The sequence below is a fragment of the Cannabis sativa genome, chromosome 3, assembly GCF_029168945.1.
Source record: "Cannabis sativa cultivar Pink pepper isolate KNU-18-1 chromosome 3, ASM2916894v1, whole genome shotgun sequence".
NCBI classification, from domain to species: Eukaryota; Viridiplantae; Streptophyta; class Magnoliopsida; order Rosales; family Cannabaceae; genus Cannabis; species Cannabis sativa.
In genome coordinates this window covers 30,121,205-30,193,293 of record NC_083603.1, presented here as the reverse complement: position 1 = coordinate 30,193,293, position 72,089 = coordinate 30,121,205, and the positions used below count along the sequence as shown (strand labels likewise).

The following is a 72,089-nucleotide window of genomic DNA, read 5'->3' as shown; positions in this document are numbered from 1 at the left end:
CAAAATAAATGAAATTAATTATGTTGCTAATCAATTTTTATTAGGTTAAACTAGTGTAATTAACCTAGTACAGTTGTTCAAATCAGGCAAATGGGCCTTCACAATTGGGGTGGTTCATGTGAGGGGGTGCTGGGTTCAGTATGTCGTACCCACTTCTATGGCTCACAACTCTCACACAAGGCCCAAAAGAGAGGAATTTAACCTTAATAAGAACAACTGTTATTAATTGAATAAGCCCAATAACTAAATGGGCCTAAATAAATTCTATCAAGAACTATGATAATTTATTTTAGCAACAACAACCTATATGTATCTATAATCAAATTAAACACATAGGCTCACACAGGCACACTTTGGATGGGTCCTATCATGTTGCTAGGTCATACACAGATGAAAGAAGATTGTAAATATACCTGTTACAAATTATTAACTTGACCAAGGGAGCCATCAGATCATTAGATCTGGCAAAAAGTAACCATGGCTATTTGCAATCAAGTAATAATAGGTTTTGAAAACTTACAAACAAGCTAAAACACATACTCCTGCAACAAGGTTAGCTGGATAGTTAGATGTAGGATTTATTTAATTTTAAATTAAATAATTAATTTCGAAATAAAATAATTAATTAAAAAAAATATTTTCGAAAATTTTAAAAAAAAATTTGAAAAATTCGAAATTAAAAAAAAATTTAAATTTAAAATTAAACCTACAATTTTGAAAAATTAGGTTTCAACCAACCTAAATATCATTTCAAAATTTGCTAACTACTTTTAAAAATTAAATGTTATTTTATAAATAAAAATTAAATAAAAAATTAGAAAAGATAAATGAAATATCTTTTTCAGATTTTAAATTTAATTTAAATAAATAAAATAACAAAATTTAAAAATTAGCAAAATATCTTACATCTATTTAAAATTACATGATTATAATTATCTTATTTTAAATTTAAATAAGGTCAAAATATCTAAAAAAAGATTTAATTTAAAAAAAATATATATAAAATCTGACCTTAAATTTAAAATTAAGATAAGATATAATCAAATTTAAAAATAAGATAGACTTTTAAGCAAGAAGATAGATACTAATTCTATTCAAATTCAAATTATACTAATATCTTGAATTAAATTTAAAAAATATTAAATTAATTCAAAATGATAATTAGAATTGAATTAGGAATAGTAATAGTATAAATACAAAACTATACAAAAAATCGGAAGTTAATTCCATGAAAAAGCATGAAAAATCGAAGAAAAACGAAAAAATTGTGAACTGTACGGACAGTTTTCGCGATCGCAGGAAAATTTCAGCAAAGCTCCGATTTTTCCAAATCTTCAAAAATTCATAACTAATTCAAATAAAATCGAAATTGAGTTCTGTAAAAGGCTAACTAGCTTAATTTTTTCCATACTACCCAATAAAAATAATTCCAGAAACAGAATCGCAATTATTTTTCACGAAAAAATTTACAAACATCAATTAATCATCAAATAACACTCAATACAACATGATACCATCCAAAAACATACAAACAATCGTTTTAAAGTCCAAATTTCTTGCAAGTAAATCAATTACCATGGCTCTGAGGCTAGTTGTTGGAAATTATTTTACCAGGATCTTAGATCTACTCACAAGTATGTTGATTAACATTCTAAATATGAACTTTCTAAAACGATGAAATAAACACATATAAAGTTAAGGAAACCTTACATTGGATGCAGCGGAATAATATGACTCCTTCCGTTTAGATATCTAGACCTTGATTCCTTTCTGTAGCAGAGCATTATCAATATCTGAACCTAGATCTCTTTCTCTGAATCCTTGATGCTGAATCTCCTTTGCTGATGATCTTTCTTCACGATCTTCCTCACTATGATTGAGGTATCACTTGCTGTGTGTGGGCACTACTCATACACTAAGGCAATTTCGAAATTCTAAGGAAGAAGAGAGAGAGAGAGAGTGGCAGCTAGAGAAGAGAGAGAGGAGGCTCAGGTTTTTCTGATTCAGAAAGTGTAATTTTCCTGAAGCCTTCACTATCTATTTATAGCATTCCACTAGGGTTAGATTTGAATTATATGGCATTAAAATAATGAAAAAATCAACTTAAAATACCTACAAAGGTGGTCGGCCATGCACTTAGTGGATTGGGCCTTGCTTTTTGCAATTTTGCAATTTTAACACCTTTTGTATCTGATTTTCTAAAAAATGCCAATTTCCTAATTCAACCATTTAAATGCCAATTCTAACTATTTAATAACTATAAATAATTATTAAATAATATTGTCATTTATCATATTTATTAATTGAACCATACAAAGTATCATAATTAACAAATATGCCCCTAAAAACTCTTTTTTTACAATTTCGCCCTTACTTAGTGAAAAATTCACAAATAGACATAGTCTAATTTGAGAATTATAATTGATTAATCAAAACCAATTACATGAGTCTTACAAGCAATATTATCTCAACTAGTGGGGGGACCATGGGTCTATATAACCGAGCTTCCAATAAGTAGATCAAGAATTTAGCACTAAAATTCACTAACTTATTAATTCTTCGTTGAATCCATGCATAGAACTTAGAATTGCACTCTCAGTATATAGAATGCTCTATATGTTCCACCATATAGACACATCATTAGTTATATTGTTATAATCCTAATGTGATTAATGATCCTCTATATGAATGATCTACACAGTAAAGGGATTAAATTACCGTAACACCCTACTATGTATTTTATCCTTAAAACACTTGACCCCGTATAAATGATATTTCAGCTTATGTGAAATGAGATCTCCACCATTTATTTTCGTTTGGTCAAGCTCGAAGGAGATCATCCTTTGCTTACTATTCGCCACATAGAAGCTATAGATTCCATGTTTATGCTAGCGCTCCCACTCAATTGCACTACCGTGTTCCCAAAATGTACGTATCACCCTGACCTAAAAGTAGGCTTAACTAACAAATCAAAGAACACGAATAGCCTTTCAAGATTGAGCCTAATCATAACAGGATTAAGATCATTTGATCTAGGATCAACTTGGCGATATTGACTTGAATAGATTCTACGGTAAGTTTAATTAAATCTAAGTCAAAGTTCAATATCGGTCCCTTCCGATGCATACTCCTGTTGGATATTATTTTACCAGGATCTTAGATCTACTCACAAGTATGTTTATTAACATCCTAAATATGAACTTTCTAAAACGATAAATTAAACACATATAAAGTTTAAGAAACCTTACATTGGGTGCAGCGGAATTATAATGACTCCTTCCGTTCAGATCTCTAACCCTTGATTCCTTTCTGTAGCAGAGTATTATCAAGATCTGAACCTGGATCTTCTTCTCTGAATCCTTGATGCTGAATCTCCTTTGCTGTTGATCTTTCTTCACAATCTTCCTCACTATGATTGAGGTATTGCTTGATGTGTGTGGGCACTACTCTAATCACTAAGAGAGGTTCGAAATTTTGAGGAAGAAAAGAGAGAGAGAGTGGCGGCTAGAGAAGAGAGTGGAGGCTCAGGTTTTTCTGATTCAGAAAGTGTAATTTTCCTGAAGCCTTCACTATCTATTTATAGCATTCCTTCTAGGGTTTGATTTGAATTATATGGCATTAAAATAATGAAAAAATCATTTAAAAAAGATAACATAAGTGGCCGGCCCTAGGCTAGGTGGACTGGGCCTTGATTTTTGCAATTTTGCAATTTTACCACTTTTGTATCTGATTTTCTCAAAAATGCCAATTTCCTAATTCAATCATTTAAATGCCAATTCTAACTATTTAATAACTATAAATAATTATTAAATAATATTGTCATTTATCATATTTATTAATTGCACCATACAAAGTATCACAATTAACAAATATGCCCCTGTTAACTCTTTCTTTACAATTTCGCCCTTACTTAGTGAAAATTTCACAAATAGACATAGTCTAATTTGTGAATTATAATTGATTAATCAAAACCAATTACATGAGTCTTACAAGCAATATTATCTCAACTAGTGGGGGGACCATGGGTCTATATAACTGAGCTTCCAATAAGTAGATCAAGAATTTAGCACTAAAATTCACTAACTTATTAATTCTTCGTTGAATCCACGCATAGAACTTAGAATTGCACTCTCAGTATATAGAATGCTCTATATGTTCCACCATATAGACACATCATTAGTTATCCATTGTTATAATCCTAATTTGATCAATGATCCTCTATATGAATGATCTACATAGTAAAGGGATTAAATTACCGTAACACCCTACCATGTATTTTATCCTTAAAACACTTGACCCCGTATAAATGATATTTCGGCTTATGTGAAATGAGATCTCCACCATTTATTTTCGTTTGGCCAAGCTCGAAGGAAATCATCCTTTGCTTACTATTTGCCAGATAGAAGCTATAGATTCCATGTTTATGCTAGCGCTCCCACTCAATTGCACTACCGTGTTCCCAAAATGTACGTATCACCCTGACCTAAAAGTAGGCTTAACTAACAAATCAAAGAACACGAATAGCCTTTCAAGATTGAGCCTAATCATAACAGGATTAAGATCATTTGATCTAGGATCAACTTGGCGATATTGACTTGAATAGATTTTACGGTAACGTTAATTAAATCTAATTCAAAGTTCAATATCGGTCCCTTCCGATGCATACTCCATGCATCCAACCCGAGCTTTACTTTAACCAATGTTCGGAAAGAACATAGTATTTCTCCAAATACAAGTAAACTCTTGTTGTAGATTATCATATCGGTAAAACCCCGTGTCCGATAAATCTAGGAAACTTTATTCACATAGTCATGTTTACTTTCCAATGTGATGACAAGACAATAAACATGATCAAGTATGTGAAAAGGGTTTAAGATGAATTTATAAATCAATTAGACAAGCAATTGATAAAGTGAGCCAAAACATACACAAATGAATGAAAAATACTTCGTTTCTTTATTGATGTTGAATAAAATAGATTACATTGAAATGGAGTTTTATTTAGGGCATAAAACCTAACAAACTCCCACTTGCACTAATATAACACTAATTAGTACATATCAATTAATCCTAAATTCGACGGTGCTTTTCAAAGGCCGTCACGGCCAAGACTTTGGTAAATGGATCGGCTAGGTTGTCCTCTGTGTCAACTTTCTCAACTAGTACGTCCCCTCTTGCCACGTATTCTACGATAATGTGATACTTCCTTTCAATGTGTTTGCTTCTCTTGTGGCTTCGAGGTTCTTTACCGTTTGCTATTGCTCCATTGTTATCACGAGTAGTACCGCAGGCTTTTCCATTCCAGGAACAACTCCTATGCCGGTGAAGAACTTTCTTAGCCGGACAAGTTCTTTTGCGGCTTCCTACGTCGCTATGTATTCGGCTTCCATAGTTGAGTCCGATATTGCGGTTTGTTTAGCACTTCTCCAAACCACTGCTCCACCCCAAAGAGTAAACACCATCCCGGATGTTGATTTCTGTCTTCAAGACTTGCTCGGAAATCCGAATCGGTGTAGCCTATGGGATTTAAAGCACCACCCTTGTAGACTAACACAAGATTCCTTGTACTCTTTAAGTATTTCGTAATATACTTAATCGCATTCCAATGTTCTTGTCTGGATTAGACCGATACTGCTCACGATTCCAACGGCATAACGGATGTCGGGTCTAGTGCATAACATTGCATACATTAGACTTCCAACTGAGAGGCATAGGGAATTTTCGCCATGTCCTCTATCTCGAGGATCGATCGGATCGTTCCTTAGATAGACGAATACCATATCTAGAAGGCATGTTTGCCCCATTGGTGTTGCTCATGGAGAATCTCTCTAAGACTTTGTCTATGTAGGTCGTTTGAGAGAGAGCAAGAGATCTGTTCTTCGGTTTCTTATAATGCGAATACCAAGAACATAGGTCGCTTCACCCAAATCTTTCATATCGAATTGAGTGTTGAGCCATTCCTTAATGTGAGTCATTTTCTTGACATTGTTTCCAATGATCAAAATGTCATCAACATAAAGGACCAGGAATACTACTATTTGGTCTTCCTTGAGTTGGTAAACACAAGGTTCATCTTCATTCTGAAGAAAGCCGTAGGTTTTGATGATTTCATCAAACCTCTTGTTCCATGAGCGAGAAGCTTGCTTGAGTCCATAGATAGACCTGTTTAACTTGCAAACTTTCTTTTCTTGCCCAGGAAGAACATAACCTTCGTCGCTCCATATAGATGGTTTCTTCAAGTACCCCATTAAGGAAGGCGGTCTTGACATCCATTTGCCGCATTTCATAATCGAAAGCGGCGGCTATGGAGAGAAGAATTCGGATGGATTTGAGCATGGCAACGGGACTAAAAGTTTCCTCATAGTCCACGCCTTCTCTTTGGGTATAACCCTTGGCTACAAGTCTAGCTTTGAAAGTTTCGACTTCGCCTCCGGCTCCTCTTTTCTTCTTGTAAACCCACTTGCATCCTATCGGATGATAGTCGTCGAGTGCGTCTACATATTCCCGGACTTTGTTCTTTTTCATGGAATCCATTTCGAATCCATTCCGCCGACCATCGTTTCCGTTGCGGACTAGCCATTGCCTCGTTTATAGGTTAATGGATCGTCATCAATACCGTCACCTACGACCATATGGATTTCACCATCCAAGCCATAACGAGCAGGTTTTGTTGAAACTCTCCCACTACGACGAGGTATGGTTGTCTTACCGAACGTAAACTTTAGTAGTAGATTTCTCGGTTGTTCAACCGAGGGAGTGGGATCGTCTTCTTCACGAGTGGAAGAGGACGGAACATTGGAAGGACTTATATCTGATAGCAATTCCTCTAGAACAACTTTACTTTTCGGTTTGTAGTCTTTAATATAGTTCTCTTCAAGGAAAGTAGCATTTGTAGAAACAAACACTTTATTATCCTTGTGACTATAAAATAGTCCACCCCTAGTCTCTTTAGAATTTCCAACAAACATGCATACTTCGGTACGTGATTCAAGTTTGCCTTCTTTCTTTCTTAAGACATGAGCGGTGGCACCCCCAAATTACGTAATGGCGCAAACTAGGTGTTCGACCATTCCAAAGTTCGACGGTGTCTTAGTGGATCTTTAGATGGAACAACATTTAAAATGTCATTTGCCATCCGTATAGCATATCCCCGTAAGGACGTAGACGAGTTGAATAACTCCGCATAGACCTAACCATTTCCAAAAGAGTGCGATTTCTTCTTTACGCAACTCCATTTTGTTGTGGAGTAGGCTGGGCGGTGTATTGGGATTCAATTCCAAGTTCAATTAAATGATCTTTGAACCGCATATCCATATATTCTCCACCCCTATCGGTTCGCAAGATCTTTAATGATTTACCTAATTGGTTTTGGGCCAAAGCATGAAATTCTTGAAACTTTTCAAACGTTTCGCATTTCTTTTGCATTAGGTAAAGAAAACTATATCTAGAGAAATCGTCAATAAAAGTGACAAAATACTCATAACCACCTCGGGCTTTGACATTCAAAGGTCCGCGACATCGGAATGCACTAACCACAGAGGGATTTTGGCACGCTCTCCCTTTGCGAGAGAAAGAACGTTTAGTCATTTTTCCTTCTAGGCGGGACTCGCATGCGGCGGTTCACCTAGGACGACATTTTTCAATGGACCGTCTTTGGTGAGCCTATTGAGTCTATCAAAGCCTATATGACCTAAACGTAAATGCCATAGATAAGTTTGATCATCATTATCAATCTCTTTTCTTTTTAGGTTTCTAGGTCTAGATACTCTGAAAAGTTCACTATTTAGTGAGATTTGAGTACTCGGTCTTAAAACATAAAGCCCTTGTTCCATTATGGCAACACATATTTGAAATCCATTACGAGAAATTGAACAATTTGTACTCGAAAAATTCAATATATAAGATTGTGTTTGCAAACATGAGACACTAATCAAGTTTCTACTAAAGTTTGGAATAAATAAAACATTTTCTAAAATTAAAAATCTTTGTTGAAACTTCGATGCGGGCTTTTCCTCTAGCTTTGACCGATACTAATTCGCCATTGCCAACTTTAAGCTGTAACTCTCCTGGAAGTAGATTTTCCCAGGTTTCAAGCAACTGCAGTGAAGAACATACATGGTTAGTAGACCCAGAATCAACAATCCAGATGGATTTGTCGTTCTCTAAAACACATGATTCAAAGACAAAAGCATTACCTTCGTTTGAATTGTTTAGAAGCCTGGGACATCGTTCTTCATGATGACCCTTTCCATTACAATTCGAACATAGAAGATTATGTCTGATAATTGTACTTGAAGAAGCAAGCTTTGCTAGATCCTTCATACCTAGTCCTTTTCCTTCGATTGTTGATTGCAAACCCGTGGGGACCCATTGCAATCAAGTTCCGTTCATGGGCTCGTAATTTGTTTCGAGCTTGTCCATGTCGGAGGAGTTAGAATTGTTGATCATATAAGAGATAACAAATTCATTATACTCCGGAGGAAGACTATTAAGGATAAGTTGGACCCATTGTTCTCTTGATAAATCAATTCCCTAGATTTGCCTTTTGGAATTTCGCATTCATCATCAACAGTGCGAGTTAATGCAACTACCAGGATGCATTTTCACACTATAGAGTTCTTTTGCTAAGATAGTAACTAAGAGAGGATCGGGTTGTGGGTTATTCATAATGACACTACAACACATCAATAAAACAGAAGTAAGGTTTTGGCTCATAAATTCATACACAATTTAGAAAATAACAAGTAATTACATATGTTATAGAAATACTAAATCTAACATAGTTTATTTTCCAAGGTATTTCAACAACCGACACGTTGTCTCGTTTAGGCGAGAGTCAAAGCATCATTCATTGAATAGAGTTGTCGGCTCATCTAAAATGATAAACATTCTAGCAACCTTTTATTCGATCAAGATTTGAATTCGGCGTTGTCCCGTTTAGGCGAGAGTCAAGGCAATTCTATCTTATGAGCTTCCACCATTGTTTCATAACTTGCAAGTCAAGTATGGTCGCCACCATTAGGGTGATCTATACCATACAAAACACTTACAAACTACTTATCATGCGAGGTTAAACGGTGCGAAATTGCTAATGAACGTTCCTCCATTAGGGAGGATTACTCACTAAAACAAACACGGTGTAAAACCCACAATGGAGATCGAATGTCTCTTGATTAAAAGCTCATTATTTAAAAAAATATATATATGTATTTTGTATAATCATAATATTCGATATTATAATAATGAAAAATTACAAATTAAAGTTGGTTTAATTAAAATCAACTTTAATTAATTTTCAATTATTATTTAAATTTGAAAAATAAATTCAAATAAATATCGAATAAGTTCCATAATATAATAATGAAAAATTAAAAATCAAAATTGATTTAAATAAAAAATCAACTTTAATTATTTTTCAATTATTAATTAAATTCAAAAATTTGAATTTTAAATGGAACAAATTTGAAAATATCTTGTTTAAGTTGTTTTAGAAAGAATCTAAAAAATCAACTTAAATATCTTTCAAATCAGATTTAATTAAATTCAAAATTAAGTTGTAACCACTTAATTTTGTAGATATTTTAAGTTAAATATTCAAAAAAGATATTAACCTAAAAATATCTAAGATATTCCATTTTAAGTTAATATTTGAAAAATATCAACTTAAAAAATATCTAAAGAATCTTAATAACCAATTCCTAAAATTCCTCAACTTAATTTAAAATTTTGAATTCAAAAGATATTGATTTAAGTTGGTTAGTTATGTATAACTAAATATCAACTTAAATAGGAATATTTAATGAAAAATTTAAAATAAGTTCCAGAAAGAATCTAGATGGTTATAATTCTATATTTAATTAAATACAAGAAAATACATATAGTTTAGCTTAGAATATTAAATTCTTTAAACTATGATTTTCTAAATTAATTTCAAAATAAATGAAATTAATTATGTTGCTAATTCAATTTTAATTAGGTTAAACTAGTGTAATTAACCCTAGTACAGATCATTCAAATCGAGCAAATGGGCCTTCACAATTGGGGTAGTTTGTGTGAGGGGGTGCTGGGTTCAGTATGTCGTACCCACTTCTATGGCTCCCAACTCTCACACAAGGCCCAAAAGAGAGGAATTTAACCTTAATAAGAACAACTGTTATTAATTGAATAGGCCCAAAAGCTAAATGGGCCTAAATAAATCCTATCAATAATTATGATAATTTATTTTAGCAACATTAACCTATATGCATCTATAATAAAATTAAACACATAGGCTCACACAGGCACACTTTGGATGGGTCCTATCATGTTGCTAGGTCATACACAGATGAAAGAAGATTGTAAATTATACCTGTTACAAATTATTATCTTGACCAAGGGAGCCATCAGATCATTAGATCTGGCAAAAGGTAACCATGGCTATTTGCAATCAAGTAATAATAGGTTTTGAAAACTTACACATAAGTTAAAACACATACTCCTGCAACAGGGTTAGCTGGATAGTTGGAAGTAGGTTTTTTTTTTTTTTTTTTTTTTTTTTTTTTTTATAATAAATTTCGAATAAATAAATAATTAAATAAAAATTTAATAAAAAAAAATTTCGGAATTAAAAAATAAATTTCGAAAATTTAAAAAAAAATTTTAAAAAAAATTAAACCTACTTTTTATCTTATATCTATTTAAAATTACATGATTATAATTATCTTATTTTAAATAAGGTCAAAATATCTTTTAAAATATTTATAAAAACTGACCTTAAATTTAAAAAAAAATAAAATATAATCAAATTTAAAAATAAGATAGTTTTTTTTAAGCAAAAAGATAAATACTAATCCTATTCGAATTCAAATTACACTAATATCTTGAATTAATTTAAAAAAAATAAAATTAATTCAAAATGATAATTAGAATTGAATTAGGAATAGTATTAGTATATATACAAAACCATACAAAAATTTGGAAGTTAATTCCATGAAAAGGTATGAAAAATTGAAGAAAAAGGGAAAAAACCGAAACTGTACGGACAGTTCTGCGATCGCAGAAAATTTCAAGACAAATTTCCGATTTTGTCAAATCTTCAAAAAATCATAACTAATTCAAATAAAATCCAAATTGAGTTCTGTAAAAGGCTAACTTGCTTAATTTTTTCCATACTATCCAATAAAAATAATTACAGAATCGAAATCAGAATTATTTATCACGAAAATTTAACAAACATCAATCATTCATCAAATAACACTCAATACAACATGATACCATCCAAAGAACATACAAACAATCGTTTTAAAGTCCAAATTTCATGTAAGTAAATCAATTACCATGGCTCTGAGGCCAGTTTTTGGATATTATTTTACCAGGATCTTAGATCTACTCACAAGTATGTTTATTAACATCCTAAATATGAACTTTCTAAAACGATAAATTAAACACATATAAAGTTTAAGAAACCTTACATTGGGTGCAGCGGAATTATAATGACTCCTTCCGTTCAGATCTCTAACCCTTGATTCCTTTCTGTAGCAGAGTATTATCAAGATCTGAACCTGGATCTTCTTCTGAATCCTTGATGCTGAATCTCCTTTGCTGTTGATCTTTCTTCACAATCTTCCTCACTATGATTGAGGTATTGCTTGATGTGTGTGGGCACTACTCTAATCACTAAGAGAGGTTCGAAATTTTGAGGAAGAAAAGAGAGAGAGAGTGGCGGCTAGAGAAGAGAGTGGAGGCTCAGGTTTTTCTGATTCAGAAAGTGTAATTTTCCTGAAGCCTTCACTATCTATTTATAGCATTCCTTCTAGGGTTTGATTTGAATTATATGGCATTAAAATAATGAAAAAATCATTTAAAAAAGATAACATAAGTGGCCGGCCCTAGGCTAGGTGGACTGGGCCTTGATTTTTGCAATTTTGCAATTTTACCACTTTTGTATCTGATTTTCTCAAAAATGCCAATTTCCTAATTCAATCATTTAAATGCCAATTCTAACTATTTAATAACTATAAATAATTATTAAATAATATTGTCATTTATCATATTTATTAATTGCACCATACAAAGTATCACAATTAACAAATATGCCCCTGTTAACTCTTTCTTTACAATTTCGCCCTTACTTAGTGAAAATTTCACAAATAGACATAGTCTAATTTGTGAATTATAATTGATTAATCAAAACCAATTACATGAGTCTTACAAGCAATATTATCTCAACTAGTGGGGGGACCATGGGTCTATATAACCGAGCTTCCAATAAGTAGATCAAGAATTTAGCACTAAAATTCACTAACTTATTAATTCTTCGTTGAATCCACGCATAGAACTTAGAATTGCACTCTCAGTATATAGAATGCTCTATATGTTCCACCATATAGACACATCATTAGTTATCCATTGTTATAATCCTAATTTGATCAATGATCCTCTATATGAATGATCTACATAGTAAAGGGATTAAATTACCGTAACACCCTACCATGTATTTTATCCTTAAAACACTTGACCCCGTATAAATGATATTTCAGCTTATGTGAAATGAGATCTCCACCATTTATTTTCGTTTGGCCAAGCTCGAAGGAAATCATCCTTTGCTTACTATTTGCCAGATAGAAGCTATAGATTCCATGTTTATGCTAGCGCTCCCACTCAATTGCACTACCGTGTTCCCAAAATGTACGTATCACCCTGACCTAAAAGTAGGCTTAACTAACAAATCAAAGAACACGAATAGCCTTTCAAGATTGAGCCTAATCATAACAGGATTAAGATCATTTGATCTAGGATCAACTTGGCGATATTGACTTGAATAGATTTTACGGTAACTTTAATTAAATCTAATTCAAAGTTCAATATCGGTCCCTTCCGATGCATACTCCATGCATCCAACCTGAGCTTTACTTTAACCAATGTTCTGGAAAGAACATAGTATTTCTCCAAATACAAGTAAACTCTTGTTGTAGATTATCATATCAGTAAAACCCTGTGTCTGATAAATCTAGGAAACTTTATTCACATAGTCATGTTTACTTTCCAATGTGATGACAGCACAATAAACATGATCAAGTATGTGAAAAGGGTTTAAGATGAATTTATAAATCAATTAGACAAGCAATTGATAAAGTGAGCCAAAACATACACAAATGAATGAAAAATACTTCTGTTTCTTTATTGATGTTGAATAAAATAGATTACATTGAAATGGAGTTTTATTTAGGGCATAAAACCTAACAACTCCATGCATCCAACCTGAGCTTTACTTTAACCAATGTTCTGGAAAGAACATAGTATTTCTCCAAATACAAGTAAACTCTTGTTGTAGATTATCATATCAGTAAACCCTGTGTCTGATAAATCTAGGAAACTTTATTCACATAGTCATGTTTACTTTCCAATGTGTTGACGGCACAATAAACAGGATCAAGTATGTGAAAAGTGTTTCAGATGAATTTATTCATTATGTACATATAATCATGAAATAAATCATGTGAACCATGCAACATTGAATGTTATTTCTGATCTATATTAATAAGTAAATCTGATTATATTGAAATGAGTTTTATTTAGGGCATAAAACCCAACAATATCAACTTTCCAATGAGAGATCTGAATTGTTTAGGGTCTGGAATGAGTTCACCAGATTCATTACTGAGCTTTATGTTAGGCTCCATTGGTGTTGAAGTTGAAATGGCCTGTGTCCTGGAGCAATTGCATATTGAAAGGTCGTTGTGTTACTGAGATGCCTTTGTTGCATCGAGCAATTTCAAGGCCTAGAAAAAAATGTAGGCTGCAAGGTCTTTAAGTTTAAATTGTGTTAAGGGTGGCAATAAACTGATTGAGGACAGTGGTGTTGTTAGTAGCCACAATTATGTCATTGACATATATAAGTAGGGCAAGGAATGCATGTTGTGTGTTTTTTATGAACAAGGAATGATCATTTCTAGATTGAGAAAAGCCTTGTGAGATGAGTGTGGAGCTTAATTTGCATACCATTGTCGGGATGCTTGTTTTAAGCCATATAAGCTCTTTGTTAATTTGCAAACAACATTTGGGGGTATCACTCCTTTGGGGGTGTAACCTTGAGGAAGTTTCATGTAAACATCCTCTTTTAAATCGCCATAGAGAAAGGCATTGTCTATGTCCATGTGACGTAGATGCCAATTATTGATGGCAGCAAGAGCAAATAGAAGTTTAAGGGTGTTAAACTTAGCTACGGGAGCATAGGTGTCAAAAAAATTGATTCCTGGTTTTTGTGTGTAACCTTTGGCTACAAGACATGCTTTTAATCTATTGACTGAACCATCTGGGTTGTACTTGATTTTGTACACCCATTTGTTCCCAATTACATGTTGATTGGGAGGTAAAGAGGTGACAATCCATGTGTGATTTCTCTCTAAAGCTTCTGTTTCATTGTCCATGGCTTTGAGCCAGGCAGCAAACTTAGAGGCTTCTTTGTATGATTTTGGTTCAGTTAAAGCTTCAGTAGGTAAAATAGCTGCCTTAAACATATTAGAGAATCTATGATAAGAAATGTAGTTGGCAATAGGATAGTTTGTTGAGGCAGCAACTTTATCATAGATGTAATCCTGTAGATAAAGAGGTTTAGTGATGTTTCCGCCTGATTTGGTTGTTTGTATGGGAACTGTAGTGTTGCTGGTAGTGTTATCATTAATGGCCACAAGGGAAATTGGAGCAAGAGATGTTGGATGAGGAACTGATGTGGGAGGAGTCTGGTGTTGTAGAGAAGGGTCTGCTATGGTATTTGAGTCAGGGAAAAAGGTCAATGTTGCTGTTTGGGGTTTTAGTGAGGAGTGGAAATATGTTCTCATAAAAAAATAACATCTCGAGAGGTGAAGATGTGATTGCTTTGGATATCTAACAGAGTGTATGCTTTCATATTGTCTGGATATCCAATGAAAACACATGCTTTTGCTCTTGGGGAAAGTTTATGGCCATGGGGGGAGGCATAAGCTAAGCAACCATAGTTCCTTAGATGATCATAAGATGGGATTTTGCCACTTAAGAGCTCATAAAAAGTTTTGTCTTTGAGTAACACAGAGAGTGTTCTGTTGAGTAAGTAGACAGCAGTTTTGATCATAAAGCTCCAATAGACAAGAAGTATGTTTGATTGAAAAGCAAGGACACGAGCAACATTTAGTATGTGCTGGTGCTTTCTCTCAACAATAGCATTTTGTTGAGGTCTGTTAACACAAGAAGTGTTGTGTAATGCTCCTCTACTTGCATAAAAGGAGGTTAATGTAAGTTCTTTAGCATTGTTAGTCCTTATAGCTTTAATGTTTTTGTTATAATGGACATTGGCATAAGTAAAGAAATTTCTGATGTGAATGGCAGCATCAAACTTTGTTTTAAGTAGATAGATACATGTATAACGAGAATGGTCATCTACAATGTTAAAAAAATATCTATATCCTTCAATTGAATCAAGGCGATAAGGACCCCAAATATCCATGTGTACAAGATCAAAAATGTGATCTGTAAAGCTGGTATTAGAAGTAAATGGCAGCTTTTTTTATTTGGCGAAATGACAAATTTTACAATTAAAATGATGAGGTAGAGTAGAATTACAATGTAACATTTTATTGAGTTTGTTTGTGATGATAACAGATGGATGGCCAAGACGGGAATGCGATTGATTGGTGTGCATCTGTTTGTTGTAAGTGACTGCATTACATTTTAGATTGGTAGATATCTCTTGCTGGATGTAACAGAGATTGCTAAGCCTATTAGCAGTCCCAATCTTCAAGGTCTGAGAGAGTTCTTGGATAATGCAATTGTTAGAGTTGAATTGTAAAACATGAGTATTGGCATTAAGAAAGGAACTGATAGAAAATAAGTTGAAATGAAATTGGGGTACAAACAAAGAAAGATTAGGTAAATGTAAGACGAACGACAAAGGAAGCATTGGAGTAGGAGTAATTCTACCAGACCTAAGAACAGGAGATGGTGACCCATCGACTAACGTAACAGTACAAGTGGAAGCATGGGGTTGAAGATTAGAAAAGAAACTAGAATTACCTGTCATATGGTCTGTAGCACCAAAATCAATGATCCATTTGGAAGACGAGGAAAGGAGACACGAATTTTGTTTACCTGGATCATCAATAGTAGTGATAGAAGAAGATGAATATTTAAGAGACTCTTGATACTGTAAGAATTTGGCATATTCATCTGCAGAAAGAAAAACTGTCTACCAGGAGCCATTACAAATATGTTCGTTCCACCAAACTTCACATACACAAATCAGCGAAGCATATGACACATATTTAACTGAAATGGACAAAAAAAACACAGGGGAGGTCGAGGAGAACAACGAGAAGAAAACTGGTGGCCTGGAACAGTGCCACGCGCCCCCACACGCCGGTGCACGAGAGTCGGGCCGGTGGAGATGGGCAGTGCGTGGGGCCCATGCGCGGTGATATTGGCTGCCAGACTTTGGGGTTTTGTAGATCGGCGACTGGGCAATCCGTCTATGTGGGCGGTGAGAAAGAACTCGCACTCTAACTAGGGTTTCTGAAAAAAAAAAGGAAAGCCTAAACTCAAACCCTAATCTTTTTTTTATGAACCCTAATTTCGAATTTCGAATTTCGAATCACAATTCTAAGTATGACTCTGATACCATGTAGAAGATAATGAATCAAATTGTGTATGTATTTCATAGAATAGTACATATTTATATACATAGCTTGGAGACTAAATGGGAAACTACTAAATACAAATAGGAAACTACTAAAATACAAGTTACCCTAATTTCTTGACAGCTAATATTCTAACAAATTAAAATTAATTAACTGAGTCTGCAAGCAGTATTATCTCAACTAGTGAGATGCCACTATATATTTGGAATTGAATACACTCTCAGTTATATAGAACGCTCTATATGTATCATTATATAGATACGTTATGATTATCCATTGTTACAATCCTAATAGTCAATGATCCTCTATAGATGATCTACACTGAATATGGACAAATTTACCGTTCTACACTTCAATGTATTTTATCCTTAAAACACTTAGCAACCTATAAATAATATTTCACTAAACTAATATAATTACTAAAATGAGATCTCAATCATTTATCTCTATTCACCCAAGCTCGAAGGAAATCATCGTTTCACTTCTAAATACCTATAGAAGCTATAGATTCCATATCTATGATCAACGCTCCCACTCAATTGAACTACCATGTTCCCAAGATGTAAGTATCCACCAAAACCAAAAGTTAGCTTCCACAAACAACTCTAAGAACATAAATTAAAACAATTAAGCTTAACCTAACCATATTAGAATTAAGATCCATAGACCTAAGATCAACCATTGATATTGAATTAGAAAGATATAACGGTAAGTTTATGATATCTTGTCTAAGATCAATATTGGCCCCTTCCAATGTATACTCCATACATCTGATACTTGTAAACTTTGCTAATACCCTGGAAAGGACATAACACTTATCCAAGGTGTAAGTATACCTTATCGCTGATTATCATGCCAGTCTAAATCCAGTGAACTGACAAATCATAGGAATTAAACCTTTGAACATATAATCATGATTATATTCCATTGTGCTGACGACACTATAATCATGAACAAATATATACTTATTTATATATATGTTCTGGGCTTAATAGAATTTATACATTAAACATAATCATGAAATAAATCATGTGAACCATGCAAAATAAAAGTAACTTCTGATCTTTATTAATTAGTAAATATGATTATATTGAAATGAGTTTTATTTAGGGTACAAAACCCAACAGTTTTATGGTAGAAAATGTCGCTCCCCATTTTATTGGGACAAAACTTGAGAAAGGAAGTACTTGGGTCCGAAATTAGTTTAAAAGACCAATGAAGCTATAGACAAAATCAAGGCTCGGATGCTTGCTTCACAAAATAGACAGAAAAGTTATGCTGATCCGAAGCGCAGAGATGTTACATTTCTGGCGGGGGAACATGTTTTCCTGCGAGTTTCTCCGGTGAAGGGTATTAAACGCTTTGGAAAGAGGGGCAAGTTAAGTCCTAAGTTCATTGGGCCATTTCAGATACTCGAGAAGGTCGAGCAGGTAGCGTATCAGCTAGCCTTACCACCAGCATTGTCGATTGTTCATAATGTATTTCATATTTCAATATTTAGGAAATATGTTTTAAACCCGACTCATGTCTTGAGTTACAAAGCCCTTGAACTACAATCAAACTTGTCTTACGAGGAACAATCGGTTCAAATACCAGATTAAAAAAAGAAAGAAAAAAGTTCTTCAAAATGAGACCATAACCTTGGTCAGGATGCTCTGGAAGAACAGCATGGTGGAGGAAGCCACCTGTAAATTAGAGTCTAGAATGAGGACTCAATATCCAGAGCTATTCAAATTAGATTACGGGGACAAAATCCTTTTAACGGGGGGATAATTGTAATGACCGCATTTCAAAATATGGATTAGTAAAGGCAATTAGCGTTAATTATTGATATTTTTATAATTATGCATGAATATATTCTGTTGTGGGTATCTTTTTTAAAATAGGCATTAGAGTTATAATTTTTCAATTTCAAAGATTTTATTAAACTCTAGAGGTATTATTTGAGTTATATATGCATTATGTAATTTTTATGATTTTTGCTCGGCGACAACAGAAAATGCGATGGATAGGTAAATCTACAACCTTTTTCTTAGAGGGATAAATATTTGAGATAAATGGAATACCGAATTTGAGCAGGGTTATGATTTTTTACCATTTTACCCCTAGGCTTAAAATTGCTTATGTCATAAGTAAAAGGGTATTCTAGTAATTTGGTTAAGCGGGTTAGGTGGCTCTCGCTAGTGATGGCAGCTGGCCATATTTGTTTATTCAGCCCAATTAAAGATAGCTTTGTTTGAAGGAAAATAAGAAAAATCAAAAGAAAACAATAAACTCATTTGTCCATCCTCTCTCTCTTTTCGAACCAAGAAGGGCAGCCAAGGACCTAGGGTTATTCTTCCTTAATCTGATTAATTCTTGCTGATTTTTGGGTGTGGTTCAACAGTTTGTGGAAGTATTCCATCAAGGTAAACCCTAGAGCTCTCATCTCATTGTTATTTAAGTTATAACTTGGTTTGATATTGTAATTTGAAAATTTGTGGCTGTTATGGTTAGATATATTTGCAGTTCAGTTTATAGGTTTTGTTTGAGTTGGAATTGAGTTCTAGAAGCTAGCTGGTTGGGTTGAGTTTTGTGGGGAATGATCAAGTTTGAGTTTGAAAACTCAAACTTGAGTCATTAATGGCATATTTGAATTCTGTGTTTTCTTGCTTGGACTATATTGTTTAAGGTTATTATAGGTGTTCTGGAAGGTTTGGTAAAGTTTGGGCACAAATTGAGCAAGTTTCAAACTTGTTTGGGTTACCTAGTGCAAACATGTTAACCAGTTTTATTGGAACTGTAAAACCAGTTAACCGGAACAGGTGCAGGTTCCCTGAATTATTCAATTCGTCAATTCGTGCTATTTTCAGAGCCATGGTTGGTTAATAACTTGTTAATTAGGGTACTATGGTATTAGTAGTTAATCACAGAACCGTTAGTTAGGGGTTCGGGTTTCCTGGATTAGGGTTGTGACATGTCATTTACCAGTATACGTGAATGTGACTAAGGCATCCATCCAGCATGAGGTATTCCGTTCAGGTCGGCCAACTCAATTGAATTCAGAAACGAGGTAAGAATAGCATAGAACATATTGTATATATGCGAATGTATGTATGTGTGAAATTTATGCATGCTGTGTTTATGATATATATGTTTGGGTAATATCATAGCGACACAACCATTGTGTCCGTTTAGCAATAATGGCATCGTACTGGTTAAGAATGATATTCACCCTAGAAAGTATTAATTGGCGCTATCATAGCGACACAACCATTGTGTCGGTTCAGCAGTACGAGTATCGTACTAGTTAAGAGTGATATCATGGCCAATTATACTTTTGGGTGCTATTGATGCTGTCATAGCAGCACAAACATAGTGTTAGTCCCGCAGTGCAACCATAGTGCTGATAGTGGATGATATTATGGTCAGTAGCACCAATTGTTAAGAACGTTTTTAAGTCATCTCATAAGCCTTGTGGATGGGTGTATGGGCGCCTAAACACATGTTGTAATTATATGGTTTGTTGTATGCTTTTGTGACTGAGTCTGTTGACTCACAAATGCTACTTTCATGTGTAGGTAAAGGAAAGGTGTAGGCTGAATAGGAGTGAGCTCTGGGCTTGGATGAAGATTGTACATGTCGAGACGACGCGACCTGGAGTGTTCAGTATCAAGACATATGGGGTTTTATTTTGTAGTTGCTGTGTGACCTCACTAATTATATTTTGATAATGTTGTAAAAGTTTAAATACGGGATCCCGACTTTTGTAAATAAATGTCTAAAGTTTATAAATTTTTTTAAAGTTTAGCAATTAAGTCCAAAATTTTAATTTGACACAATTTTCAAGAAAAATCCTTTGATTAGCAAAGATGTCACTGTAATTGAAAAATCACTGTAGCACGCCTATGTATCAGGGCGTTACAGGATACACCTCATGTTATCCCCAACCAACTTCTCCCTCTCTCTCTCTCTCTCTCTCTATATATATATATATCTCTTCTTTTCTTCTTCTTCTTCTACTCGCTCAGATTTTCTCACCATCTTATCTTCTTCTTCTTGCAAGTCGTTGTCGGAGGGAAATGCAGTCATATTTGGCTTGAGTCTGGTTGGATCTAGATTGAGACAAGTCGAATCTGGGCTAGGTTTCCTTGCCCTTCTTCTCAGCTCCAATGGCAGACTGACCCACAAAATCGAGATCTCAGTCGTTCTCCACAGAGATCTCAATTGTCCTCCCTCGATTTGTTTTCTAGATCACAGCTTGGTGGATGGGTTTTCCAAAATTGTTTTTGATTTTTTTTTTATAGTTTTGGGTATAAATCTTGTTATATGGATATCTTTGTATTTCTTAGATTTAAATATGAGAAATATAATGGTGTTGGTGATGATTGTTGCATTGGGATTTCAATGGGATGGTGTAACAGTGGTGGTTTGGGTATGCTGTAATGGTGGCGGTGGTTGTGGAAGAGAGGAGTTGGGTGGTGGTGGCTATGGGAGAGAGGAGTTATGGTTCAGTTTTGTGTGGTGGTGGTGTTTATGGTGGTAGTGGGTTTGGGGATAGTGGGAGTTAAAGAGAGAGAGAGAGAGAAGGGGTTTTTGGGAGAGAGTGAGTTACGAAGAGAGACAAAAAAAAAAAAATTAAGTATTTTTTTTTTAATTTTTAATTTTAATATGATTAATTTTTATTTTTTTTTCATTTTAAAATATTATTTTTATTTTTTTAAATAATGTTATTACATGGAACAATAAGATTGTGCCACGTGTATAGTGTATACACGTGGACAATCCAACATGGCAGTTAACAGTTAAAATTAGATGAAAATAGTAAACTGCTAACAAAATACAAATATTGGGGGTTTTACCGCTAAAATTTAAATTTTGGAGTTCAGTAAAAATAAAGTGAAAATATTAAGAATTTTACTGCAATAAAAAAAATATAAGAAAATTCTATAATGCACCCCCTTAAAATGGATATATTGATGCACCCCTATCTGTTTTAGCATCTGAAATAATTTTTTAATCAAATTTTTTCTTATGCTCATATACGTTATAGTTATTTAAGACATCCTGCAAAATTTTAAGAAATTCGAAAAAATTTAACACGGTGAAAATTACGTTCAAACAATGTGTTGCACACGTGATTATTTTATTTTATACGCGTGTAAAATAGACTGTTTGAATATTATTTTCTATATTGTGAATTATTCTAAATTTCTCAAAATTTTGTAGGATATCTTAAATAGATATAACGTACATGAATATAAAAAAAAATTAGACTAAAAATTTTTTCAAGATGCCGAAACAAGTTAAGGATACATTAGTATATCCTTTTTAAAGAGATGCATGGTAGAATCACCCAAAAAGATATATTGTCAATTTATATTTTAGGGTGATTCTACAATGCACCCCCTTAAAAGGGATGTACTGATGCACCTTTAACTTGTTTCGGCATCCAAAAAAAATTTTTAGTTTAATTTTTTTTTTCATATTCATGTACGTTATAGCTATTTAAGATATCCTACAAAATTTTAAAAAATTCGGAATAATTTATAATATAGAAAACAATGTTCAAACAGTCTATTTTACACGCGTATAAAATAAAATAGTTACGCGTGCAACACACTGTTTGAACATAATTTTCGGCGTGTTAAAATTTTCCAAATTTCTTAAAATTTTGCAGGATGTCTTAACTAACTATAACGTACATGACCATGAGAAAAAATTTGACTAAAAAATTATTTCAGATGTTAAAACAGATAAGGGTGCATCAATATATCCATTTTAAAGGGGTGCATTATAGAATTTTCCTATATTTTATAATCCCCTAAAACAGCAAAGATCAGGCAGTGGTCCCACATCATACACGCAGGTGGCGAAATACAATTGGGTGAGGTACATAATTACAGTGGTATGAGAAGTAGAGAACTGAGATTAGCACAGAAGAGAGGGGGACGAGATCTTGTTGACCGGACCCTGTCATGGTGTTAGTATGAAAAAAAAGACAATAATTCTTACTTTTAATTTCATTTTTACATTTTCTCTCTCAGATCCATCCATTTCTTCCATCTCTAGCCTTTCCATCACACAAATTCACTCAGGCGCATATCGTGGCTATGGCGAATTATAACATTTGAAAATACGGACATTGCTCGAGTGAGTCTCTCTCCTCAGAGCTTGGAGTGTTAGGAGAGCTCAAATTCGTTATATTCAGAAGCCAGAAATCTAAGAATGAAGCAGTTACATAAGCAATCGAGCGTGAATCACAGACGGGATGAGGAGATGGCGGCAACAGGGTCGACATCTCCATACTCACCTAAAACCCTAAAACACCCCAGATCGCTACCCAGATCGATTAATTACCTCTTCAAAGAACAGAGGCTTCTCTTTATCCTCGTGGGTATATTGATTGGGTCCACATTCTTCATTCTCCAGCCGACCCTGTCTCGAATTGGACCCTCCGACCCCAATTCCGGTATAGCCAGATCTTTTCAGGGCAGTCTAGGGACGACCCATGACCAGGTTTCGGTTACATCGTTTTTCGGTAGCGGTCAAGGTGGTGGACCGGGGAAGGTGGGTGGCCGGGTTCCGGTGGCACTCAGGCAACGGAGGTTGAGGATTGTCGTCACTGGTGGAGCTGGTTTCGTGGGGAGCCACCTTGTTGATAAACTCATTGACCGAGGTAATGATGTAATTGTGATCGATAATTTCTTTACCGGGAGGAAGCAGAATGTGGTGCACCATTTTGGGAATGCTCGATTCGAGCTCATTCGTCATGATGTGGTTGAGCCTATACTCTTGGAGGTGGATCAGATCTATCATTTGGCTTGCCCAGCATCACCAGTCCATTATAAGTACAATCCTGTTAAAACGATCATATCCTTTGAAAGCCATATATTGTTTTTCTTTTTTTGGTTTAAAAGTATGATTTCGTTGATCACTGATCTGTTTTAGTATATATGTTTTTCTTGATTCAGTATTGTTTGAATTTGTAATTTGTGTATTTTTAATATTTGATACCCGGTTTACGATTGAGCATTTTGAGATTGTTTCATTCTGGATTATCCTTAACTTTGATTATTGATTACAAGACCAATGTGATGGGTACCCTAAACATGCTTGGTCTTGCAAAGAGGATTGGGGCCAGGTTTCTGCTCACAAGTACAAGTGAGGTTTATGGTGATCCACTTGAGCATCCACAGAAAGAGACTTATTGGGGAAATGTAAATCCAATAGGTAAGGTGCCAACTAAAAGATTGAGCATGAATGTTATACATTAGTGTCGATTGATATGACAATTGATTTTATAGAGTTGAAAAATGAATAGGTGAGAGAAGCTGCTACGATGAAGGAAAGAGGACTGCTGAGACCCTGGCTATGGATTACCATCGAGGTGCAGATGTTGAGGTAACAAATTTTGATGTTAAGCCTTGATAAGCTATTCTAAATTTTGTGGCAAACTAAAATTTATAATCTTCTTATTAATAACAAGTGGTACAAGAACTCTCAACTTCAAATTGTTCTTCTGCACATTACGTATACTAATTGCTAAGTTATGACATTTGCGTATAATAACTTCTAAAAAATGAGATGGAGATAAAAGTTGGAACTTTTCATACTGTTCTTCACATATGGTAACATAGGAACCTGAATCCTTGATAAAAGTTCAAAAGACTTTATAATTAGACTGCCCAAATTTTGAGTTATGCTTAAGTTGTGTTTGTGTTTGTTTAATTTTGGATCAGAAATATATATTCTGATGATGTAATTTAGGTTGACCTAGACAGTTGGAGGAGCTAGCAATAATACGAAATGATAAAATGGCTTAAAACTACTTTTACACCCCAAACTTACACTTGTGCTTTCAGATGGTTCACAATGCTGCCGTCTTTTTGGAAGTACTTTAGAAGTTCATAAGATTAGCCATTTACCTTCACGACCTTCCCAATCTACTTGATTTTAAGGGTCTCTCTCATGAAGAAGTTATAGTTGATGTAGTTGAATGTAAGATAGGATTGGGTTACATATTAGATAACACGAGACTTGTTATTGTGCTTTCTGTTTACAGGTGCGCATTGCTCGCATCTTTAATACCTATGGCCCTCGTATGTGTTTAGATGATGGGCGAGTCGTTAGCAATTTTGTTGCACAGGTTGGTTATGGTGCTCTACTTATCTTTTCATATGGGATGCTTTCTACATTTTCTTTTTCAACATTGGCATGTTTTGCTGAATGTAGTAGCTTTCGTTTGCAGGCTATCCGCAAAGAACCATTGACTGTTTACGGTGATGGTAAACAAACACGAAGCTTCCAATATGTCTCTGACTTGGTATAGTAGAACATTTACCTCCTTTAATTTCTCAATGGCAGTATATATTTCTTTTGTTGAACGCTATCATATTTTATAATGATTCATTACAATGTAATTATGTAAGATCTTATATTTGTCATATGGCTAGCATGAAAGCCTGCTCCATCTCATACAAACCAATAAAAGTCAGTGGTTGTATACTTTGAAACATGTTCTTTCCCATTTCAAATTTGCTAACATAAAAGAAGCTGGCAATTTGAACTGATTAAGGTGTAGGGAGAGATCCTTAACCTTTTTTTCCCTTGTGAGTGACAGGTTGATGGACTGGTGGCCTTAATGGAAGGGGAACATGTGGGTCCTTTCAACCTTGGTAATCCTGGGGAGTTCACTATGCTAGAGCTTGCAGAGGTTTGTCTTTCTTTCCTAAAAAGATTACTTAATAGTCTCACAAGAAGTTACTGTCTAGAGAAGGGCTTTTAATATTTCTGCGGGTTGGTTTAAAAGTCAAAAGAGAAGTAAACACATGGAGATAAAAATTAGCTTGCTTTAAATTTCTTGGTTATCTGCTTGTTGGTATTAAATACACAAGGAAATTTATACTGTCATTTTCCCACTCTCTTCCCCGAATGTACAGGTTGTCAAAGAAACTATTGATTCAAGTGCAACTATAGAATTCAAGCCGAATACTGCAGATGATCCACACAAGAGGAAACCTGATATTAGCAAGGCAAAGGAGCTGCTGAACTGGGAGCCAAAGATTCCACTAAGGGAGGGTCTGCCTCTTATGGTGAATGATTTCAGGAACCGCATTTTGAATGAAGATGAAGGCAAAGGTCTCAAATAAGAGAAGGGAACGTAGTACCTTATGTATAGTGTGTAGTAAGGGCATATCTGTATCTTATCTCATTCCTTAATTTTTCTCAGTAATCTCTGCCTTCATTCCCTGAAAAATATAATCAATCTGCCACTCTAGGAAGATATTTCTGGTAGCTATCTTCATTTTGTGCTTCATTTGCACTATAGCAGTGGTTTACATTTTGTTTTTTTGATCAAATTTTGAACGACATTATTTTACACTATTCTTCTGGCACTGAATCAGATGTAATGGATATACTTGTATTCATTTAGTTTGTTTGTTAAAACACTTGGTCATCGCAAGAGCTTCTGTGCTGAAAAATAATAATAAAAGTTCAATATGAAATATTTTACCCTGCTTGACTAATTAAATATTCAGAGATTATGATTGACTAATTGTCTAGTTCAACGTTTAGCATAAGAAAAAATTGTCTTTTAGCTGACTATCTAAGAGAAAACATTCAGAGATTTCATTGTGAGAGCTTTAAGAGAGAAAACACTGCATTTTTTGTTCTTGAGTTAATACAATCTAAGGGGAGTAGGCTATTACCGAACTAAAAGGGCCGAACCTCTTTTAAAATTTTGTATTCTTTACTGTTTATTGGTTCTTACCTTATCTTAATTACATTTCTTATCGCTTATTAATTGACTCATTGTCGTTGGCTAAAAGCGAGATCAATATTTTGGTGCTTTCATTGAGAGTAATAATCCAAATTTGCTCTTTGCTTTAAGTTTTATCACACACAAAATGGTGGTGCAAATTCGCAGAGACATGTTTGATCAGGTTGATCTGCTATTGGCAGATCCTACACTGCAAACTCCTAGAAATACAAGGGTCCCACCAATCACCGACCTTGAGCAACCAAACACGCAACCACCAACTGTGGGTCAAGGTATGACATCTCCTCTGGCTGGGATCACACCCAGTGTGCAAGAGATTGGAAACACTAGTTCGACAGCCGATCTGGGTACTCCCAACACTGGAATCCCTTTCGCAATCAATGTTCAGACGACTATAGGAGATGATACTGAGATCCAGAACCTCTACAATGCTGTTGGACTTATGCAAGATCATACTGATACCTTGCATCACGATCAGGAAGAGCTCCGTGCTGTAGTGAACCTGGCGTTTGAAGAGCAGAGGCGTCAGTTCGTTGAGAGGAGGGATATGGAGATGGAAACGTTAAAGGCTCAATAGGCAGCCATCGACGACCGAAGATGACAAGCTACCGTACTGATACAGAAAGCCTACCAAGTTGCTAACTAACAACCAGCCGTAATGTCCAGCATCCCACTGGGCATACTGCCCAAACTCTTAACGGTTAGCCGTCCAATCTCCGGTCACAGGTTCCACCTGTGGGCCAAGTGGTAGGCGGCCACACCTTATCTGGCAATTAATCAAGTGGAGTTATACCCAATAACTCCGTCCAAACTAGCGATTTTGACTAGGTGACTGGCCAAACCAACCAATCACTGAGACAGCCTGGTGTCTCAGTATTTAACAGATGTGGAACAGCTCATGATCTCAGCAATGATTTGAATAGGAGGGGTTTGGATGAACAATATGTTCAACCGGCCACTCAGCCCGGTATCCGCATCCAGGATCCAATTCTAAGAGATCCTGACGTGACACAGATGGACCAAGAGGCTGAACTAGTTCACCCATCTGTGTAAGCACAGTTGGATGAATTGAAAAATATGTTCCAAGGCCTAGCCGGTCAAAAACTCACTGATCTCGAGTTGGACCAAGCACACAGATCACCCTTCACTCCTAAGATCAATGTTTTAGAGCTATTCCTCAAGTTCAAAATGCCGACCTGGAAAATGTACACAGGAAAATAAGATCCCTTGTCACACCTTAAGTATTTTGAAGTGCAAATAGATTTGCAAGGGGTACAAGGAGATGTGCGGTGCAGAGTATTTCCTGCCACACTTTCAAAAGCCGCACTGTAGTGGTACTTCAAGTTACCACCAGGAAGGTTCAACTCCTGGAAAGCCTTCTTCTCGGAGTTTCATGCACAGTTCTCTTCTTCTCGCCAACTCCCATTGCATTTAAAAGACCTGGTCGAAGTGAAGCAAAGACCAGGAGAGCCTTTCCGAGCCTACATAAGCAGATTCATGACAAAGACTACGAAAGTAGCACGGTTAACTGAAGAGGGGAGGCTGGCCGCAATACTGGGGGGCATCGAAGTGCTAGGAGAACTATGGAAATATATCAAGAAAAGTGGCCCTAGACTCTATGGCGGATTTTCTTGACCGAGCAGACGGTTTCATCAAACTTGCAGAGGCCATTCAACGGGCGGATGTCGAGCCTAGATCGGGCCAACCAGAGGCTCACTCGGCAGGAGTGTCAGCTCAAAACCCCCAATACCCTAGTAGTTTAAATTTGGGCGGCAAAAGATCTAACAACAACGACAGACAAGGCAATGGGAAAAAGGGAAAGTTCGCAGGCAAAACCGAACAGACCCTTAGAGAAAATCCTTCCAAGATCACTGCTTTCTCTATCTTGACTGACGACTTGGAGACAATCTACATGGCAACTCAGTCTGTAGTCCCGTACAAAAAACCTGCTCCCATGAAAAAGGACATAAGTAAGCAGGACATGTCCAAATTTTGTCGTTTTCATGGAGACTATGGCCATGACACTAATGAGTGCAACAACCTGAAGTGGGAAATTGAATTCCTGAGAAGGAAAAATAACCCGCATGTGCAAAAGTATGTCAAGGCCGACCAGAATCAACGGGCCGCCCAAGCAGATAACGACCAAGACCTGCTACTGCCTCTACCAGTGGACGGACATTTACAAGTTATCATCGGAGGCCCACATATTGTTGGAGATTCGGGCAAAGCTCAGGAGAGGTATGCCCGAACTTCACAACACGAACCAAAGGAAGTGGTTCTGGCCGTAGAAGAAAGAAAGCTAAAAATGTCACAGGTAGGGGAACCCACTATAACCTTCACTGAAGAAAATGCTGTCAATGTTCGCTTCCCGCACAATGACCCATTAGTCATGGAGATACAGATAGCGAATAAAACAGTGGCCCAGACTATGATAGATAATGGAGCCTCAGCAAATATTCTATTCAAAGCACCGTATGAGAAGATGGGGCTCCAACGCAAAGATCTAATCCCTTGTACCCAGTCGGTATATGGTTTCTCCGGCCAGAGTGTTGCACCTTTAGGGAAAATTCGTCTACCCCTCACTGTTGGACAAGCTTCGAGGAGCATAACTGTGATGACACAATTCCTGGTAATTGATGTTCCATCAGCCTTTAACGTTATGTTAGGCCGACCAGCCTTATATGACTTAAAAGCTGTTACATTAATTTTCCATTCGTGCATCAAGTTCCTAACAAAGAATGGGGTAGGGTGCCTAAGAGGAAACCAACAAGTTGTACGAGAATGTTACAACCTTGCCCTGACCAAGGCCAAAAAGGAAAAATCCTCTGGCCAGAGTTTAGACAGGGGGAAAAGCATTGCCAAATAGGGAACTGCCCAAGGCGGGGACGAAGATGTGGATCCCCGACTTGGGGAACCAAATACAAATGTTGGGCCAGTGGAAGAACTGGAAGAGATATAAATCGACCCAGATGTCCCGACTAGGAAACTCAAAATTGGAAAAGGTTTACTGCTTGAAGTAAAATCAGCTTTGATAAAATTTCTAAGAGCAAACCTAGACATTTTTGCCTGGTCACATGAGGACATGGTCGGTATCGATCCTTCTATAATTTCACATGCCCTAAACATTGATCTGAACTTCCGGCCCGTTCAGCAAAAAAGAAGATTGTTGGACAAAGAACGGGCACAAGCATTAAAAGAAGAGGTAGAAAAGTTGCGCAATAACAACTTTATCATTGAGGCTTTCTACCCAGCCTAGGTAGCTAACCCTATACTGGTACCCAAGCCCAACAAAAAATGGTGAGTATGTATTGACTTCACAGACCTCAACAAGACGTGCCCCAAAGACTATTTTCCACTTCCAAGAATAGATCAACTCATGGATGCAACAACCGGGCACGAGATCTTAAGCTTCATGGACGCCTATTCGAGGTATAATCAAATCAAAATGCATCCACCGGATCAAGAACATACAAGTTTTCGAACAAATATATACTGTTATAAGGTCATGCCATTTGGTCTAAAGAACGCTGGGGCTACATACCAAAGATTGGTAAACAAAATGTTCAAAGACCAGATCGAATGAAATATGGAGGTTTACGTGGATGACATGGTCGTCAAATCCAGGAAGAATGGGGGGCATATAGATGACTTGGACGAGGTATGAAGCCATCCAAAAAAAAAAAAAAATAATCAAGCCCTCCTCAATATGAAATCGCCTACAAAAGCTAAAGAAGTCCAAAGTTTATCTGGTCGGATAGCCGCACTTAGTAGATTTATTTCAAAGTCAACAAATAAGTGTGTTCCTTTCTTCAACATCCTGCGAGGAAATAAGAAATTTGAATGGACGGAGGATTGTGAGAATGCTTTTCAAGAGCTAAAAAGACAACTTGCAAAATCTCCTGTACTCTCAAAACCTCTGGACGTAGAAGAACTAGGAATATATCTAGCTGTTACAGAACATGCTGTAAGTGCCGTGCTGATGAGGGAAGAAAACAATATCCAACATCCGGTCTACTACATCAGCAAAAGACTTGTTGAAGCTGAAGGACGATATCTGCTAATAGAGAAGCTCATTTATTGCCTAATCTTAGCAATAAGGAAGCTAAGGCCTTACTTTCAAGCTCATCATTTTCGGGTGTACACTGACCAACCATTACACGAGGTATTACAAAAACTTTACGCCTCTGGACGGTTACTCAAATGGGTAGTGGAATTGGGCCAGTACGAAATAATTTTTCAACCCTAAACAACAATCGAAGGACAGACTTTAGCAGATTTTGTAGTTGAGAGTACGGGCAAAGAAGAAAACATTTCAAAAAGCAACCTTGAGCTAGTACAAGGACCTCAGCCGAGCAACAATGAAGATAAACCTACCTGGAAGTTACATGTAGATTGGTCGGCTACAGATCAACTATCCGGTGCAGGGATTGCCCTTGTCACACCTGGGGGGCAACATTTACACGGGGCAGTCAAGTTTGGGTTTAGAGCATCTAACAATGAAGCAGAATATGAAGCCCTCATTGCCAGCCTAAAAATTGCTCGAGAACTACATGCCGAACACATTGAGATCTACAGTGACTCACAGTTGTTAGTAAATCATGTATCTGGGGAGTACGAAGCTTGGGAAGAAAAAATGATAGCCTATCTAAGCAAAATACATGACCTACTTGCACAATTCAAGAGCTATGTCCTCAAGCAAATTCCAAGAGAAGAAAATACAACTGCTGATGCCTTAACTCGACTTACAAGCAACAATATAACTGATGAGGCTAATCTAATCCCAATTCAATTTCTTGAAAAACCCAGCATCACCTGTACGGAAGAAATTGAGATGATTGACACATCTCCGAACTGGATGACACCAATAGCAGCCTACCTCAACACTAGAGAACTCCCAAGTAACAGAAACGAAGCTCGGAAAATGAGGAGAAAGGCTGCACGGTACATCATCGTAGATGGAGTCATGAATAAAAGGGGATTCTCCATGTCGTTACTTATATGTGTTACACAAGAAGAAGCTACACAACTTTTGTCTGAAGTACATGACGGATTCTGTGGTAACTACGCAGCCGGGCAAAGTCTATCAAAGAAAATTCTAAGGCAAGGATATTTCTAGCCAACCATGATTGAAGATTCAAAGGCCTACGTCAAGAAATGTGACAAATGCCAAAGATTTTCGAAGATACCTCGTGCACCGCCCAATGAACTAACTAAGATGCAAAGTCCTTGGCCTTTTTCTATTTGGAGAATCGATCTAATAAGACAATTGCCTAAAGGTAAAGGGGGAGTACAATACGCTCTGGTTGCAGTGGACTACTTTACTAAATGGACAGAAGTCGAGCCATTGGCAACAATCACATCTAGAAAAGTACTTGACTTTGTGGTAAAAAATATAATATGCCGGTTCGGATTACCGTACAAAATAGTCTCAAACAATGACACATAATTTGATAGTCAATTGTTCACTGATTTCTATACAAACCATGGAAACATAAAAAGTTTCTCCGCAGTAGCACATCCCTAAGCAAACTGTAATACCCTAGAATTAAGAAATGGATTAGCAAAACCCTAATTAGATAATTATGAATAATTGAGGAATTATATTATTATATAGTTCAATATATGAGAATTTATTTGATTAATTTTATGTTAAGACCCCGTTGGAGAGCCAGGGGCATTTTAGTAATTTTGACCCGAGAAGGGTAAAATGATGAAATTAATTTAATTACGTGCTTAATAGAACTATATTATTATATAGTATGCCTGTGTTGTCTTTTCAGGTGTGTTCTGACAGGTTGGCGCGGTATAGTCACAAGCGATTATTTCGGGCCAAACCGGGTTCGGGCCCGAAATGCAAATTGGATTGAAATATTTGGCATTTTATTTGATAATGAGAAATTTGAAATTCATTTGGAAATAAATGAGTAGGGAAGGACTAAATTACCCTTGTATGTGTGGTTATGTGTGAATTGGCCCTAAGGGCATTTTTGTAATTTTGAATATTCTAATTACTTTCAACAAAATGATTTTTGGGCTGAATATTGGGATAATTTCTAGTTTATCCCTCTAGAGAACCGACCCTGCCCCTCCTCTCTCTCGTTATCCTATCAAGCTTTGTTTGTGGGGATGTTGGAGCTTGAGTTTGTGAGAAGATTGAGGTAGTGTTTCTACCATTTTTATTTTGAGTTTCATTGCTATAAAATATATGTGAAGACATGGATTAGGTTCTTGAAATGCATGTTTATGAATTGGGTTGGATTTATGATGTTTTGGTTAAGTTTCTTATTTATTAGGAACTCTAATGCATGCTATGATTGTTGGAAAGCTTAGATTGAATTTTGTATATGTGAATTCAAGTTTTATCTTAGGTTTTTGATGCTGAAATATGAGGTTAAAAGCATGCTTTGATGTTCAAGCTTTTGGGTATGGAATTTTGTTGTGTTTTTGCTCAAGCTTTGGAGCTTTAGTTGGATGTTGTTGATTAATGTTGGAATTGATGTTATTAGCTCTCTATTGTGGTGATTTTTTATCTGTAAGAAGTTAATTTTGGGTATGTTTTGGTTGAGGCTCGAATTATGGACAAGATGGCATGTTTAGACCTTAAAAATGGAGTTTTTTTGGTGTTCTGAACCCAATCGTCGCGATGGGATTTTTGGCCGTCGCGACTGGGTTTGGCAGTGAGAAATTTTGTTTTTCTCAATTTTGTTTTGGCCATAACTTTTGACTCGGGACTCAGTTTGGGACGTTCTATATATCGTTGGAAAGCTCGTTCCGAGCTCTATTTGATTATCTGTGTTTTGAATGCCATGTTTATATTTTGTGAAAGTGAAATTGCAGATTAACCCTATTTTTGAAATCCCAGATTGTGTGACTAGGATTACCGGCACCTAATCAGGAGCACCCAGGGGTTTGAATCTCTGCCATTGCGGGACAACAGGTAAGACAGTAGTTTGCACGTAGAGTATGCACAATGGTTCTTATGTTGAATATGATATATGTGAGTAATTGTAACCGGGATTAGGGTTATTACCTTAATATGAGCGGTTTAATAGCCTAGGGTTATTACTCTAGTGATATATGTTGTGTAAATACTATGCCATGTCGGATATATGTATATATTGAGATTATGAATTATGCGCTTAAGGCATAATTAAACTAGACCTGGTAAGCTAGTACCTTGAGTTTAATTTTAATGCGGTCTAGGGTTATTACCCTAGAATATTATGAATCCAGTGAAAGCATGAGTTAGGGTTGACACTCTTAGTAAATGTTATCTGAGTATATAGAAATGTATCATATGAGTGATTACATAGTATGTAAGTTAGGGTTATTACCCTAAGATTATATATGTTGTAGTAAATATTGAATACACGCATGTATGTTAAGAATTATGTGTATAAGACATAACTGGGTTAGACCTGGTATATATCACCAGGATAAACCACCGAAAGAACGTAATACATGGATTACGTATATACATGAATAGGGTTATGTGAGCGAGGCATAACCAGGTTAGGCTCGGTAACCAGAACCGAGGTAAACCCCACTGAGGCCTTATTGTATATAGACGTGTGAGAGTAACACATAGGTCTACGCCACGTAGACATAAATAGGCATGTGAACGTAACATGCAGGTCTATAGCAAATAGACAAATATTGCAGTGACACTAATAATTATGTGTTACATATTGAGATTAAGGGTTATGCGTCAAGGCATAATCAAGTTGGACTCGGTAACCAGAACCGAGATGAACTATTCTAAGGCCTTATTGTAATTAGACATGTGAGAGCAACACGTAGGTCTACGCCACATAGACATAAATAGATGTGTGACACAACACATAGGCCTACGCCACGTAGACATAAATAGGCATGTGAGTGTGACATGCAGGTTTGTGACACACAGACATATATGAATGGCATTACTGTTTAAATAGCATGATGAGCATATTATATTTGTTAAGATTTATACTGTCTTGCTGGGCTTGGCTCACGGGTACTCTACTGTGCAGGAAAGGGTAAGACTGTCGTTGATCAGCCATGAGTGCAGGAGCTGGACGAAGAATGTACATGTCCGGGCCATATCAGACCAAGCGGGTTAAGGGTCTACCAGTGTTGAATTTTTGAAACTCTTTTTTGCCGCTTAGGCCGACTAACTGAAAGAGACTTGTAATAAAGTTTGTAAATATTTTCGGGATCCCAACTGTTGTAAAGTTTAAATTATTAAAAGTTTTATTTTCACTCCATTTATTGCAAAAGTTTAAATTCTGCGCTAATCTCATTAGTAATCCCGTTTAGGGGATTAGGGTTTCATAAGTATCTTGAGTAGCGTGCCTAATTATTTAGGGCGTTACACAAACGGTCAGGTCAAAGCAGTCAACAAGATACTTAAAGACACTTTAAAGAAACGACTTGAAGATGTTAAAGGGAACTAACCAGAAGAACTCCCAAAAGTATTATTGTCTTATCGCACAACTGAAAAAATAGCAACTGGACAGATTCCATTTGCTATGGCATATTGTTATGAAGTTATGCTACCTGTAGAATTAGAACCTTCGTCTCACAGAAGATTGACCTACGATCAAGAAGTTAACCGTACACTCCTAGTAGAATCACTTGACAAAATCAAAGAAAAATGAGCTGCAGCAAACCTAAAGTTGGTGGCCCATCAACAAAAGGTAGCTCGGTACTTTAACAAGAAAGTGAAGGCGCGAAAGTTTTTTGTGGGAGATATGGTCCTCAAAAGGGTATTTTTGAAAACCAAAGACAACACGACAGGTGTGCTTGGACCAAACTGGGAAGGTCCATATCAGGTGGTTGAAGTTCTAGAATCAGGAGTATACAAACTGGGTAAGTAAGATGAAAACATGCAACTGGTTTTGGTGCCAAGGTATTGGAATGGGGAACATTTAAGAAAATACTACTAGTAAAAGTACCAGGTCAGATGACCATTTTAAGTACGCAATGTAAGAACATTTACTCTTAAGTAAATGGCCTTCCGGGCAGACCACACCCAAAGGTTCGAATAAAATAACAAAGTACTCAGGTCGGATGACCACTTCTGAAAGTACAATTTCCATTTAATGCAATTTGTGCTGTTTAAATTAAGCTAAAGATCAAGTTAGATCAATATACTAGCTTTTATGTAAGTAACTACAGTAACAAATGTGTTCTGACCAATAAATGAATAAAGATGTTTATTTTAATTCAAATTGTGTCAATTCTATTAGCAAGTTATAAATTTACCATTAAATGCGTACATAGGTCTACTCGAACCCATAGATCTGAACAGACAAAAATCGTACTTGTTAAATGCAAGTGACAAGAGTCAAAAGTCTGCTCCGTCACTTGGGGGCAACTATACCCGTACAAAGCATTGGTAAAAACAAATAACAAGCATGAAAAAATAAAACAAACACAGTTGCACATTGATCATAACAAGGAACGATATTCATTAAAGATAATAAAGCACGTAAACTTGGGATTAAAGGCTGCGGACAGCCAGTTGTCTTAAAAATGAAAAATATATTCCAAGTTTAAAAACTGCTTGGCCGGTCATTTTGTCTCAAAAGAAGGCCTATAGGTCGAACACACATATAAAAAAAGAAAAAGAAAGATATTCAGAGAGCAGGAGTCCCATGCTCTTGGTATGGACCAATTCGGTCTGAAGGAGCTGGAGGATCATCATCCTGGACGGTAGGAACTTCGACACTCTGGTCGGTGGGAGCTGTAGAGGTGGTCGCCTTAAGGTTTTCTTTGGCTGCCTGGGCCGCACAGAAATTAAGATACATGTCCTTGGAATCTCCAACGTAATCAAAGTTTCCTTTAGGATTGGCCTTCCAGAAGTCATAGAAAACCTCAAGACCAGGAGTCTCCAAGACATCCACCTCCTTCTCGAGCTCCTCCACCCTGGACTTCTTGTCTCCGACCTCCTTCACAAGTTCCTCCTCCCTAGTCTTTTTGTTCTTTACATCCTCCTCCAGTTTGTTAAGAGAGCCCGGAGACTCTCCTTCTCATCCTTAAGACGATTGATCTCTTAGGATAGAGAAACATCGTCGGCCTCCAGTTGCTCGGTCGAATGCATATCTTCCAACTCTTTAGTCAGCTCATCAACTTTGGTGTTGGCAGCAAGAAGCTTCTGGTTTACCTCCCCAAGTTCTTTCCTCACGACCTCGAGTTGGCCTCGCATATCCTTGTTAGCACAAGATATGTTTCCAAGAGGGGCGGTGAATTGGAAATTTAAACTAATTTCGGTAAATTAAAACTTTTAACACAAAATCAAGCAATTAGCCACTTAATAAAATAAAAGCAAGTAATATGGCAAGCAATATATTATGACAAATAATCAAACTTGTAAAGTAAAGAGTTTAAGGATTAGAAAATGCAAACTCTCAATTTTTACAAGGTTCGGTAGAACTATGCCACCTACATCCTTGGTCTTCAAAGCTATGGACCTAGCTTTGAGTTCCAATATCGAGTCAAGTTAACGGGCGTGACTAACCCTTACAACCGGGAAATTTTCACCAAGGTGTTTCCAAACCTCTTAAAATAGTTTCGCACCCCCGAGGACTATTAGCCTCTTTCTCAGATTGTTGAAGTGTCAATCTCACTATAACCGGGTTGTTTACAATACCGGTGCCAACCTCACCTCAATCACAATATGAAAATGTGTTTGATATTACAAGCAAAATCACTCTAGAAATATGATGATACAATGGAAACCTAGAGTGAAAAGCAAGCACACTCAAGATGAATAAACATAAATTTTGGCTCAAAGTGTGTGAAAAGTGTTTGTTGGATTTCAAACTTGGAAGCTCATTAATCTCACTTAGATAGGTTAGGTATCAGACATAAATGCTCAGCCAACTTCATTTTTTGAGTAAAAATCGAGTTTATATAGTGTTTGGGTGAAAAATAGTCATTTATAGCTGTTGGGCACGAAAAACAAGACTCCCACTGGGCAAACCAGTTCACCGGTTTACAACAGGGTAACCGGTTTATGGAGAACCGGTTAACCTCTTTGAAACCGGTTAACCTAAATCCAGGCAGTGGGAAAAAGTCCAATTTTTTGCACTAAAACGCCATAACTCTCTACTCGATTATCCGATTTCAGAGATTTCAATTTTGTTCTCTTCGTTAAATGAAATGTGATTTAGAAATCGAATCAAAATTTTTTTTGAACTATCGTGTGAGAAAACTTGTTGCATAAGTTAGTGAATATGCCAAAATTTAATTTTATATAACTTAGTGTGCTATACAAATCACTTTAACAAGACTAAAGTAAATTTATACCATTGGATTTTGAGTAGTCTTGATGTAGATGAGCCTCCTAGCTTGATTTGCATGTTTTTGATCCCATGTTGACTTTTCCCGAGAGTTGACTATGACTTTGACTTTGACTTTCGGGTCAACTTTTGACTTTGAGCTTTTGAAGACCTCTTTTGAATAGGGTCTTGAGTTGTTGATCCCTTGATGAATCTTTTGCTCTTGATATGCTTGTTGAATCCATTTTGGGTCACTTTATGAAGTTTGGTAAAAATACCAATTTTGTCTTGAAAATTTATTTTCTCTTTTAAATTTGCTACAAAATTAACAAATTATTAGTAACAAATAATAATCAAATATTTGTTAATCATCAAAACAAGGAGACCTAAAAGTTTGAGTTAACAATCTTCAGTTTCCTTCTTGGCCAAGTCCACATCCCTCTGCATCGTGCTAGTGGCGGCAAGGTTTTTGACAGTAGCTAATTTGGCTCAAGAGTAAGCATAAGCCATTTTCACATCAGTTTGCATGGTAAATACTAAATATGTCAAAATCAGAGCTATCCAAAAAAGAATGAAATAAAAAAGAATGAATTTTTATCCGAGTAACTTCCTTCAAAACTGACCAGTTCTAAGGATAACTCGCTGTCCGCTCTTGACAACTGGTCGCTCACTTCAGGAAGTGAATGAGTCAAGTAGTGTTGAAGCATGTATTTGCCTCTTGTGGCCTCCGTGCACAACGCCAGGGTTGTTGAAGGGCCCCTAGCTTATTCGGATCCAGCCTTAACTTGTTTAGATCCGTCTGAGGTCTCTCCTCTTGAACTCTTGGATTTTGTGACATTCTGAGCTGGAGGGTCCACAACGGGTCGCTCCTCGGAAAGATCAATGACCTCGTCAACTAGCGCCTTCTCCTTGGATGGAGTCTCACCACCCTTGGACCTCTTGGCTAGAGGAGACAAGCCTGAGCTATCTCCTGCTCTCTTCTTCAAGGATTGAAGCATCTTCTGAGACATCTCCGCACAGATAAAACAACGCAGTTAGGAGCAGACATAAAATATATGAAAGCATGAAAATTAAAGAAATAAATGCAAGTTGAAGTACTCTGCACGCTGGCAGGGGCATTCTTCTGAACAATCACAGATGGAGCGTCATCATCTGAAGAGTCTTCTTGCTCCACCAGGACGACTTTTCCTTTTCCCTCTATAGGGGTTGATGGCCAAGCAGGCACTTCAGGTTAAATGACATACATCAGATTAGACATAAAAAGAGTAAGTTTGGACACCTATATGTCTAACAAAAGAAGTTAAGGCTAGGATTAAAGACTACCTGGTCGGTCATTTGTTTATAGAAAAGGGCTTTAAGGCCATATACGAACATTATTCTAAAGTAAAGGGCCTATAGGCCATACAATAACAAAAAAAAAATGTGCAAAATAAAAGCATGAAAAAGACAAAAATAATTCTCTAAATATCCTCGGGAGTGATCACAGGAGTAAATGGGTCCAAGTGAACTGAACTCTACACAGATGAAGCTTCTGGAGCAGGCTTTGTGGTATGGCCAATGGGAGGCTAACTGGAAGACACCTCGTCCATAGGCTGGTCGACCAAAGACTCAACAGGATGGTCATCGAAGGAGCCAACAGGCTGACCGGTGAAGGCACCAATGGGCTGGCCAGCATGCATCTCAGAGGTTTGGCCAGCCAGTATCTTCGCACTCTGTTGGCCTAGCCTGACGGTGGCCTACTCTCATATAGCTCCTTCCCTTGAGATAGAGAGCTCTCATGAAGATGTGACTCCATATACTTAAGGTTGACCTTAGATTGTACAGAAAGACCTCATACAAAACCTCTGCAGATTAGTCTAAGAACTCATCCCTAATTGTCGGTTACCCATCAAACGCCACCTACTTCTCCTTACGCTCCTTCTCAAGTTATTTCTTTAACCTAGAGTTGTTAACAATCAGACTTGTCACCTCTTGGTTATGGAGACCAAGTAGTTAATTCAAACCCTCATACTGATCCTGGATCTCACCCAGACGGGTCGATGCCAAGTCCAAATCAACCTGCACCTTGACAAGAGCAGCTGACATTGCCTTAAGATCAGTTTTTTTGGCCCTCAAGTTTCTTCTTGAAGGTTGTGGTAGAGCCCTTAGCCCTGGCATGGGCATGGCTGAGCTTCAACAAAACCTGAAACCAAAGACAAAAAAAAATAGAAAAGTTTTACAAAAGGCTTGCATACAAAAAGTTAGACAAATAAATAGCTTACGGAGGTAGCATCTCTAAGAGTGCTCGCTATCAAGTAATCCAGGGTCTCAAAATCTAACTCTTGGAGCTCCTCATCGGCACTTGGCAAACTTTTGCCAAGATAATTTTAGGCTACCTCGATCGCCCTATCACCCTTGGATGAACAAGTCGCCTGGCTATGCCTTTGAGCTACCTTGCCTGATGACCTATGAGTGGGAGGTGTACTCCTCGGAGGAGGATCCATAACCATAGGTTGGTTGCCTGGGGAAGGACCTAAAGGAGGGGAAGGCAAGACAGTTTGAGTCATGTTAGAAGACCCAACAGTCTAGCCCACCTTGGCCTGAGGACGGCCGGAAGAAGTGCCACCTGAAGGTCTTCTTTCCAGGTTTGTCATCCTGAAATCCATATCTGCAAAAAAAAAAAAAACAGTAATAAAGTTAGAATACAAGTTATAAGTACTAAATGTAAGTGAAAGTAAAAAGTTACTACCATTTAAAGGGTAATCTAGAAGCCTATCATCCTCAGAAGAGGAATCATCAAGGCTATCTTTAGAGGCAGAAGCCTTGCCTTTATCTCTGGACACAGGTGGTGGTCTGGCAAGCCTAGCAAAGTCCTATCCTCCTAGCCTGATTAACATATGGGCATTATCAGTTGTGCCTCGTCATGCTAAACATTGTCGAAGATCCCATTCTCTCCTGGTTGTAGTTCTAGCAATCCTAGCTAGGGGAACGCCATCACCAGACTTGCCTTTTCCTGCTTAGGTGCAGGCTTTCCCCTTGACTAGCCTCCTCTGCCATAGGAGTGTCGTTGAGACCTTCGAGAGGGCATTCAGTAGCCTTAGTACTATGCACAGGAGGATACATGTCGTACTTCCTAAAATTTTCCTCACAAGTCAGGCTACAAATGTCGCACTTCTCCATAAAAAGAGACAAGATATGATTGGCTCTATCCCTCAGCTGGAGAGTGGGGATTGAATGAATGAATGTTGGCACCCTTTGAAAGTGGTGACTGACGTACCTCATATCCCAGGCAAGGAAATACTTCCAGGAGTATTTCCCCATTTTTAACATAGCCCTGTCGTTGGTGCCTGCTAGCCACTGATAGCCTAATTGGCTAAAGTAGAAGTATCAGGACCTTCCCTGCTTCGAAATAGATTTCAGCTAAAAGTAGTACCCTATCTCGTAAGGTGAAGGTTGTGGCCATCCTAGCTCTATGTAGAGAATGAAGAGCGTCAAAAGGTACTTGATACCTTTCAAGGTAATCTGGGTTAGACACAGCTTAAAGAAGTTTTCTATGTCCCTGAAATAGGGATGCAAGGGTAGAATCGCCCCTTGCTAAATATGAGGAGCCAACTAAGCCTTCTTGTTGGATGGAAGATGATGCACCAACTGATCCCTAGTAGGCCTGACACATTAGGCTCTTCCCACGAGTCCCCCTTCCTTGATTCCGTCAAGTTTCTTAGCTTATAAGGAAGATGGAGGAGATACCCATCGCTGTTGATCCCCGTACTTAAGGACCCATGTCTTGGGGGCCTCTTCTTTTCTTCGACATGGTTAATCCTGACTTCTGGTAGATGACCCTGGGCATTCAAAGGTTGCCTGACCTCATCATGAGAGCCTAAAAGATTAGTTAAGATCACTGTACAAGTCTTATACTGCCTCTTGGCAGTACTTGGCCTGACAATAGATTCAGATTGCTCGACTGCAGATTAACTATTTGGACCGGTCGCAGTCTCCTCACCCTGGTCGACCATGGGTTGCTAGGCCACATGCTCCTCTACTTGGAGGCCCCATGCTATTTAGCTTGAGGTTGTTCATCCTTGTCGACATGACGGACCCTCCATCTTGTCATCAACTTAGCAATATGAGGGTCCTAAGGAGATGCGCTAAGGGACGTTTGTTTTGTTCTGGTCATGGTAGGATTTGGCTCGGAATGTCTGGCAACAGTGACAACAGTCTCAGTTGTAGGGAAATCTTCATCTAAAAGAGTTTCTTGACCAGTGGGCAACGTGTCAGGCACACCATCTTGGACAATATAGGTCCACTTTCTAAGGAGGAACTGCCTCCACCCATGGTTCAATTTTTAAATAAACTGACCGTAAAATTCACCGCCTATTTGCTCCAAATAGTAGTGGTGTTGGACCTCAAGCTCCAAAGAACCGCTGCTAACCTCAAAATCGCTTGAGGAGCTACCCAAAGAACCCCTGGAAGAAGAGCTGGTTCAATGAACTGGACGATGATCCTCGTAGAGAAGACTTAGCAAGTCTTCGTCGATTCGGTTGTCACCTCCCCAAAAGTCGTTCGGGTTCATCTATGTAAAAAAGGCAGAGGGAGGCAAAAAACTGGACGAAATAAAAAGACTTAAACAAAGCACAGGTCAACTAAGGGTATTAGCTAGACAAACCTAATGTACAAAGTCGTTAATTGGCAATGTACAAGATCCAGGTGCAAGAAATTAAACAGACATTGAGCTTAGGCCGCTAATTGGCCAAGAGAGTCTCAACCTAAGATATGCCATACAGATCGTTCCTACAGGAATCAAGTACTGGATAAAGGTGAAATAATCTCGAAAAGCCATACAAAGTCTTTGCAAAGACTAAGTATTGGTTAGAACCGGCCAACCCAATGACACAAAAACCACATACCATGAACCGGCCAGACCTTGGGTACAAAACCATGAACTGACTAGGTATGGGGTTCAAAGTCATAAATTAGCCAGGGTTCAAAGGCTTGAGCCACAAACCGACCAAAGTCCTAACTTAGAAGTATGGGCCGACAAGGGTCACAAACAAACCCTATGTGCTGGCCAGAGGCTCTTGAGAATAAAAAACTTCATTTTTTAAGAACTTAAACATTGTTCTTTGTGTTCTTCATGACTCAAAGAGTCAAGAATCTAAATGGAGCCTAAAATCTAATATTTTTTATCAGGAAGTCATACATTATGCGTCCTAAAGTGATCATGTGGATTATAGTGTAAAAAATAATACACTACAACGTGAGAATCAATGATTTCAAAAATCTTGAAAAAAACATAGTCATCAATGGAGGATTCAAGAAAAAAAATGAAAAAGTGAGATTTGAAGACTTACCCACTGATGAAGGTCGTTGTCGATGCTTGGGGGATGGTTAGATCATTGTAATAAATCAAAAACCTCGAGAAATGGAGGAGCTTGAGGTGTCGGGTGTGATGAGGAAATGAAGAGTTGCTTTTTTTTTTCTTTCTTATAGAGAGAGTTCAAAGAAAAGAGAGAGGTTGTAGTGAAGTTAATGAAAATGAAGAAAAGTTGAACCTTGTGTAGGTTCTGTAGTCTTTTCCCCCAAAAAACTTAGTGGGTGGTTATTTCTCCACAAGAATAGTCGTGTAGAAGACTCACAATTCATAAATTAGAAAATGTGTACCCGAAACATAAATCTCCATAATGATTGGCAGTAAAGTCATTTTTTGTCATGGGCCATATGAAAGGTCAAATATTTGGCCAACCATTACTGCCCACCTATAGTTTTTTACAACCAAAGCTGGATTTGAAAATTCCTATCTGTCCAGACGTCTGCATAGGGACGTGGGGCAAATATTATCTTAATTTTTTCTCACGTGACGTGACGTGTCCACATAGGCAAAACTGAGGCCACGTAAAATACATCCTATTAATAGATGAGTAAAGTCACCTTGCGCAACACGTCAATTAAAAAGAGTTCCAAATAATCAAGCAAGACCAAGATTGATGGAAATGGCCAACCAAAAGGTTTTGGCCGGACCATACCTTGGCCGGCCAATGAAACCTATGTGCTGGTAAGGCCCTAAGTATAGGGCTGGTCGGCCAGCATGTACAAAAGAGCTTAAATGATTAGAATCTGCATCAAACTTCGTAGACGAATAACACCTTGATTTCAGTTACGGGATGACTCCAACTGTTGACCGAGGTTTTCGGCAACCAATAAAATAATAAAAGATTAAAGAGCTGTAAGAAATTAAGAGAATGATTTTTACGTGGTTGGGGCGTTAATGAGCCTTAGTCCACGAGTCTGTATATTTATGAGTGTATTTAATGCAGAGAATGTTCTTGGTGAGTATTTACTCTTCTTGCACTTATGCAACCCAAAATTCTCGACCCCCATTAATGAGCTTTGAGGGGGTATTTATAGTGTTTTTATGGGGTGATTCACAGAATTATAGTACATGTATTTCTGTAACTATCAACAAAGTTGGGTGTTTCCAATGAATATACCATGGGTAATGCATGGTCAAATCCCTAGGTGCTGTAGGGATTTTATGTGGAATGTCCTTATTGCCTTTTGACTGATGTGACTCTTCACAGTGTAGCCGTCATTAGACTTAAGTGATCATAGCTTTGTAGGTGCAGATCGGGGGTTGTGTCGTCAGACTTTATTGCGTGTGACAGTTCCAACACGTTTCATCCCATGCGGCATTAAATGCGAGATGACTGCTCAGAATAAGCCTGACATCTCCCGGAGATGCTTTGATACCGCTTAGTTCTCCGGGAGCATAAAGGACTCCGTATGCCTTCTTCGGGAGGCAGATCGCGGATGACGCTTTTCTTTTACAAAGACTTAGCCATTAATTTAAATGTTAAGATCTTCGTGTCCACGTGTCCCTGTGTGGTTAGTCCACGTATATTGGGCAAAATCAGGGGCATCACCAACAATTCAAAAGGATAGGGATTTTCCATCAAATTATCCACCTATTTTTCAAGATATTAGAATAAAAGATAAAAGAGTTGTTTTTTCTATTTTGAAAGGATATTAATCTATTTGAATAGTGATATTTTGTAAGCCTTAAACTATATAAAGGGCCTTAGGCACTTAGAAAAGGAACCTTAATACTATGTCTCTCAAGCTCTCTCTCTCATCCATTCTCACATGCCATTCCTCTCTAGTGGGCCACTTAGTCTATTTCTCTTAATTGTTCTGAATCCGTTCTTACCATTACAATATTCAAGAGAGCCATAACTAAAAATTATAAGATTTAAACATTTAATCTGCATGGCATTATCTCCAGAATTAATACAGCAAAAAGGAGAATAAGTCATTACCTGCCAAACAAGAAGGTCGAACCTCTATAAATTACTGTGTCACTTTATTATTTGTTATTATAATTTACACGTAATGATTATCAATAATAAATAAACTCCGTTGTCAGTTGACCCAAATTCAAGGTCAACATTCTCTAAACGATTTTTTTCCAAAATAACTATTGTTTAAAACATTTGATATTACAAGAGAGAGTCTCATAAGTCAACTTTGTAGAAAAAAATATCAAAAATAAAATTATTTAGCAAAATAAACTTTAAATATATTTATATATTAAATCATTGTTTCAATCAATTACTCTATTTTATATGTATGTATATAAAGAATCGTTTTGGTTTGTAAGTGTTAGATTCGAAAATAGGGTCGGCAGATATGGAGATTGAAAGGAAGAAAAGGAAAGAAAAAAGATGAGGGAAATAAACAATGATGAGCATCTGATTCCATCCATCAAATATGTGAAGGAGAGTTTTTATGAATAGAGAAAGAAAGAAATAAGGAGCACAAATTCCAAATGGTTTACTATATATCTATCTGTCTTTGTAGTGACAAAATTTGTTCCATTGGAATCTAAATAATGCAGCATCATATCTCTCATGAGGTCAAGTGGTGTAAACATCATATGGTCATAGCAATATTACTTTGTACTACTATTGATGTTTCTAGAGAAAATTAATCAAATAAAATAAATAAATAATATTTATTAATAAATCGACTGTGTTCTGTTTTGGGACCACCTTTTAGATTGATAAACTGCAAGAGCAACAACCATCTGAATTGGTATTTATGTTGAAAGAAAATAACTTTACTATTACCATTGCATGCATGATATTATTTTCACACTGAGATATGAGTAACCAGTATTATTTTACAATTGCATATATAAATATACATAGCTTTACCTCCTGTCATGCCAGCTTGTAAATTGACCACTGTTAAAAATTAAACAATCCTTTCCTTTTTATGCATACATATTAGGCACATTAATTAGTCAATTTTTCTAGGAAATAATGTTGATAGAAATAACTATGATATTGTCATTTTTTTTACTATATTTTATTTTGGTGTTTAAACAAAAGAGAGAGCAAGATATGTTTGGAGATTTAACCGTTGGCATTGACTGACTCATCTGACCTATATGTTTCATTTCAAATATGAAAATTGGTGTTATTATTATTTTGTAGGACATGCCATGCCCAGTCAGTCCAAGCATTAATTAACACTACCCCATATACAAATATATATATTATATATATAAGGATATGTCACGGGAACTCAACTCAAATCCAAACAAAAATCTGCATATATACATTAAATTATATTTATTTATGTTTATATATGCTAATTACCCTTGTTTTTCCTTCTTAATTTTGAATGAAATAATATGCACAAAATAGCAGCAACAAAGCATGTGAAGTGCGTATTGCTTCAAAATATTCTGTAGTTATAGACATGAAATATATCTCTCTCCTCCTAAGCCTTAAATGATAACATTTTTTTACAATCTAAACAAAATGATTCTGTGCTCTGGCCTATATGAAAACTTTCAAAGGATAACCTCAAATTTTTCTACATTATTTACTTCACAAATGTTCACATTATTATTGGGTCATCCATACAAACTTGAAAGTTAAAAATATATAAATAAAGAAGTATATATACATATCATTTTCATCCCATTAAAACCATTGAAAAGTTAGTTGCAGGTCATAAATTATTTCCTTATTTTCATTGGTGGCTGCTGTTATTAAACATTGCAAACTGTGATTGGCATGATATTATAAAGGGGTTATTATAAGCCCATAAAGATGCATATTGATATTATAAGTTCCGTACAGAAACAACAAAAACAATACTTCATTAATGTTTACAAATGTTAATCATTTTTAAGAGTTGGGTGAGTGAGTGAGTGAGATTGAAGCTTCAAAAGAAGAATAAGAAACTTTGTGAAGAAGCTCTTTGTTTTCTCTCTTTACTACTTCTACCCCACTTTACATGAACACATTTATTCAGATTCTCTAAACACTTAATTGGCTTTGGCCTAACCTTTTTTTTTTCCTTTCTTTCTGTCTTTCTTTGCTATACCATCATTATATCAAAACATAAAGATGAAAGGTTTAGGCATAGATATATTCTGTGCATCCCAAGCTTCAACTGCTATATGTTTAAGCATGGATGAAGCGTCTTCTTCTTCTTCCTCTACCGCCACCATTCAACTAGGCGGCAAAGCCATTGACCGCCACAATCCAATCATTAGTGACACCAGAAGAGGTGGTGGTGGTGGTGGTGGTGGTAGAATTCTTTCTAGTGTCCCTTGCTCTTATCACCCACCTATAAATCCCAAGTCATATCATCAACTCCAAAAGACCAAGAAAAGCTCTTCCAATGCCTCAAAGACTAAATCAAGTAGTGCTACAAATGAACAAGCCAAGAAAAGCAGTCATTCCTCTAAACAAAATGATCATCAGAAGAGAAAGAGTAGCGCGAAGCTTGATGATTACATCAAAACCAGCTCTTTTACATCTCCTTCTCCTTCTTCCTCTATTCACGGTACTGATGTAGCTAGGAAGAGCAGTGCTCATAAGGCAGCTGATTTGGTTACTCCTCCAGGCTCCACTAGATACCTTTTGAGTGATGCTGCTTTCCTAGATGGCTTGACTGACTATGATCCTGTTTTGGCATTAGTCCCACTTGGAAACAAGAAGAAGACTCAGCTAACTCCAGTGAAACAAGAAGAAGAACCCAATTCTACAACCAAAGACTCTTCCTCTAACCACTCCAAACCACCTTCTTCTGACCAGGTACTTGGAGCTAAACCACCCCTTTGTTATATGTACAGATTATTTAATAGTTATTAGTGATTTTGTATGACCAAGAAGAATCCAGTTTGAAAATTCAATCATGGTTTTTGTTTATGTATCCATATAATATTAAAAGCACCAAATTGTAGAAGATTGTGAGACCAGGTGAAATGAGTTTTAATTTGGTCCATTAATTGTTGAGGGTATTTTAATGGAGCTTGAGTTTTCTTTTTTCTATTCTCTTTTATGCAGGTTGTGGTCCTGAGAGTGTCCTTGCATTGTAGAGGCTGTGAAGGAAAAGTCAGAAAACATCTATCTAGAATGGAAGGTAATAACAACCTCACAAGTTTGTGTTATAGTTCAGAAATTTAAATTAAAAAAGTCCATCCTTTTCATGCAAATCATCTCTGTTTAGAAGACCCATGAATGAATTTTTTGATTATATGAGGAGGAGGAGGAAAGGAGGAGAATAAAATGTTAGTTACAATTTTACTAAAAACAGATAATAAAGTGTTTGTTATGGTATTTTTGCAAATGTGGGAGTGCAGGAGTGACATCTTTCAACATAGACTTTGCAGCAAAGAAGGTGACAGTAGTGGGAGATGTGACCCCAGTGAGTGTATTGGCAAGCATATCAAAGGTAAAGAATGCACAGTTTTGGACAGCATCATCAATCTCATCTGTCACACCAGCAAATCCAAATCCAAATCCTACGTTCAAGCAACAACAACACTAAAAATAATCAAAGGCTTTTAAAGGCTAATCACCTCAGCTTATCTTTGTTGTAAATGCATAATATATCTGTTGATTAGTAGAAAGTTTAAAGTAGAGTAGGAAATCACCTATTGGCTTCTCTCATTTTCTAGTTATGCTTTTGAGTTTGGGATTCTTGTTTATTATTCTCATTAAAAAGAACATATATATAATAATATATATTTGAGTGGAGTCTTTTAAGTAATTATATAATGTCATAAAAAACTTAAAACCATGCTGAGTTTTGGCCCTATATTGTATAGTTTATCAATTCCCTTAACTTTGTAGCAATAGGCCAGGCCTTTGTGCTTCCCAAATATGTTATTCCATTATTACAAGTATTGTTATTATTCTCAAGGATAATAAGGCTTTGAAAATTGCAACTTTCCTGATTGGTGGCTCAAGGCCAAGATTCTTGATTTTTGGTCACATTTAAGTCCATAAGAGGTAAAAGAAAAATGTACATAACAGTGCTCACTGGGCTATGAAACCACAATCCATTTAGCCTAGTTAGTACGGGATGTATTTTGTAAGGATATCCTCTCTATTGGGTCAGGGGTTCAATCCAACAAAACCTCACAACAAAGTGTGAAAATAGCACAAGTGATTTGGTGTAGTGATTTTAGGTATCCCCTTTCTTTTAGATCTGGGGCCCGAAATCCGCATCTTATTATACATACATACAATATATATATATATATATATATATATATATATATACTATATGTTGATGTTAGTTAATGTTAAGTGTAATTAAAGTATGTTCAAATTTTGTAATTCAGTAATGTATTTTTATTTTTTAATTTTTGAAATAAAGTTTGAAATTTTGATTTTTAAAAATTCTTTTTAGCTATTGTGGCTACATTAGTATACTCTTTAGATGTAAATATATATGTATATTATGCTCAAACATATATTTTAAAAAAATAATAATAGCAATAGATACAATATTTTTAATTTATAGTTAGGAAAGTGTGGTTATAATAAAGTATATAAATTATTAGAAACTTACATATACATTATTAATCATTTTTAAAACAAAAAATTGTGTAAAATTAAGGTTTAAACATATAAATTTTTTTTTACATAAATGTGATTATATATAGATATAATTTTTATTTTTAAATATGTATATAATTAAATTAATTTTTTATATAAAAAATTTCTACATAATTTTTATTTTTGAATATATATAATAATATTATAAAATTAATAAAATTTATTATATTAAGTAATTGAGATATTTTGTTAAAGTTGACATAGAAAACTAAAAAATTCCTTTAATCAAAAAATTTCTTTATATAACCACATTTATATGAAATAGATATAAATCTCTATGCGTATAAATTCTGAGAAAAATCTAGCTCAAACCCCTATCTAACTTGGTAGGGTAACTTGATTTACTCGAAAAAGTGAATACACAAATAAAATCAATACCAAGTAATTTGTTTTTCCCTTCATAGCAACAAAAAACGCTCACTTGGATGAGTATGTAATTTAGAGCACTCCCAACAGCTTCTCTACTCTATTCTTTAAAATACTTCACCAAAACTCTATTTTTTTTTTATTTTACCTCACACATTTACATTACACCATACATCAGCTTCTTTATATTTTTCTCTATATCATTTAAATATTATATTTTTACATATATTTTATTAATTAAAATAAAAAAATATATAAAAATGAGTAAAAAGAATAATAAAAAATGTATTAATTTAATGAAAAAGAGAAAGAAAAAGTATAAAATATGTTTTACCTCTTCACTATTCATGAGCTAAATGTAGAGAAAAATTTCTTGGAGTTTGGAATGAGTTATAATAGCTAAGAGTTTAAAGCATTTGTTGGAGCTTAATTTTAAGCTCTTAGCTATTTTTTTTTTTAGCTTTTAGCTATTATAACTCACTTGTTGTGAGTGCTCTTACAAATTAATTGGCTTTAAAACATCAAATCAGAAGAATATTGATGAGAATAAGATGGCAAAGAAAAGGAGTAAAGTTGTTTGTTATCAAAAGTAGGGATGAAAATTAGGTGTGTACTAAGTGGGTAATGCACCTCCCAATTTCGTCCTATTTTTTATTTATGTTCTCCATCCCCACTCTCATCCTCTCGATGGGTTGGAGATAAAGATTTCCATTATGTATGGGGATCATTGAGTAAATAAAATTAAAACAATAATAATAATAAGAAAAGGAAAATTATATTTGAACTCTCAATAAAATATAAATACAATTTTAATGGAAAACATAATTACATTTTTATTTTTGTACAAAATTATCAAAATATAAAATTTTAAATGATAAGTCTATTTTAATTTTTATTATAATTACACCTATTTTTGCTTATAAAATTAACATTAAGTATTTTCTTCAAGTCTTAAAAAAAATTCATTAATAAAGAAAAACAATTGAGGTTTCATATAAACATAAAAAAAATTATGTGTTTAATTATTATATTATCTAATTCTTTTTATTCACTTATATCTATTCTATATAAAATGTGGCTGTATAATAGAATTCTTGGTTTATAAGAAATTATTGGGTGACTTTTTTTTAAATAAAAAAAAATAATAAATTATTAGATGTTGCCACGTAAAGATCAGCATTAAACCTAAATATAATTAATCCACTTAATAATAACCAGATGAGCAATTTCATTAATTCCGAAGATAAATTTAGGACGAATAATTTTTTTTTTTTTAATTACTATTACAAAGTATAATAGTAATTTTTATTTTTATTTAAATAACTATTATGCTTTTAAATTTCAATGATTATCACTACATTGAATATTATTAATTTTAAAATTATGATATTAAAAAAAAACTAAAAAACTAAAATCAAATTAACATACGTGACTTGGCACGTAATATCTATCTAGTATAAATATATATACAAATATAGGCAGCCAATTTTGTGCCCAAAAATGCAAAATACGGAATGTATTCCGTTGTACAACAGGTGGGTTCCAGGATACGTAATACTGTGTGTGAATTTATTTATTTATTTGACAACCGGTTGGTGTGGGTTGGTTTACCGGTTGTCAATTTAATTTTTTAATTAAAAACTAAAAAGGGACAATCAAATCACTGTTTGGGATAGTTAAGGTACGAAAAGGTACAACGAAATTACTATTCTGGATAATTAATAGTACAAACGTATTGCAGAGAGTGGGTCCATATTGTCGGAGTAAGGTTATTTTTCGTCTTTTCATTCCTTCATATCTTTAACATGTTTGTGCGATGGTAATTGAGTATATTATATCACGTACCGTGTACATTTATTGTTTCTGCATGATGTTGAGTAAAACTTGTGTACAAAATATCACGTACCGAGTACGTTCATTTATGTTTCGTAGTACATTGGTAAGAAAAATTTCTTATAATTCTAGAAATTATGTGTTGTTAAATATTGAGTTTTAGATTGGTTTATTTATTTTATTGTAATTATTTTTTATATTAAATATGACCATAGAATTTTTTTTTGTGCCACCTTAGAAGATTGATTTTCTTACCTAAAATAATTTAGTTGTTCATCAATAATAATATTGAGATTTTTTCAAGATGAGATAATTACCATTAACACCCCAAGCATAACATATGAAGTAAATAAAACTAGAATTTTTGAAGCAATGATTAGTGTCATAAAAGTTAAAACATCAATTGGAAAAAAAAAATAGCTACTAATATGTATCACTATAGTATGACTCTTGTGTGGAGGTAGGCGGGTCTGGGAAAAAGGCGTTGGAGTGGTCATTGAATGAGTCAAATCTTGCTTGATTGTTTGCAGATTGTTGCCCGTGAGATCCATTATTCTGTTGACAGTTTGGGCACCGACGATAATCATGGTCTAATGAGCGACAAATGCGACAATGTCTTGAGTTTCTTGGGATCTGCTTCTCCGTTTGGTCATTCCCTTAGATTTCCCATACCCTTGGTTCTCACAACTTTGGGGTCTTCAATAATGTTGGGGTTGTTACGATATCTTCTAGGTTGTGGCGTCTCTCCTTCCGGATTGGAACTGAACTCAAATTCTTCCTTGAACATTAGTGTTATCAGTTCAATCTCTTCCTTTGCACGATTGTACAAATCCTCTGATTTTGATGCATAGAAAGTCATGTTATAAGTTAGTGAACTGAGGGATCCAAATCTAGCCATCTCATAAATGTGTTGTTGTTGTTGTGCCGAGTGGTCAAAATGTAGGTGGAGATTTGTCTTTGCGGTTTTGCTCCATCGCTTCATGAGAAGAGTATTAGGTACTCTTCTCATGTTTAATCTTTTCATTATACCCCATAAATGTCTACAAGGGTACCCCTGACTTTCATAAAGCATGCAACTACAGTGTAGTGCTCGTTGGCCTTCACAGTAATGAACTCGATATTGGAGTTCTGGATGCTGAAACATTCCAATGGTGAATATCTGCCACTCTCCTTCGTCCTCATGACCTAGGACAAAATAATTATTCTCTAAATCAAGCTGCTCAACAACCTTGTGGTACATATTTCTTGTGTAGAATAAAGCACATTGGTTGTAGTACGTGGTCAAGCATGTAGGATTAGGTGGGTAAGGTCGAGTGCATTTGCTTTTGAAGTCATTTGCAGTCTCGTTGTGTCTGAGCTTTGAGACTGTCATATCTATGGTTGTTACAAATTCACGCAAGCAATAATTCTTCTCTAAAAATTTCTTTTAGAGCGGAGTTGATCGATTCGCAACGCTGTGTCGTTCTCATTCCTGCAATGAATGAACCCCTTAAATAAGTTTTTGCCCACTGTTTTGTTGTATCGAATGTTGTTTGGCACCATTCATTATCTGTTAGTTGTTTCCTTTTAATGACGTCTAACCATCTTGCTTCAAATTCTTCCTCCGCGTAGTAGTTGTACATCAGATCTTCAAATGTTTTTAAGAGATCGGATCTTTCACCTTTTTGGAAGCATTTGTATTGAGATGTCAAGCGCATAGACGTTGTGTAACATCTGGCATGTGTTCCATGATGCCCTGTTTCATGGCCACATCTTGGTCAGTAACTACAACATTTGGCTTCTTATCTCCATGGCATTTGAGAAATTTTTGAAGTAGCCAATGGAAGCTTCTCGTGGAGGAGGAGAGCAAACCCGAAGATGCATGTGTTTAAATGGTGGTTGATGCCAATGAGAACAGTGAGAGGCTTAGTGTACTCATTTGTCATGTAGGTTGTATCAAACCCTAGTACATCCCCAAAAGCCACATAGTCCACACGTGAGTTTTCATCTGCCCAAGATAAGTTAGCCAATCGATTCTCCTCGTCAACCTGATAGACAACAAAGAAATTTGGATCCTTCTCTGCGAGACAATCAAGAAATCCCAACGCCCCTTCTTGTTAACTCAAACTTTTATATATCCTTGTTTTGATGATTAACAAATATTTGATTATTATTTGTTACTAATGATTTGTTGATTTTGTAGCAAAATTAAAAGAGAAAATAAATAAATTGGTATTTTTACCAAACTTTTTAAAGCAACCCTAAATGGATTCAACAAGCATATCAAGAGCAGAAGATTCATCAAGAGATCAACAACTCAAGACCCTATTCAAAAGAGGTCTTCAAAAGCCCAAAGTCAAAAGTCAACCCGAAAGTCAAAGTCAAAGTCAAAGTCAAAAGTCAACTCTCAGGAAAAGTCAATATGGGATCAAAAACATGCAAATCAAGCTAGGAGGCTCATCTACATCAAGACTACTAAAAATCAAATGGTATAAATTTACTTTAGTCTTGTTAAAGTGATTTGCATAGCACACAAAGTTTTATAAATTTAAATTTTGGCCCATTCACTAACTTGTGCAACAAGTTTTCTCACACGATAGTCCAAATTTTTTTTTGATTGAATTTCTAAATCACATTTTGTTTAACTAAGAGAACAAAATTGGAATTTTTGAAATCGGATAATCGAGTAAAGAGTTATGCACGTTTTAGTGCCGAAAAATGCAAGTTTTGAACCTGCCTGATTTTCGGCCTACCTATTTAAAATAGGTAGTCCGTTTTTCACAGAAAGGTAGTCCGTTTTAAAATAGGTATGTTGTCGGAGGAATTTTGACAACACCAATTTTGTGCGAGTATTCAAGGGTTGCTTGGATACCATAAAATAGATATGCGAGTACTCCCTTAGATTGGCGAGTACTCAAAGAATATAGTGTATAATATATGCGAGTATTGTAAAGAGTATAGAATAGACACAGAAAAATATAGTGGTTCAGCAGGAACTTCAGGCTCGGCCTGCCTAATCCGCTGTTGAAAAGAGTACTCTAGCTCTGTTTCTTTATTCAGATCAGCCCCCCTTTGAATGGAGGGGGAAGCCCTTACCTATAGGAGTAGGCATCGGTTACAAATAATGGCCATAATGAGACCGTTACAAAATAATAACAATAATATGCTTACTAATCAAATTAATTACAATGGTTATAAATATATGTAACGTTTGTCATGAATGCTCCTTGAATGCTTGACTGTTGACTTCCGTTAATTGGTGTATGTATTCGCGCCTTTTCCTATTGGTACTGCGAGTTCCCCAAATATGCGAGGTGTGCCTTTCTTAATATAGCGAGGTCTCTTTAAGTTAATATTGCGAGATCCTTTCTTTCGGTACTACGAGTACTATAATATTGCGAGTTACCTTTAATATAGCGAGTTCTCTATAGACAAGTCTTTCTCGCGGGGAGGGTAAATTTATGCCTATAACACATGCCCCTAGTTCTTCAATATAGCTTGCTCTGTGCTGGAGAACTTAAAATAGTCCAAGCCCGCGTTTGTCGATGATCATGATGCCTTATTCATGTTGTGCGTCACATTTTCGATTGGTTATCTAAACTCGCAAGTTTCTTATAAGACCATCGCACAATAAAAATGTGAATCTCGCGGGATTCTTTTGGATGTGTGAACCGCTCGTGGTTCATATTGACGCATGGACCTCGCAGGGTTTTCATCGGTGCATGACCCTATCAGGGTTCTTATGAACCTTACGAAGTTTGAATAAATGCAGGAGCCTCCCAGGGTTTGCTTTGTTGTATGAACCTCTTGGGGTTCAAATAAATACATGAAACTCTCGGGGTTCTTAATTCATGGAATGCCTGCGACTAAACGGGTCGCGTATCTGGCATTCATGTATGAACCTCTCGGGGTTCTTAACTCATGGAATGCCTGCGACTAAACGGGTCGCGTATCGAGCGTTCATGTGAACCTCTCGGGGTTCTTACCTCATGGAATGCCTGCGACTAAACGGGTCGCGTATCGAGCATTCATGTATGAACCTCTCGGGGTTCTTAACTCATGGAATGCCTACGACTAAACGGGTCGCGTATTGAGCATTCATGTGAACCTCTCGAGGTTCTTAACTCATGGAATGCCTGCGACTAAACAGGTCACGTATCGGGCATTCATGTGAACCTCTCGGGGTTCTTAACTCATGGAATGCCTACGACTAAACGGGTCGCGTATCGAGCATTCATGTATGAACCTCTCGGGGTTCTTAATGCCTGCGACTAAACGGGTCACGTATCGGGCATTCATGTGAACCTCTTGGGGTTCTTACCTCATGGAATGCCTGCGACTAAACGGGTCGCCTATCGGGCATTCATGTGCTGACAGCATAGAACTCGCGATTTCTGGTCGAGTTATTGTGCACATTAGTCATACGGACCAAGTGTTTGTAAAGATGCGGTCTTTTTATAGGCGCAGGGGAAAAGCACTGGGTCATCGCATATACTTGATATACGTCGCGACTGTGCTTAACTTCTCTCTACGTCCCGCTTTTAATCTTTTTACTATGCGATGCATAGTGTGCGACTAGACCCTGTCTCGGTCGCACCTTCTCGCAAGTTTCGATCATGCGAGGAAATACTCTGGGAATTGCTCCCCTATCATGCCCCTAGTTCTTGCGATGACATGTTGCTGTCTAATCGTTGAACTTTTCTTGAAGGACATTTGATTTGTCACATTGCAGGTGATCTTTAGTTTTACCTTATCGAGGTTTTTATAATGACTATCGATCATCATTTATATTTTCAAGATGCCCTGTCAGCAGAACTGTTTGGGATCTGCACTGTTCGTTAGGACGGAGAGGCAATTTTTCCATGAATTGTCCAAATAAGGCATAGATTCGGCCATATATACGATGTGCTAGTGTTAAAAGTACCGAGCACGATCAGGGGTTCGCAATAAACTTGTTATTTTATCATGCAAAAATGAGTCTTTGGACTCGCCTATTCGTGATGATTAAAATAATTATCGCAATAAATTTTCTAAATAATTAAGCAAAAATGAGCGCACATAGCTCGACAATTTGTAATTACTTAAGAATGAGCTTAGTTGGCTCTAAGTATCATGTAAAAAATGAGCATACATTGGGCTCGCCAATGAATGAATAAATGTATAAAGAGCATACCTGGCTCCTAAATAGCCATGCAAAAATGAGCACAGAAATTGCTCGCCAATTTGCGATTAGATAAACATAATCGTGGGCAAAAATGAACACTATTTTTTACTTGCCAATTATTTGTGAGCGTATGAAAAAATGAGCATTATAGTTGGCTCTAAGTATCATGAAAAAATGAGCACACGTTGGGCTCGCCAATTTGCGATGATCAAAAAATGGGTATTGCAATACGCTCATAAATAATTATGCAAGAAATAAGTGTCATGTTTCACTCTACTTCGCAAATAAAATGAGCACATGTAAAAATATAGCTTTATCATGCATTCAGATGCATTTCTATTCCCCTTAGAAGTTAACGGATAATAATTTATCAAATATAGAATGATTATTTGACCAAAGTGTTGGACTTGATTAAAATAAAGGAAAAAGTGCACCTGGTAATCTGTAGGCGTTGAGCTATCCGCACATATAGCGTCCAAGTGTTGATTGATTCCTTCTCGTTCTTTTAATGTATCATGCCTCTTTACTTTTATATATCCGATATATAAGAGAGTGGTATTTACCAAGTGGGCCATCGGGCCCTAAAATGAGACAAAAAAGTCTTTTGCCTTTGGTAATTAATTCATCGCCCGAACCTTTTCAGTAGGGTTCGATTCTTTCATTTTTTTTGAGATGTTGCCAGCAAACCTTTTGGGTTTGTGCTGTCCGATTGAATCGGAGTGGTGCCTAAGCGAGGTGTTGGCCATATTTGCGATGTGCTAACGGGTAAAAGTAATTGAACACTATCGCGAGTTTGCCATATACTTGCTATTTTAGTATACAAAAATTAAGTGCTTGAGCTTGCCTCTTTTAAGAGTATATAAGCACAATTTGTCAAATAATTTTGCAAAAATGAGCACACTCAGGGCTCGCCAATTTGCAAATAGAAAGACACTAGCGAATTTAATAATGCAAAAATGAGCACTATATTAGGCTCGCCCATTTGCAATATGTATAAACACAATAATAAATTTATTAAGTAATTATGCGAGAATGAGCACACATCGGGCTCGCCAATTTCTCAATTACAATAAATTTTAGTCTTGATGTATAATAGCCTTATCAATTATTTTTAGATCCACATAAATATATGCATAAATAAGAAATAAGATAGGTGCACCTGGGAGTGATCAACATACGCGAGAAGGCTTCGAGTTGCTGTACTCGTCACATTCCACTGGGCCCACATACATATACTTGAAAATACAATAAGCGAGGCTTTTTATACTGTGTTGATGCTTATATTACAAGGATTGGGCCAATCATATTTAATGACATTGGATTATTCTAAGGATAAACTCAAAGTATAAATGGGTCTGAAATTCTCAGTATTAAGGCCCAACAAACTTTAATAGGGTTAGCGTACTTTATCATAACTCTTGTATACACAGCAGTGTCGGCACAGAACGAAAGGTGGTGTTTTGGCCTTTTGGTACCTCTTTCTCCATCCGTTGAGCTACCTCCTTTATGAATTTAATGTATTGATTTCATCAAGCCGTTTTAGCGTTTGGTTACGATGCGTGATGAAATTTATTGAGTCATTTCTGATGGAGATGTCGCTTGGGTTCACCGATTAGATTCTCTTCCAGCAATGAGAACGACAACATGGTGAGTGAGAATGATTTGTTCTTTCTTTGTTGAGCACCCTTATCACTGCTTATTTCTTAGTGCGATTTTCTTTGCTATTCCACCATTTATATTGCCACCGTTGTAATGATTTCTTCAACAGTGCGAGGTCGTCATTTCCAGAATGTTTGGTATGTGTTTCATGCGACTTCTTATCTGACCTTTGAGATTCTCCAAGGTTGCGATTCTCCTCGCGGCGATGACTTTTGTCCATCTTGTTATGGTTGCTTTGGGGCCATTTTGGTAAGAACTCTTTGCCATTGCTTCTGCCCCTGGTATTGCTATAATAAAGACTTGTTGTGAAAGTAGGATTTATATCCTGTTCTTCGCTATTTGCGGTCTCTTCGAAGGAGATCGAAAGTCGAAGTGCATCTATGCTTGAGCGGCTCCAAAATAAGAGCGTCTTCAGAATCTGGGCAACTCCGTAACCCGAGATAGCAGTAAGATTCATTCCTTCTTGGCAATATATTATATATCTCTGGTTCTCTCTGTTTACTGATATGAAATTTTTCTCAGGGCGGGGACGTTTGTCTCTTTACGGGAGTTTGTGGATAATCTCAAACGGAGATGTTTATTTGATTTTGCTGATGTGAATTTTCCTCAGGGAATTCTTTGTGTTGCTCTGAACAGCGCTGTTCATGATCTCTTGATTTTTGTTGATCTCTGAGTGTCGGGGCTGAGATTACTCACATCTTGTTTGACTGAACATGTTGATTCTGTGTATACCCGGTTAATCACGTCATGATATTCCTCCAAAAATCATAAAGAAATTGTTTCCCACAGACGGCGGCAAATGTTGTCGGAGGAATTTTGACAACACCAATTTTGTGTGAGTATTCAAGGGTTGCTTGGATACAAAAAAATAGATATGCGAGTACTCACTTAGAATGGCGAGTACTCAAAGAATATAGTGTATAATATATGCGAGTATTGTAAAGAGTATAGAATAGACACAGAAAAATATAGTGGTTCAGCAGGAGCTTCAGGCTCGGCCTACCTAATCCACTGTTGAAAAGAGTACTCTAGCTTTGTTTCTTTATTCAGATCAGCCCCCCTTTGAATGGAGGGGGAAGCCCTTACTTATAGGTAGTAGGCATCGGTTACAAATAATGGCCATAATGAGACCGTTACAAAATAATAACAATAATATGCTTATTAATCAAATTAATTACAATGGTTATAAATATATGTAACGTTTGTCATGAATGCTCCTTGAATGCTTGACTATTTACTTCCGTTAATTGGTGTATGTATTCGCGCCTTTTCCTATTGGTACTTCGAGTTCCCCAAATATGCGAGGTGTGCCTTTCTTAATATAGCGAGGTCTCTTTAAGTTAATATTGCGAGATCCTTTCTTTCGGTACTGCAAGTACTATAATATTGCGAGTCACCTTCAATATAGCGAGTTCTCTATAGACAAGTATTTCTCGCGGGGAGCGTAAATTTATGCCTATAACAAGGTAGTCTGTTTTTCCCAGGATTCTTTTTGAAAAATGTTCTAACGGCTATAAACGGCTAGTTTTTGTTCCTACACTATATAAACTTGTTTTTCACTCAAAAATAAATATTGGTTGAGCATTTATTTTAAATATCTAACCTATCTAAGTGAGATTAATGAGCTTCCAAGTTCGAAATCCAAACAAACACTTTTCACACACTTTGAGCCAAAATTTGATTTTATTCATCTTGAGTGTGCTTGCTTTTCACTCTAGGTTTCCATTGTATCATCATATCTCTAGAGTGATTTTAGCTTGTAATATCAAACACATTTCCATAATGTGATTGAGGTGAGGTTGGCACCGGTATTGTAAACAACCCGGTAATAGTGAGATTGACACTTCAACAATCCGAGAAAGAGGTTAATAGTCCTCGGGGGTGCGAAACTATTGTAAGAGGTTTGGAAATACCTTGGTGAAAATTTCCCGGTTGTAAGGGTTAGTCAAGCCCGTTAACTTGGCTCGATATTGGAACTCAAAGCTAGGTCCATAGCTTTGAAGACCAAGGACGTAGGTGGCATAGCTCTACCGAACCTTGTAAAAATCGAGAGTTTGCATTTTCTAATCCTTAAACTCTTTACTTTACAAGTTTAATTATTTGTCTTAATATACTGCTTGCCATACTACTTGCTTTTATTTGATTAAGTGACTAATTGCATAATTTTGTGTTAAAAGTTTTAATTTACCGAAATTAGTTTAAATTTCCAATTCACCCCCCCTCTTGGAAACATATCTTGGGCTAACAATTGGTATCAGAGCAAGGGCTCAAATTATTTGATTAGATTTCACAATCTAGAGCATGGCGTTTCCAAGTAATTCACAAAATAACATGTTAGAAGGTTTTAGCACAAATAGAGCACCATACTTCAATGGAGTAGATTTTCCTTATTGGAAAATTAGAATGGAAACTTACCTTCAATCTATAGACTATGATTTGTGGCATATTGTGTCTAGTGGTCCTTATGTTGCTAAACATGTCATAAATGGTGTTGAAGTAATCAAGACTTATGAGGCATATGATGAAAATGATAAGAAAATGCTTTCAAAAAATGCTAAAGCTAAATATGCTCTTATATGTGGTTTGAATAGAGACATATTTAAAAATATTGAACAAGCCTCTACCGCTTATGATATGTGGAAAATGCTTGAAGTTACTCATCAAGGAACTAGTGCTATGAAGGAAACTAAAATACAAATTTATTCCACTCAATATGAGAACTTTAAGATGAAAGCGGGTGAAACCATTGCTAATATGTATACTCGCTTCACTACAATTACTAATGGTTTGAACTCTCTTGGCAAGGTACTTACTCAAAAGGATATGGTGACCAAGATTTTGAGAAGTCTCACCAAGGCTTATCAAGGAAAGGTGGTTGCCATTCAAGAAGCCAAGGATCTCTCAACACTTCCCTTGGAAGAACTAATTGGCTCACTCATGAACCATGAAATTTTCATGAGTGCTCAAGAAGAAGAGGAAGTTGAGAAGAAAAAGAAGACTATTGCATTCAAGTCTTCCTCCTCCCATGCCATTAGTGAAGAAGATGAGGAAAGCTTATGTAGTGACATGGAGGACTTGACACTCTTCTCTAAGAAATACAAAAAGTTCATGAAATTCAAAAAGAACTTTGGGAAGAAGCCACAAAGAGGGAGTGACTCAAAAGAAAGAAAAAGCAAAGATGATCCACCAATTTGCTTTGAATGCAAGAAGCCCGAACATATGAAGATGGATTGTCCAATGAGGAAGAAGAACAAATACAAAGGAAGGGCAATGTTGGCGGATTGGCTCAATAGTGATGAAGAGGACTCCGAAGAAGAAGGAAAGAATGAAGTAGCAAACATGTGCATGATGGCACTTGATGATGGGGTAAGCATTTCTAACCAAAATGATTGTGATAGCGAAAATGATGATGATAACTTAGATATGTCATATGATGAGTTGTGTAATTCATTTAAGGAACTATTTGATGATTTTGGTAAATTGCTTGTTAAAAACCAAACCCTTAGAGAGAAGACCAACATGCTTTTAAAAGAAATTGAGATTTTGAAAATAAATGAAAAAGAACTTATAGCTAAATCTCAATGTGCTACATGTGCTTCACATAAGAAAGAAATTGTTGAATTAAAAGCCCATGTGAGAAGCCTAAAAAATGACATATATACTTTCACTAGAGGTAAAGAAAGCTATGATCTCATGGTAGGAAACCAATCATGTGATTTTTCAAAAAATGGTATTGGTTATGATCCCAGTAGAAAACAAAAGTTCTTGAGAAACTTTTTTGTGAAATCATCTAGTCTACCTCACTTTACATGCACATATTGTAACCGAGATGGTCATACTATTTCCTATTGTCATGTGAAGAAATTTGCATATCTAGGCAAGACTAAGTGGGTACCAAAGGGTTCTAGAACTAACAAGAATGGACCCAAAGTTATATGGGTACCAAAGGCCAACAAATGAACTTGTTTTTGTAGGAATCAACAAGAAAGAGCCAAAGCTTACGGTTCTTGGATAGTGGATGTTCAAAGCATATGACCGGTGATCCATCAAGATTTTCAAGCTTTAAAAGCAAGGAAAGTGGCTTTGTCACCTTTGGAGACAATTCAAAAGGAAAAATCTTAGGCATTGGTGATATCGGTAACATATACTCTCCATGTATTAAAAATGTGCTTCTTGTTGATAATCTTAAACATAACTTGCTTAGTATTAGTCAATTATGTGATATAGGTTTTCGTGTTGTGGTTGAATCCTCAAAATGCTCCATTGAAAATGTTTCAACCAATGAAGTTATTTTCCTTGGAGTAAGGAAGGATAATGTGTATGTTATTGATGTTGATTCCTTTGACAGTAAAAATAAATGTTTAACCGTTATGAATGATAATTCTGGGTTGTGGCATAGAAGATTAGGACATGCTAGTATGGATTCTATTTCAAAATTGGTTAGAAAAGATCTTGTTATTGGTTTGCCATCTATTCCTTTTGTTAAAGATAAACTTTGTGATGCATGCCAATTTGGAAAACAAATTAAAACATCTTTTCATTCCAAGAAAGAGATTTCAACTACTAGACCTTTGCAATTGCTTCATATTGATTTATTTGGTCCTTCTAGAATTACTAGTCTTGGTGGTAAATACTATGCATTTGTAATTGTTGATGATTTTTCAAGATTTACTTGGGTTATTTTCTTGACTCTTATAAGTGATGTTTTGGAAAACTTTGTCAAATTTTGTAAAAGTGTGCAAAATGAAAAAGGATATTCTATTACCTCCGTTAGGAGTGACCATGGTGGTGAGTTTGACAATGATGCCTTCGAATTGTTTTGTGATGAACATGGTTTTAACCATAACTTTTCGGCACCAAGAACTCCACAACAAAATGGAGTTGTCGAAAGGAAGAATAGAACAATTCAAGAAATGGCTAGGTCAATGCTAAATGAAATCTCATTACCAAAATATTTTTGGGCCGAGGCCGTCAATACTTCTTGTTATATTTTGAATCGTGTTTTCATTAGGCCCAACATGAATAAAACCCCTTATGAGATTTGGAAAGGGAGAAAACCCAACATTGGCTATTTTAGAGTTTTTGGATGCAAATGCTACTTTTTAAACACCAAGGACAACCTTGGAAAATTTGATGCAAAATCCGATGTTGGAATTTTTATAGGGTATTCAACACATAGTAAAACTTATAGAATTTATAACAAAAGAACTAATGTTGTTGAAAAATCTATTCATGTTGCTTTTGATGAGACTAACCCGCCTACAAGCAAAAGTTTAGATGATGATATTGTAGGTTTGGGAGATGAGGTTCAAAATCTTGAAATTGGAGAGACTTCCAATGTTCCTTCACAAACTCCCAAAGAGGAACCACCCGTGGAAATGGTAAATGAAAGCCAAGGTATGAACTCTAACCTTCCACATGAGTGGAAATTCAAAAGTGTTCATCCTATAGACCAAATTCTAGGTGATCCTTCTCAAGGTGTCACTACTAGAAACTCCCTTAGAAACTTGTGTAATTTCATTGCTTTTATTTCTCAAATTGAACCAAAGAATTTTAAAGAGGTCGAAGTTGATGAATTTTGGCTTCTAGCTATGCAAGAAGAAATAAATCAATTTATAAGAAATAATGTTTGGGAGTTAGTTCCAAGACCGTCACATCAATCGGTGATTGGAACAAAATGGGTCTATAGAAATAAGGTAGATGAGCATGGGGTCATTGTGCGTAACAAGGCTAGATTAGTAGCCCAAGGTTACAATCAAGAAGAAGGAATTGATTATGAGGAACCTTTGCCCCGATAGCAAGACTTGAGTCCATTAGAATGTTGTTAGCTTTTGCATGCCACAAGAATTTTATCTTGTACCAAATGGATGTAAAAAGCGCATTCTTAAATGGATACATTATGGAAGAGGTTTATGTCTCTCAACCACCCGGTTTTCAAAATCATAAATACCCTAACCATGTTTACAAACTGAAAAAGGCTTTATATGGTTTAAAGCAAGCTCCTAGAGCTTTGTATGAAAGATTAAGCACTTTTCTTATCTCAAATGGTTTTTCAATGGGTAAAGCGGATAATATACTTTTTATAAAAAGAAAATCGAAAGACATTATTATAGTATAAATTTATGTTGATGACATTATCTTTGGTGCTACTAATGATGCTCTTTGTGAAGAATTTTCTAAGTGTATGCATAGTGAGTTTGAGATGAGCATGATGGGAGAACTCAACTTTTTCCTTGGACTTCAAATTAAGCAGCATAAGGATGGCATATTCATAGGTCAAACTAAGTACATCAAGGATCTTCTTCAAAAGTTTGACTTAGCAAATGCAAAGTCCATGAATACCCCCATGAGCACATCTATAAAGATGGACAAAGATGAAAGCGGTAAGAATGTGGACATCATCAAGTATCGAGGTATGATTGGCTCTTTATTATATTTAACCGCTAGTCAACTAGATATTTTGTTTAGCGTTGGTCTTTGTGCTAGGTACCAATCTTGTCCTAAAGAATCCCACTTGAGTGTCGTTAAGAGAATATTTGGATACTTGATAGGCACAATGAATCTAGGCCTTTGGTACCCCAAGAACTCAAACTTTGAAATAGTTAGCTACTCGGATGCCGACTTTGCCGGTTGTAAGACGGATAGAAAAAGTACTAGTGGAACATGTCACTTTCTAGGAATTCCTTAGTGTCATGGTTTAGCAAGAAACAAAACTCGGTAGCTCTATCCACAACCGAAGCCGAATATATAGCCGCGGGTAGTTGTTGTGCACAAATACTTTGGATGAAACAAACTCTTAAGGATTTTGATATTGATTTTGAATGTACACCCATAAAGTGTGATAATACTAGTGCCATTAACCTCTCTAAGAATCCAATATTGCATTCTAGAGCCAAGCATATTGACATAAGGCACCACTTCCTTAGAGACCATATCCAAAGAGGTGATATTATGCTAGACTTTGTGAGCACCGAATTCCAATTAGCGGATATATTCACCAAGCCTCTTAGTGATGAGAGATTTAGTTTCATTAGAAGAGAGCTAGGCATGACAAACTTAAATGAAATATAAGGTTTGTTAGCTATAAAAATTTCATATCTCTTTACTTATTTATGCTTAATCGTTCCAAATATAATATTAATGAGATTTATATGCATATATGAGAAAATTTCTTGATACTTGACCTATATGAATCATACTTGTTGAAAACTCAAGATTATAGGCCATAATGTGGATTTTTGGTGAACTTTGGACTTGTTTTTAAACAAGTGAACATGTGAATTTTTGCATATTTGATTTTATTATGTGTCTATATGCTTGAATATGTGAAATTGAATGTATTTAGTGCGCCTATAGGTTTGTCTTGACTGAAATTTGCATGGAACAAATTTTTGGCACCTCACTTGTTGAATTTATAGAATTTTAGGCCTAAAAGAGTGTTTTTCGCCAAACTTTCTCATTTTTCAACATTTTTCGATTCCGTAAGTTTGTACACCTCACATTTTACTTTATCAAACTTCTGGAAAAAGAATTTTTCAATTTCGTTGCATAAAACTCATTTTCGGTAAGGTTCTAGTTTTCTTGGCAATTTTTGAAAAGCTTACCGTAAATCGTCATTTTTCATCATTTTTCAGTTTTTCTTGTTTGAGCATTTTTATTTTATCATATTTGAGCTATTAGAAAAGATTTGAGATCACACGAATTTTTAAAACCCGAGTTAGGACCCTTTTTGGCCCACAGTGCTGAGAAAACGGCAATTCGTTTTTCCTAGTACCAGAGAAAACGGACTACCGTTTTCTACAGGAACCGTGGGCATGGGCCTTTTGGTCTTTCCAAAATCAATTTTCTCTCCATAAAACCATTCCAAACCTTTTTCTAACCCCATTTCTGATTTCCTAACCCTATTTGGCAGCCTCCTACCCTCTTCTATCAACATTTCTCTTACCAAAACGTAATCCCTCTTTTCTCTTTTCAAAATCCTACCTCTCTCCAAAATCAATTATCTTCAATGGCTTCATCATCAAGACAAGGAAAGAGTACAAGAACTTCCATGCAACAAGAAGAGCTAAGGAGCAAGGCTAGGCATGAACTCTTCTCCCATGGAAAATGGGCAAGAAAATTTCAAGAGGATTTCTCAAAGAGGGACATACTCATTGGTAAGAAATGTGATTTGGATGCCCTTAACTTTATTAATTTTAGCACTCTTTTTGAAGAAATGGGTTGGGAAACTTTGATAGGAATTAACACTTATATCTATCCTAGGCTAGTGAGGGCTTTCTTTGCTTGCATTGAAATTGCTTGTGATCCTTATTGCATTAAGGGAACCCTTAAAGGAGTTAGATTTACTATCACCGTTGATTCCTTAAATGAACTCCTAAATGCCCCTAATGAAGGTCTTTTACTTGATCCTAGGCCTAGACTTAAGAATGATGCCTACAATAACCATGCCTCATTTACTAGTATAATTTGTGTAGGAGAAGATGTCCTTGACAAACCAAAACGCCATAACCTTACTCTTCAAGGAAAACTCATCCACTCCTTTATTTGCAACAATATAGTACCTAGGAAGGGTCATAAAGATAGCGTTAGTGCTCTTGACCAAATTCTCCTTTTCAATATCATTGTCCAAAGTAAGAGTGTAAACTTAGGCTATCTTATAATTCGAACCATCAATGAAGTGTTTAAGCCTAGACAAAAAAAGGCCTTACCCTTTGGTGCCCTTCTTAGTTACCTATTTTCTCTTCTAGGCATTCCTACCAATGATGAAACCAAAGTGCTAGAATTTAAGGATTCCGATATTTTAGGGGAAATCACTATCAAGGGTATGTCCTACAAATTCGATACCGATGAAGAAAGATGGATTTACACCAAGCAAGATTCCCAAGCTCAAGGAGGGGGCCAAGCAATTCCTAGTGCTAGTGAAGAAGAAGAAGAAGAGGAAGATGAAGAAGAAGTCAATCCTCAAGCGCCTCCCATGCCTCAATTCAATATTGAGGAGGCTTTTGCTCAACTTCACACATCTCTTGACACTCAATTTCAAACTTTGAGGAATGATATCAACACCATGAGGAGTGACATGGTCCAAGGATTTGAAAATGTTCAAGATGAGATGGCACAATGGAGGGCTTACATGGATCGTTTTGGCCCTCCACCAAACTAGTTTCTTGCATTTTTTTTTTTTTTGCATATTTAGTTTTTTTTTATTTTGTTTTTGGTTGTGTGCAAAGGCTTCATGCCTCTTGACTTTGTGTTATTTGGTATTTTTTTTATGTTTTTTTTGTGTGTTGAATGTTATTTTGGATGATATGGCTTTATTTTTAATGCATGGGTAATGTTGCTTTGTTTTTATTTTTTCTATATTTTGTGAATTCCTTGCCACCCTTTTTGATGAATCAAAAGGGGGAGAAAATATCTATTGATTATTCTTTTTTGGCATAACCTCAAATTTTTTTTTTTGGTATCTAATCTTTTAATCATAAGTAAAAATTGAGGGGGAGTTTACAAATACATGCAAGGTAAAATTAAAAGGTAATTTTTTTTTCTTGCACACATTAAGGGGGAGCTAATCCAATATACATTATTTAAATTTTTCTTTTCCTTTCAAAATAATAAAATATTTGATATCATCAAAAAGGGGGAGATTGTTAACTCAAACTTTTATATCTCCTTGTTTTGATGCTTAACAAATATTTGATTATTATTTGTGACTAATGATTTGTTGATTTTGTAGCAAAATTAAAAGAGAAAATAAATAAATTGGTATTTTTACCAAACTTTTTAAAGCAACCCTAAATGGATTCAACAAGCATATCAAGAGCAAAAGATTCATCAAGAGATCAACAACTCAAGACCCTATTCAAAAGAGGTCTTCAAAAGCCCAAAGTCAAAAGTCAACCCGAAAGTCAAAATCAAAGTCAAAGTCAAAAGTCAACTCTCGGGAAAAGTCAATATGGGATCAAAAACATGCAAATCAAGCTAGGATGCTCATCTACATCAATACTACTCAAAATCAAATGGTATAAATTTACTTTAGTCTTGTTAAAGTGATTTGCATAGCACACAAAGTTTTATAAATTTAAATTTTGGCCCATTCACTAACTTGTGTAACAAGTTTTCTCACACGATAGTCCAAAAATTTTTTTGATTGAATTTCTAAATCACATTTTGTTTAACTAAGAGAACAAAATTGGAATTTTTGAAATCGGATAATCGAGTAAAGAGTTATGCACGTTTTAGTGCCGAAAAATGCAAGTTTTGAACCTGCCTGATTTTCGGCCTACCTATTTAAAATAGGTAGTCCGTTTCGCAGAAAGGTAGTCCGTTTTAAAATAGGTAGTCCGTTTTTCCCAGGATTCTTTTTGAAAAATGTTCTAACGGCTATAAACGGCTAGTTTTTGTTCCTACACTATATAAACTTGTTTTTCACTCAAAAATAAATATTGGTTGAGCATTTATTTCAAATATCTAACCTATCTAAGTGAGATTAATGAGCTTCCAAGTTCGAAATCCAAACAAACACTTTTCACACACTTTGAGCCAAAATTTGATTTTATTCATCTTGAGTGTGCTTGCTTTTCACTCTAGGTTTCCATTGTATCATCATATCTCTAGAGTAATTTTAGCTTGTAATATCAAACACATTTCCATAATGTGATTGAGGTGAGGTTGGCACCGGTATTGTAAACAACCCGGTAATAGTGAGATTGGCACTTCAACAATCCGAGAAAGAGGTTAATAGTCCTCGGGGGTGCGAAACTATTGTAAGAGGTTTGGAAATACCTTGGTGAAAATTTCCCGGTTGTAAGGGTTAGTCAAGCCCGTTAACTTGGCTCGATATTGGAACTCAAAGCTAGGTCCATAGCTTTGAAGACCAAGGACGTAGGTGGCATAGCTCTACCAAACCTTGTAAAAATCGAGAGTTTGCATTTTCTAATCCTTAACTCTTTACTTTACAAGTTTAATTATTTATCTTAATATATTGCTTGCCATATTACTTGCTTTTATTTGATTAAATGACTAATTGCATAATTTTGTGTTAAAAGTTTTAATTTACCGAAATTAGTTTAAATTTCTAATTCACCCCCCCTCTTGGAAACATATCTTGGGCTAACACTTCTGAGTCCGTCTCTATATTTTCTTCTCACTTGGCACCAGCAACCCTGTTGTACACATCTCGAAGTTGACATGGCATTCTCTCGTAACCTCCACTTTGCAAAGCAACATAAGACATTATGTTGGCAATTTTAATTCCTACGAAGTTCATCGACCTAACTTGGGCAAGCAAGCCATCAGACACAACTCGGTGTGATCTCAAAAACTGTACCTCACTTGGTGAAGCCAGCTCGTGATTGTGTATTGTGCTGAACTCTTTGCATTTCCAAGTGTTACACAGTCGTATGAGTAAATATGCAATGCTGCCTGACATCTGGATCTAGTGATATCATGAGGTCATTTTTTTCTTTCTCTGTCCGGTGATGTGACTTTTTCAAACCCTCGCAACAACAAACCCACCTCCGCATTACAATGACCCTATGAGAATGCCATACATCGTCTTTTCTTGTGTCGAAACCCATCTGTTTCGCGTACATTTCGTAGGATACTTCCCATTTTTCCAGTTTGTCGAGACTCTTGCATAGCACGTCATATATTTCAATCGCATTCACTAGTTTTGTGATGTTTAGCACTCCTGTTATGCTTTCCCATTCATAAGTTTGTTCCTCATTCATGTTGGCTTCTTATTGATATCTAAGAATTTTAGATGAAGAATAAGGGAAAGAGAGTGCTGAGGGGAGTGAAATTAGATTTTATGAGTTTAAAGCTTAGATTATAGAGTTGTATGGGTTGGTGATCACATTTAAAGTTGTTGGACTGATATTAATGGGACTTTACAATATTAGAATCTGAATTCAACTCTTCTCGTACGTCAGAACAGTACAATAGTACAGAATTATTTTTTGATTCCAAAATTAATTCTAAAATAAGGTTATTTTATGAGTGTAAAGACCTAATATTATTGAGTTCTAAGGGTTGGTGGTCACATTTAAATCCGTTGGGCTTATGTTAATGAGCCTTCACCAACCTTTTAGAGTTGAATTCAGATTCTAATATTGTAAAGTCCCATTAATTACAGTGCAATCTTCGCTAATCGAAGAGTTTTCTTGAAAAACGTGTCAAATTAAAACTTTTATATTAATTAATAAACTTAATAATATAATAAAATATTTACATACACCAGGATCCCGTTTATAAATTTTTTAAACTTAATATTCCAAAATACATAATATACAGGTCGCACAGCGACTACAAAATACGATTCCCAGATGTCCCAAGACCGAACACTCCAGGTCGCGCTGCTTTGACATGTACAATCCCATCCGAGCTTTGGTTCACTCCTGTTCAGTTTTCGCCTTTCCTTTACCGACACATGGAAGCAAAACTGTGAGTCGACAGACTCAGTAATATAACATATCATATAACTTTCGACCTGTAACTAGGCGCCCATACACCTATTTACAAGGCTTAACAGATGAGTAAGAACGTTCTTAATGGTTGGTGCTATTGACCATGATATCACCCACTACCAGCACTATGATCGCACTGCGGGATCGACACTATGTTCGTACAGCTATGATAGCATCACTAACACCCAAGAGTACAATTGGCCATGATATCACTCTTAACTAGTACTGTGCCCGTACTGCCGAACCGACACAATAGTTGTGCCGCTGTGATAGCGTCAATTAACACTCTCTGGGGTGAATATCACTCTTAACCAGTACGATGCCTGTACCGCCGAACCGACACAATGGTTGTGTCGCTATGACATCACCCAAACATATACAATCATACATACAACATGCATATACCTCACATCACACGCAAGATACAATTCTTACTTGATTTTCGAATTCAACTGTGCTGGCCGACCTGAACGGAAATTCTCGCGCTAGATGGATGCCCTAATCACATTAATTGTAACACAGATGAGTGACTCGCTAAATAACTTTCCGGGGATTTAAACTTTAAACTAAAAGTTCCCCTATTGATAAATAACATGGCAATACCCTAAATCTCTCAAAAATGGGAAAAACTAGGGTTCCAAAACCTCCCCCAACCGGCAGCCCGGTTCCCAACCGGAATTCCGGTTCTGGGTCACCAACCAGTCGACCGGTTGCCACAGGTCCCCCTGAACATGAATTCAGATTCTGTGCTAGGAACCCAAAAAATTCTCCCCTTGACCTCAAAATCCAACCAAACTCTACGAAACCTTCCAGTATACCTGTACAATGTATTTACAACATAATTCAACCAGAAAATTTCACTACAAACCACTAAATCAAAGGATGCCATTAAAGCCCAAACCTTGAGCTTGAAAGCTCAAGCTTGCTCAATACCCTCACCACAGCTCAAATCTAATAACCAGAGCTCAAAATCAACTCAAAATAAACTTAGAATTCAAACCCTAAGCAAACCTAAACCTAACAGCTACTATTTCACAACTTCATAACCTGAAACTCA

At 36.1% G+C, this 72,089-nt stretch overlaps 4 protein-coding genes and 1 long non-coding RNA gene across 5 annotated transcripts; all 5 read left to right on the top strand.

Moving 5' to 3' along the window:
* The first annotated feature begins 22,557 nt into the window (after positions 1-22,557).
* Positions 22,558-26,141, top strand: LOC115709094 (UDP-glucuronic acid decarboxylase 1). The gene is made up of 7 exons (XM_061111824.1): positions 22,558-23,499; positions 23,712-23,858; positions 23,950-24,029; positions 24,691-24,774; positions 24,877-24,951; positions 25,249-25,341; positions 25,568-26,141. Exons 1-7 carry the CDS (start codon positions 22,854-22,856, stop codon positions 25,775-25,777), a joined length of 1,335 nt encoding a protein of 444 aa, XP_060967807.1. The 5' UTR covers positions 22,558-22,853; the 3' UTR covers positions 25,778-26,141.
* Positions 26,142-28,027: 1,886 nt separating this feature from the next.
* Positions 28,028-29,275, top strand: LOC133036017 (uncharacterized). Its single transcript, XM_061112485.1, has one exon. The coding sequence runs from the start codon at positions 28,028-28,030 to the stop codon at positions 29,273-29,275; it is 1,248 nt and encodes a 415-aa protein (XP_060968468.1).
* Positions 29,276-30,115: 840 nt separating this feature from the next.
* Positions 30,116-31,525, top strand: LOC115711007 (uncharacterized). The gene is made up of 2 exons (XM_030639352.2): positions 30,116-30,571; positions 30,674-31,525. The coding sequence occupies exons 1-2, from the start codon at positions 30,116-30,118 to the stop codon at positions 31,523-31,525; spliced, it is 1,308 nt and encodes a 435-aa protein (XP_030495212.2).
* A 1,053-nt stretch (positions 31,526-32,578) lies between these two features.
* On the top strand, positions 32,579-34,655 carry LOC133035705 (uncharacterized). The gene is made up of 2 exons (XR_009686836.1): positions 32,579-33,346; positions 34,422-34,655. It is a non-coding gene; the product is annotated as an uncharacterized LOC133035705 (long non-coding RNA).
* Positions 34,656-46,382: 11,727 nt separating this feature from the next.
* On the top strand, positions 46,383-48,716 carry LOC115711518 (protein SODIUM POTASSIUM ROOT DEFECTIVE 2). The gene is made up of 3 exons (XM_030639871.2): positions 46,383-47,758; positions 48,011-48,086; positions 48,307-48,716. The coding sequence occupies exons 1-3, from the start codon at positions 47,066-47,068 to the stop codon at positions 48,492-48,494; spliced, it is 957 nt and encodes a 318-aa protein (XP_030495731.2). The 5' UTR covers positions 46,383-47,065; the 3' UTR covers positions 48,495-48,716.
* The last annotated feature ends 23,373 nt before the right edge of the window (positions 48,717-72,089 follow it).

What these genes read in the sequence shown, in the direction of transcription:
- LOC115709094 (XM_061111824.1), top strand. Translation starts at nt 22,854, where the DNA reads ATGAAGCAGTTACATAAGCAATCGAGCGTGAATCACAGACGGGATGAG. An exon ending in GGGAAATGTAAATCCAATAG is followed by an intron (nt 23,859 to 23,949) that starts GTAAGGTGCCAA and finishes AAAAATGAATAG; the next exon opens with GTGAGAGAAGCTGCTACGAT. An exon ending in TCCAATATGTCTCTGACTTG is followed by an intron (nt 24,952 to 25,248) that starts GTATAGTAGAAC and finishes TGTGAGTGACAG; the next exon opens with GTTGATGGACTGGTGGCCTT.
- LOC133036017 (XM_061112485.1), top strand. Translation starts at nt 28,028, where the DNA reads ATGGCGGATTTTCTTGACCGAGCAGACGGTTTCATCAAACTTGCAGAG.
- LOC115711007 (XM_030639352.2), top strand. Translation starts at nt 30,116, where the DNA reads ATGAAATCGCCTACAAAAGCTAAAGAAGTCCAAAGTTTATCTGGTCGG. An exon ending in CTGACCAACCATTACACGAG is followed by an intron (nt 30,572 to 30,673) that starts GTATTACAAAAA and finishes ATCGAAGGACAG; the next exon opens with ACTTTAGCAGATTTTGTAGT.
- LOC115711518 (XM_030639871.2), top strand. Translation starts at nt 47,066, where the DNA reads ATGAAAGGTTTAGGCATAGATATATTCTGTGCATCCCAAGCTTCAACT. An exon ending in AACCACCTTCTTCTGACCAG is followed by an intron (nt 47,759 to 48,010) that starts GTACTTGGAGCT and finishes TCTTTTATGCAG; the next exon opens with GTTGTGGTCCTGAGAGTGTC. An exon ending in ACATCTATCTAGAATGGAAG is followed by an intron (nt 48,087 to 48,306) that starts GTAATAACAACC and finishes GTGGGAGTGCAG; the next exon opens with GAGTGACATCTTTCAACATA.